General features: G+C 48.1%; 2 long non-coding RNA genes across 4 annotated transcripts; both read right to left on the bottom strand.

Moving 5' to 3' along the window:
• Window positions 1–35839: 35839 nt before the first annotated feature.
• Window positions 35840–52909, bottom strand: LOC121144361. The gene is made up of 3 exons (XR_005881714.1): window positions 52858–52909; window positions 49235–49518; window positions 35840–36086 (listed from the first exon to the last, which is right to left on the bottom strand). It is a non-coding gene; the product is annotated as an uncharacterized LOC121144361 (long non-coding RNA).
• Window positions 52910–53647: 738 nt separating this feature from the next.
• LOC121144363 lies at window positions 53648–60050 on the bottom strand. Of its 3 annotated transcripts, none has more exons than XR_005881717.1 (7): window positions 59884–60050; window positions 58785–58939; window positions 58046–58271; window positions 56253–56577; window positions 55907–56030; window positions 54783–54914; window positions 53648–53684 (listed from the first exon to the last, which is right to left on the bottom strand). It is a non-coding gene; the product is annotated as an uncharacterized LOC121144363 (long non-coding RNA). The 3 variants fall into 3 exon arrangements; XR_005881715.1 differs by having other exon boundaries at window positions 58797–58939; XR_005881716.1 differs by having other exon boundaries at window positions 56475–56577; window positions 58797–58939.
• Window positions 60051–72089: the final 12039 nt, after the last annotated feature.

The raw sequence follows: 72089 nt of genomic DNA, 5'->3' as shown, positions 1-72089 counted from the left end.
TCTCAACATTTGTTGAATCTACAAATCCTGAATGGAGGTCTCTGAAAACAATTCCTTCACCCTTGCTGGTGACAATGTGGTGTGGTGCTCTGTCTCTGTGCTTATCACTGGTAATAGTCCTACTCTGTGAATGAGAGATCCAATCATGATTTCCTCACTTTCAGCAGGGTCTAACCCCAAGTGAGCCCTGTATGCTTGGACTGTCTTCAAACCTTCCTAGCAAAGCCAGACCCATAAGATGTTTCTTCCTCCTCAGTTGCCTCTTGGACCCCTCTGGCTCCCCCTGAAGTGTGGAGTCATAACTGGCTCAACCATGAACATTTATGCTATAGTTTACTTTTAAGTTCAGTTTGTCCCAGACTCAGCCTGCTGGTTAATGTCCTTTTTAAATTTTTTTAAATTTATTTTTAAGATTTTAAATTTAAAAATTTTACTTTATATCTCACTGTCACGTGTGTCTGAGTAAGTTACAGACAGTTGTGAGCTACATGTGGGTGCTGGGAATTGAACCTATATCCTCTGGGAGTGCAATCAGTGCTCTTAACTGCTGAGCCTCCTCTCCAGCCTGGTTAACGTCCTTTTAACACCCTCTTTGGATTAACTGCCAAAGATGCTCAGGAGTCTCTTGTGTGTTTCTTACTGTTACTGGGAACCCACCAGAGAAAACTGTTTAGACACAGTTCCTGGCCAATTGAAAGTATTTATTCCAGTCAGCTGGGACTACACTCCCGTATCTGGGACCCAAGGCTTTTAAAGGCAAAAGGCACTTCCTGTTATTTTCCTCAGCAGCTGCAGAGGGAGCTTTTGCTAAAGTAAGCAGTTTAACAGAAGCTGAGATAAGCAGTTAGTGGGAGCAGGAGGTTTGCACAGCAGGTAGTTCAGCAGAAGCCAAGATAAATTAGCTTGGGGCATCTTGACTTCGGGTTCCTAGACTAGAGCTGGATAATAATTTTCTATGGGATTTTCCATCAAGGAGATCAAATGCCAGTCAAACCTAAAATTGCTTTAGCAAGAATGGGATGGAGGAACCTCTGCACTGTCTTGGCCTGTTATGTTACCCCTGCCTAGTCATGAGCTGTTTTTCTTAGTGGTCCTGGGCTCTTTTAATGGAGAATTGTGTTTAAAGCCAGACTCTGGGAAATGAAAGCACAGACCACTAGAAAGAACGTGTGCTCAGTGGGTTCAAAACTCTGGGATCTATCGACAGTGTCTCAAAAAGTCAATATCTGGGCACTAACTATCCAGAGCTAAAAATGTGTGCTCACAGTTGTGTACATGCTAATATTTGCCCCCCCCCACACTAATACTCAGATGCTCCCAATTCCTCCCGGCTCCCCAGGCTAGCACTACTTTCCTCTTTCCTAATCTGAAAGTCTCCTTCTGTCAGTGGGAAACCTGGTCTCGTTAGCATACGCACTCCTTTGACTAATCCCACCACCCCACGTGCTGCTCATCTCCTCAGCCAGGCTTCCTGCTGAGCCAATGCCTCCTCAGCTACCAAGACTCCGAAACCCTGAGCCCGAGCACAGCGTCATCTGGATGCTGTCCTCACCCTGATTTGATTTCCATGCTGCAAACATTTAAATTATGCTTTATCCTTTTGTTAAAGCCTGTGTTTATGTTTGTATATTACTTCAATTTGTTTTTAGCATTTGTGTTGGAACCCTCATTGTGGGGGCAGTCTGTAGTAACCCACGTTCAGGGTATCATCTATCATGTCCAGCCGACCTGCCCGGTCCCTTGCTGAGAGGGGGACTGAAGAAAGAAACAGGCTAGAGACAGATAGTCGGCAGGGCACCTGGTGAGTACCAGGATCAGCCCCAAGTTTATAGTTCAAAGCTCCAATCAAAAGGGGGCGGGAGGAGGCAGAAGACTTCCTTACCAAGACACAAAGAAGAAGCAAGCATAATTACCTTTTCAATACCCAAAATATCAGGTAACCACATCCCAAACCAAGTCTCCTGGTGTCAAGGTGAGACTTCTATTAGCTACACTTTAGGTCAGACGTCCTGTTGCTAAGGCAAGACACACAATAGCCACACCTTAGGCCAACCATTCTGTGGATTTAACCTTGGAGGGGCAATAATGGGCTCAAACTCCCTGATCTTAAGTCTCGATGAAACGGAGCCACTTTTACGGGCCCTGACACATTTGTATGGTACAGAATGTATACTCAGAGCCAGAGCCCAGTTTGGAGCAGAGGTGGGGAGGCCAGTAGTCTTCACAGGGTCAGGCTCCATCCCCTCTCTTGATCCTACTATACCAAGCCACAAAGCAAGATTCTGCACCCTGCTGCTTCAAAGAGAACGCCTCAGAAGTACCATGCAATTATTGGTTTTGTGAAATGAAGTTATTCCCCGAGGCCCTCAAATCCAATAAAGCTAATGGCTGATGAAGCATGAACTGGCTTAGTTCCCCCACCAACTTTAACCCAGTACCTTACAGCTGATGAAAGAGGCCTTCCAGACACAGGCACCTAACACATCGGGACCACCGATTCTCTAGAGCACACTTTGTGGTCCTACCTCTACCCTTTCTCCAGGCTGGATGCCTCCCCCCAAGATACTCAGCCCCCAGTGGCGTCCTCAGATCAAACCTTGAGTCCCTCAAGGAGGAAGAATTCCCCTCTTCCTCCCATCCTGTCCCCCGGACTGACTAGTTAGGGCAAGCCTGTTTGCCCAGCACTTTTGTTCATGCAGAAACGAAGACCCATCAATGGGAAACATCCGGTCCACAGAACAGACTCCCTGGCCTGGGTGGAGACCTAACATCCCAGTGGGGCTGGGAAAGGTGCTGTTAGTTCCTGCCTCAGGGCCAGCCTGCCTCAGCTGCAGCCATGCCATGGCCTGCCGTGGGGTGCCTTTCCACAGGAGCTACGCGACACTTACACCCCTTAACAGTGCCCATCCATCGCGTGGCTCTGTCGCCTGTTCTGCCTCTCTCATGTTCCCACTCCAAGACAGCCTTCCACTCTGCCTCCGCCAATACACCCCTTGTACCAACTCAGTTGCCCCTTTGTTCTCTTAGGGGCACACCTCGGCAGGGCCACCAAAGATACCTACTTCACCGGCTTTTATCCTTTCAAAGGGACCATCCCAAAGAAGGCGGTTTTGCCTTCAGCCATGCTACAGAGATGGTGGAGTGATCATCCCTTCAATGAGACGCCACACTCTTCCTTCCAGGGATTCCCAGACTAAGCCGAGCAGCCTGGAAGTTTGGGGGCTGCCCAATGTTCTCTTTTCTCTTTCTCTTTCTTTTGTGACGGCTAACTTTGTGCTTTAAGTTTAAATCACTGTGCTGAAGAGATCTATAAAACGCCCAGCACTTGGGAGGCAGAGGCAGGTGAATCTCTGAGTTTGAGGTCATCCTGGTCTACAGCGTGAGTTCAAGGACAGCCAGGGCTACACAGGGAAAGCCTGTCTCAGAAAAAGAAAGAAAGAAAGAAGGAAAGAAGGGAGGGAGTGGGGAGGAAAAGAAGGAAGGAAGAAAGGAAGGGAGGGAGGGAGGAAGGAAGGGAAGGAGGAAGGAAGGAAGAGGGAATCATAAAACAAAAACGCCTCTAATCTGTGAGCCCCACTTGCCCAAGGACCAGTAGCTCCCTGGAATGCTGGGGGCCGTTGTTCATGTAAGATATCAAGCCATGTATTTTCCCTTCTATAAACAAGCTTGGTTGTCCCCACTGTACAGGATGTGTTTGATCACACATAGACAGGAGGTACATCAGGATGATGCTTGCCCCTGATCAGATGAAGGAAGGAAGTACGTTGCCTTGTGGATTTTACCTCTATAAATTCCCAACTAATATAATTCTGGCCTATGCCCAGAACATGAGTCTCATGTAAGGACCTGGCTAATATCCATGATCCTGACCATCATCTAATAAAACTTTTTATTTACTGAGGTTTATTCATGGTCAGACTGTTGGATCTCTGAGTCCCATAGCATTCACGGTCCCACCAAGATCTGAGTGTTCAGCCAGAGTCACCAGGTCTTTTTTCTACCAGCCTTGGGACTTTGACGATGCCCAAGGGAGACTGGGAGCTGAGATGGAAACTGGAAAGGCCTGGTCCTGGTGGCCCTGGTGGCCCTGGTGGCCCTGGTGGCCCTGGTGGCTCTGGCAGGGTTTCAACACCTACACTTCACAACAGAGCCTTGAGACTCTGAGGGCATCAGGCAACACCGGGAGCCGAGAGACTGGAAAAGTCCAGCACTTGGGGAGCCTCTGGCAGGTCCTCAATGCCTGGACAGTGCAAAGGGGCATCAGAAAACCTCTGGAGGTGTGACTAAGGACCCTACATATCTGTGAGACTCATGGAAAAGCTGGATGCAGTATCATTAATTCCTGACTCAGAGACAACCAGGACACACACTGCTGGCCTCTCTGCTTAGGCTGAGATGGAACTCGGCCAATGGTCTGTGTCCTGTGGGTGTTGGTTTTCTTTTTTGTTGTTTTTGTCTCTGCCCCTTGTATATGTTTCTGTGTCTTTGTTAATTTTTTTCCAGTTATAGGCAGACATAGATGCTGTCTTTCATATTTAGGTGTCATCACAGAGCTACCTGCTCTCTCTCTCTCCCTCCCTCCCTCCCTCCCTCCCTCCCTCCCTCCCTCCCTCCCTCCCTCCCTCCCTCCCTCCCTCCCTCCCTCCCTCCCTCCCTCCCTCTCTCTCTCTCTCTCTCTCTCTCTCTCTCTCTCTCTCCCCTCCCTGCTCCTCCCTCTGCCACTCATTGGCCCACCCAGATTGCTTCATTCTCTGTTTGCCCTGGTCGTTGGATTCAGTTTTGTAGGCATTCGGGTGTGTTTAGGGTGCAGATACTATTAAAATATTGTTTCATGATGTGCTACTTCATTGAAAAGCTGGCTCTAGAGTTCGGTTGTGACTCTCCCTTCTCTAGACCCAAGCATGCTTATTTAAAAGCTTTCTCTCCATCCTGTGTCAGGAGATCCACATGACTGTGACAGGGAAAAGAGAACAGTGAAAATCAGAAGGAAACTGGGATGTTCCTGCCTTATTATGCAGCCAGACAATGACCTAAAAGTCTGGCAAAGGGCCTATAGAGTGTCTCTCCTCACCCAAGTTCTATTCAGGCTGACAGAGACTTAAGAATGCATGTCTAGTCTCCTTGACTTCACTACTTAGTAAAGTTTTAGTTATTCTGATAAACTGAGTCAGAAGAGAAACTGTAATACCCTGTAAAGGAGCATGTAGGTGATAGTATGCCAGGGGGATTGGGTGGACTACATAAAGTTGTTCACTCATTTTGGTTTAATAAAGAGCTGAATGGCCAATAGCTAGGCAGGATTTCCAAGGCACAGAGGATGCTGGGAAGTAGAGTTGTGAGGAGATGCCAGGGTTGCAGAGAAAGCAGCAGGGACTTTGCAAAGTAAAGGACATAAATTAAAAGATATGGGTTAATCTAAGTTATAAGAACTAGTTAGAAACAAGCCTGAGCTGTTGGCCAGGATTTCATAATAAATAAAAAGTCTCTGTGGGATTATTTGGGAGCTGGTACATGAGATAGAAAAATACACCTACACTGTATTTATGATCTAAAGTTTTATTTTATACTAAAAGAGCTTCAATTCAAAAATTATTATTTTTAAGGCTAAACCTAACACAATAAAAATGCAAATCCTAATTTTTATAAAAGCCCCTACCTTATTATAAACTGTTAAACACACAAGTTAACAATTACCTTATAAATTATCAAATTATTTAATGTTTTTTCATGCTATGTACTAATATAATTTATTATGGAAATAAGCTTTATTTAGCCTCCAGTATATTCTTTCAAGGTTAAGCCTAAAGCAAACAACTAAAAATGAGTAAAGTTTACTTAAAATCAGGTATATTTAATAGGTGGCCATCTAAACCTTTGAGAGATCAGTTGAATACTGCATTTAAAATGTCTAATAGAAAAGACTTCCTGTGATAGAAAAAAGTACCAGCTCCTAGTGGTGACCCTAAGGTCTCCAAAGAAACAGGATAAAGATGATTCCACCAGAATTGTGGTAACACTAACCATTGGGCAAAAGCTGCCCATACCTTGCCCACTGCCAGATCACTGCCAAAATTCACTGCCAAAATTGTGGACACTGTTGGGTTGACCACCCTACTTTGTCTAAATTGATAGGCCAATTTTCCCAACTTCCTCATCCATTTGAAAATCTCTCAGACCTTCTGGGCTTAGCAGGCAAAGGCCTATACTGCCCTGGGTGCAATTGAAGATATAATGCTGTCCTGTGTGATAGACGAAGACCTATGACCTCTGTCCCCTGCCCCAACAGAGCCATCAAGACCATGGGAACCTAGGGTAACCCTCCAGGTAGCTGTAAATCTTTGTCATTTTAATTGATACTCCCTGCTATGATTTATCCTTCTCAGATCTGATGGTGTTCACAGCTAACTGTAGCTTTGTCAGTTTGACAGCAGCAGGCACCCAGCTTCTTCCCCAAAGCTGCAGCTGCCTGATCAATGCATTTCCTATATGGGGATTACGCATTGCTTTTTAGAGCTATTGGGTCTCCTGATGAAAAACGCAAACTCACAGGCAGGTTTGCCTTGCTAACAGACTTTGTACTGAAAGATAAACAGGTTTCAGATGTAACTTTTTACTGTTTCTTATTGTAAAGAGTTTGCTTGGCCATGGCTGCTCTCAGTCATCAACTCCTAATGTCCCATAGTAAATGACTGGGTGAAAAGGTACCAGGATGTAAACTTAAGTAAGCTGTGGGAGGCTAAGAATATTTTAAGATACATAAATACAAGTTGTAAAGGTACAAGAAAGTGATTTAAGCTGTACAAAAAATATAAACTGTTTCAGATTTCTCTCCCCCTCTATACTATTGTACGAAGATTTCTAAAGTCCAGAGTTTTAACATTGGTCAATGGCGTTCTGATAAGCTGCTAAAGCACCGACTACTATTTTCAGTCACAAACTCAAGATCTTAAATTTTCTTTGAATACACACACACACACACACACACAAAATGTTCATGCATTTAACCCAAAGCCATAGATAGCTTTTGCTATTAATCAAAGGTGTGAGTTTACCCCAGCTGTTTTATACCTGTTAGCTGCTTTTTCTACAGTGTGGATTTCAGTACGGATTACAGTGGTAACACTAATACATCTAAAACCTTATCTTTTTGTAAGCAAAAGGATTCATGTCCAACTTGAAGCCACCTGTCCCAGGTCAGATAAACTCCAGACCAGTAAGGATATCTGGAGTATATCAGATTGTCCTGTTGTGTCAATCAACAGCCTAAGCTTCCCTGCCTGCCACCTATTCCTGACGGGGAAAACTCCAAATGGAAGATTTCCCTTTAAGTCTCTTAGCTGTAACTCCAGCCCCTTGTCTATATCTGTTCCAGCAGATTTCCACCAGGCTAACAGACCCCAACCAGAAATCAGCGGTAAACTACAAACTGCTCCAAAGGACTGTGAACCCTAGAGTTGCTGAAAGCCGATGTGGACCAGTCCAGCCAATATGATTACTCCCCGTCTCTTCACTGAGTCAGCAATGATGCTTCTCATGAATGCCCCTTGCCTGAATCCCTCCTGGCCCAACTAGCATCCCAGCCCTCCTGGGCCCTGACAACGATGTCCCTGTTTCAGCAGGAAGCACTTAGGAGAGTATGTCACCCTTATCCTAAACAAAGGCTGGAATGTTAGGTCCAAAGGAAACTCCCTGGCAAAGGTGACAAAATGGCTACCTATAGGGACTCTTGGAATGCCAGGAAAGGTGCCTGTTAAAAACAAATGACCAAGAGCTATCAACAGGTAGATTCATTAACTACAATATGATAGGGCTCTTGACCTGCTCTATGTAAAACAAGGAGGTTATTGTGTGGCTTTAAGAAAATTCTTGTTTCTATATAAACCACTAGGACCACTAGAGGTAATTTGACTGTACTTTAAAAAAAATTCAAAAAGAGGACTCGAGATGAAATAGATGGCTAGTTCCCATTGTCGTTTTGGGTTCTCCAAGGATAGTAACCTTTGGCCCTTCTGTATCTGTTAGTTACTGTTGGCCTTTGTGTTATTAATACCTTGAGTAGATACATAAATTCCCATCTGGGTGCCATTACACTGGTTGTTATTAGATTTTGTCTTAGTTAGGGTTTCTATTGCTATGACAAAACATCATGACCAAAAAGCAAGTTGAGGAGGAAAGGGTTTATCTGGTTTCCTCTTCTACATTATTGTCATCACTGAAGGAAGTGAGGACAGAACTCACACAGAGCAGATCCTGGAGGCAGGGGCTGATGCAGAGGCCATTGAAGGGTGCGGCTTACTGGCTTGCTCCCCATGGCTTGTTCAGCCTACTTTCTTATAGCACTCAAGACTACCAGCCCAGGGATGGCCCCACCAATCATGGGCTGAGCCCTCCCCCACTGATCACTATTTGAGAAAATGTCTGCAGCTGGATCTCATGGAGACATTTCCTCAACTGAGGCTCCTTCCTCTCTGATGACTCTAGCTTGTGTCAAGTTGACACAAAAAGACAGCCGGTACTGGCCCCAGAATGAATTGGTACCCACCACAGAGTCAAGGATTTCACTCAGGATGCGACTCAAGTGCGGATGTGGGGTGATGACAAATGTTATGTTTTAAGTTTGAACTGATGTGCTTCTGAAATCTATAAAACAAAAATACCTCTAACCTATAAGCCCCACTTGCCCAAGAACAAAACGCTTCCTGGAATTCTGGGGGCTGCGTTGGTATAAAGTAATGAGCCATGTGTTTTCACTTCTCTAAACAAGCATGATTGCCCTACAGGATATGTTTGATCACACAGGCCAGAAACACATCAGGGCATGTGCTTGCCACTGATTGGACGAAGGTGGGAAGTATGTAGCCTTGTGGATTTTGTCCTTTAAGCCCATGACTAATGTAACTCAGGGCCATACTCAGCGTGAGTCTCAGTATCAGTATCCATGGTCCTGACTAGTGTTTAATAAAGTCTCTTATTTATTAACATTTATTTGTGGTCAGACTGGTGAATCTCTGAAAGACCCCAGACCATAACACTTTAAGATATAACCTTAGTATGCTATTTTTAAAAAGATTTATTTTATTGTATAGACATGACTGCATTTACTGCATATATGTACACACGCCTGGTACCTGTGGAGGCCAGAAGATGGTGTCAGATCCCAGGAACTGGAGTTATGTGTTGTGATGTGGGAATCAAACCCAGATCCCCTGTTGTAGAATATTTAGATGTGTTACATTCATTTATGCTGTGGAGCATTTGTTTTCATGATACAAAGATGTGGTGAATCCTTTTATGTTGCTTTTGTTTAACTCTGTGAAGCTGTGTTACTTTGCCTGTCTAAAACACTTGATTGGTCTAATAAAGAATTGAACGGCCAATAGCAATGCAGGAGAAAGGACAGCCAGGGCTGGCAGGCAGAGAGGATAAACGGAAGGAGAAAAAGAGGGATTGGGAAGCAAGGAGTGAGAAAAGAAGGGGACAGCCACCCAGCCACCCAACCACACAGCCACCCAGCCACCCAACCACTCAGCCACCCAGCCACCCAGCCACACAGCCACACAGCCACACAGTCACCCAGCCACACGGTCACACAGCCACACAGTCACACAGTCACATAGCCACACAGCCACACAGCCACACAGCCACACAGCCACACAGCCACACAGTCACACAGCCACACAGTCACACAGTCACACAGTCACACAGACACACAGACACACAGTCACACGGTCACACAGTCAGCCACACAGCCACACAGCCACATAGTCACACAGACACACAGTCACACAGACACACAGTCACACAGTCACCCAGCCACACAGTCACACAAGCATACAGCCACACAGCCACACAGCCACACAGCCACACAGTCACACAGTCACACAGACACACAGTCACACAGACACACAGTCACACAGCAACACAGCCACACAGTCACACAGTCACACAGTCACACAGCCACACAGTCACACAGACACACAGTCACACAGACACACAGTCACACAGCAACACAGCCACACAGACACACAGTCACACAGTCACACAGACACACAGTCACACAGACACACAGTCACACAGCAACACAGCCACACAGTCACACAGTCACACAGCCACACAGTCACACAGACACACAGCCACACAGTCACACAGCCACACAGACACACAGCCACACAGTCACACAGTCACACAGTCACACAGCCACACAGCCAGCCAGGGAGTAAGAGTGAGAGGAAGATTACAGAAGTAAGGAAAGGAAAAAGACCAGAGGCAAAAGTAGATGGGATAATTTAAGAAAAGTTGGCAAGAAGCAAGTCAAGCTAAGGCTGTGCATTCATAATTAGGAATAAGCCTCTGTGTGTGTGTGTGTGTGTGTGTGTGTGTGTGTGTGTGTGTGTGTGTGTGTGTGTGTGTGTGTGTGATTTATTTGGGAGCTAGATGGTGGACCCCCCTGAAGAGCAAAGAGCCAAAAGAGTAAAAACAAACAAACAAAACCAAACAACCCCCCCCCCCAACCAGCAATGGCCCCTCTGCGAGAGCAACACGTGCTGTAACCTCTGGGAAGGATGCTTTTCTGACGCCCTGGGCTTCCTTCCTCGCCCTCCGAAGCTCTCCTCCCATCACGTGGCTGCCTGTCAGCGTGTGCCTGACCTTCACGCTGCCTGACTCAAGCATGTGCCCCTTCTCCTCTCACCCATTCTCTCCCTCTGGGCAGCTGCTGAGGTTCGCAGCATGCCTATCCTCGTTTTGTTTGTTCATTCTTGTTTTTTCAACTCTGATAAAATGCTGTTTTGTTGCTCTTGCGAAGGACTATTGTTGTTGAGTCCATTCTTCAATGGTTTATTTTTTATTCTTTGAAATTAAAATATAATTGCATCATTTTCCCTCTTCTGTTTCCTCCTTCCAACCCTTCCCATGCTCCCCTACCTCACCTTCTCAATTTTGCTTAAGACAATTTACTTTAGAATGGCGTAAGGCAAATCTTGTCTCTGTCCCTTTTTTTAATTGTTCACACACACACACACACACACACACACAATTCCTTAATATATAAAACAGCCTACTCGATCTGTGTAGCATTACTTCTATGTGTATTTCAGGGATGATCTTTTTGTATTGTAGAGCTTTTCCCCAGGGAAGATTATTCCCCCCACTCTCAGCATTCCTTATTTGCCTGCCGTTCCTTGTCTACAAGACTGTATTTTAAATTCTGTTATTAACGAGACCAAGAACCTCGAAGGGGGCCCTGATTTCCCCACTCTCCAGCTTCCTCTCACCGGCCGCCTTCTGACCCGGCCTCCTGTGTGACACTGTTCTGCCTCCATGCCCTATAGTAACGCAGTCAACAGACTCCCTCAGCTGCCTCTGCCTGTCTCTGTCACCCCGGCTTACGGAGGTGCTGCTCGCACCAGTTCCCTTGCTGCTCACACAGGCTGTAGGGGAGCCCCCTGGTGGTTAGAGACATCCATCCATTTTGCAGACCCCTTGATTTCTCTCTCGCCAAGTCTCGTAGCAACCCCACAGCCTCCGGGCATCTGGGTTCCTAGCCAGCCTTTCAGAAACAGGGATAAGCACAGTAGACACCCCTATTCCGCTGAGGGTCTTTCTCCACCCCCCCCACACACACATAGCAATACCCATTATTCTCACCACGGTATATGTGCTGCTGAAGTGAGCAGGACTCTCGCAGGCAACTCTGAAGGCTGTAAATATTGCTGGCCAATGTGTTTTTCTTCTGATCTCCTTTTGCTTCTGGGCTGTCTCAATTGTTGTAGTCTGTGGGGCTTTTCTTGGGATAAAGACACATAATCTTGGAGAGCAATTTGCCACCTTTGACCTGGATGTGCTCAGGGCTCCCTTCTTGTCCAGCTATAAAAAGAGGCGGCCGTCCACCAACTGGGTGGTCTCATTGGCTTAGCCTGGCCAGCCAGCATCCGAGTGCCCTTAGAGAGGGGTGGCCCTGCCCCAGGCCGTGAGAGGAGTCTCTGCCCTGTAAAGTCAGTCATGTTATTTGAGCACTTTGAGGGAGCCAGGCTGATAACTGGCTGCTTCATTGCCTCATGTGACCCCATAGCAACTCCAAGAAAGAAGAAAGAAGAAAGCTGTCATTGGCCAGGGTGGGAATGTGACCTTGGACTTCTAGCCCAGGCTTGGCTAGGCTCATAACCATTAGGCTGTCTCAGCTCACCGTGGGTACACCTTCCTACCTCAGCCTTATGAGATGCAGTGACAATTTTATTCTAGCACAAAGCATTAGCCCTTCAAAAGCATGTAATTTGTCTAATACAAGCATGTCATACGGCTTTAAAACACCTTTATACAACTTGAAGCTTCGGTCTAATTTCTCCCCGCTTTATCTCAGACCACAGCCAGCCCAGGTCTCCTAATGGAATGTGAGGATTCAGCGTTCTGCTATCTTCCAAGACAGCTCCAACCTCAGCACTCACCTATCATTGGGAGGCACCCCTAAGCAGACCCACAGTGTGCCCTCTCAGCTCTCCGAGTCCCAAATACTTCCTGGGATCTTGTTTTCATCTCTCCAGCTGGCCACATTCTTGCCCCTGTGTGGCGGTTGGAATGTTACTGGTCCCCATCAGCTCATAGGGAGTGGCACTGTTAGGAGGCGTGGCTTTGTTGGGGGGTGTGGCCTTATTAGAGGAAGCTTGTTACCGTGGGGGCGGGCTTTGAAGTTTCCTATGCTCAGGGTACTGTCCAGTGTCTCAGTCACCCTCTGATTGCCTGCAAGATTCAGGACTCTCAGCTGCTTCTCCACACCATGTCTGCCTGCACACTGCTATGCTCCCCGCCATGCTGATAATGGACCGAGCCCCTGAAACTAAGCTAGCCACCACAGTTAAATGTTTCCTTTATAAGAGTTGCTATGGTCTTGGTGTCTCTTCACTGGAATAGAAACCCTAACTAAGACACCTGTTTCCAGGGGCAAGAGAGCTAAGATCTGGTTTGTGGTGGACGGACCTGTGACTTCTTGGTCTTAGTCTTGGCTGGCAGTGCGTGCGTCTCCAATTTATTCCATCCCTTCTGGGGGCTCTTTTTGGCCACAGGTTCATCTCCCTGATATTTCTGGTGGGCATGGCCAATGGGAACCTGGTGGAAAACTGGAGGGAGAAAGGAAATGCCTGGCGATCCAGTCCTTCCTTCCGGCTCTGCCTTCTGAATCTCAGGAGGGCTTGTCTCTTTCACAGCTCCATCCTTCCCCTAGGGATCCAGCTGTCCCAGGCACCCGACTGTTCTTCAGTATCTGTGATTTAAATTCCTAGCTGTACCCTGCACTCCTCTTGTTTCATGGGCCCTGGCATGGTAGCTACCTGCTGCATCAAAAGTCTTTCTCCTAGAACCTTGTTTAGATCTAAACCCTGGTTAGTGCCCACCACCGGATCATCCAATCAATCCTCTGCATTAAACCCCCCCATCAAAGATTGCCTCTTACTGATTGCCTCTTAGCAAAGAAATCAGCCTGGACACAGGAGAAAGAATCCTGTCTGCTCCTCCATGACCATCTCAGAAACAAGGAACCCATGGTTCCCTTTTATTTTTTTGGTTTTTTGAGACAGGGCTTCTCTATAGGTTTTTTAGCCTTTCCTGGTACTTGCTCTGTAGACCACGTTGGCATCAAACTCACAGAGATCTACCTGCCTTTGCCTCCCAAGTGCTGGGATTAGAGGCATGCATTACCATACCCAGCCCACTGTTCCCGTCTTTAGTCTTAAATATCCCTCTGTGTTATGATTTCAGAAATCACCTGTTAGTAAGTCATTAGTAACAGTGCTGAGGACACTAATCACTTAGGTGGCAGCGACTGTCTCCTGCCCCAGATGGTGAACCCCAGCACAAGAAGGTGACAGGGACACGGTGGCTAAGGGAATCCTCACGCCCAGATGACTGCTACCATCTGCTGGGAGCCAAGCTACAAGTCCTGCCTGTGGCCAGTAGGAAAAGTTGGATTCCAGAAACACGCAGCTGCCCAAACAGTCTCGACAGTTGGGTGCTATAGAAACCGGCAAGCACTGGGATTTCTGGGGGCGCACACGGCTGTATGGGGCAGTAAGGAAAAGAACAGCCTGTGAAGATGAGGTAGACCAGCCGTGTCACCCCAAGTCCCATGTGCTCGGGACATTGAGCACATCCTGAAGCCTTCCATCTGTGGCCCTGTGCTCTACCTGCCATTGTGTGACACCACAGCTATTGTACTTTGCCAAAAAGTAATAGCGGAAATATTACACTTGAAGGAGAAAACTCAGCCAGGTTTCTGGGGATGGGGGAATGGAGAGTCACTGGCAGGAGAAAAATCTCCACATGGGAAATGGCTCGTGGAGGTGGCTGCCTCGGTGTTACCGCGGGGTGCCTTCTAAGACTCTGAAAGAGGAATTGAGATATTCCAGCTCTTTCGTTCCATTTGTCAGAGGAGTGGGAGCTAATTATAAAACACCTTCAATGTCTTTTCTGGTGAGGATGACAGCCACTGTGGTTTTTTTTCTCTCTCTCTCTGTCTCAAAATGCAGAAGCGACTGTTAGGTTTCATTACCTGGCCCCGCATTCTCACAGACTACATTCTGGATGGTTCTATTGTTTCTTATAATAACTTCCTTTTGATAAACCTTTCTCAAATAATAAATGGTGCATCCTTTTCTCTAAGACAGAGAAGTGACAAGCAGCAGGAAAAAACATCAGAGTCTGCTTCCGACTCTCCCTCTCTGAAAACAAACCCACAGGGACCTACCTTTCCTGGGGTCCTCACGGAGGAGTGGGGGAGGGTGCCGCCTTCCTAGGACTCCAGCCTGGCCCAAGGGAAATAACTCTGCCTTCAAAGTCATGGCCCAGGCAGCGCCTCTCGGCTGTTTGGTAAGGGATGTGTCTTGGGAGGATGAACAAAGGGCTCCATGCGGTGACAAGAGGGCCACACCAAGCCTTTCTCCCTTATTGCAGCAGTCTTTTCTTCCGTTACTGGGAATTGCAAAGTGTTGCAAGGACTGTCTTTGCAGAGTGTTGCAAAGACAGTCCTTGCCTGAGGTGCTCACTGGGGACTCAGGGGAAGCTCTGCAGGGGCTCTACACCGTCAAAGTGGTGCTCTAAACCCAGGGCAGTCCCAGAACCCTGAGCTGCTGTGGAGGTTTCATGAGTGCCAGGGTGCTAGGCACCAGTCATGTGACTGGAGCAAGACCTGATTGACACCAACAGTGCTTCTCCCCAGGCAGGTCTATGGCGGCAGGCACTCCACGTTCCTCCAGGGCTTCACGGATTGTTCTCTGTACACCATTGGTCATGGTCCTAGAGCAGGCATGCTCCCAATAGAAACTGGAAAGGTTGAGTATGATCCTTTCATCTCCACTTCCTGAGTGTCTATGCCCAGTTCTGGGAGGTGCCAGGGGTGGAACCCAGGGCCTCGTGCATGCAGGGTAAGCACAAGCTACACCCCCAGGCCTGTGATTGTGCGATTATGCCTGGCTACACCTTTTCCACTTGGGTTGGCTCTCTGCTGTCTTGAGAACAGAAAGGAAAGAAGGGTTCATTGAGATTCAAAAGTCTCCTGAGACTAGCAAACATAAAATATAAATTCAGCACCCTTAAAGAAAGCAAGTTCTCTTCGGTGTCAGACAGGGAAGTAGCCAGTGCTCCCACTGGGACTCACTGTCAGGGAGATAGCCAGTGCTCCCACTGGGACTCACTGTCAGGGAGATAGCCAGTGCTCCCACTGGGACTCACTGTCAGGGAGATAGCCAGTGCTCCCACTGGGACTCACTGTCAGGGAGATAGCCAGTGCTCCCACTGGGACTCACTGTCAGGGAGATAGCCAGTGCTCCCACTGGGACTCACTGTCAGGGAGATAGCCAGTGCTCCCACTGGGACTCACTGTCAGGGAGATAGCCAGTGCTCCCACTGGGACTCACTGTCAGGGAGATAGCCAGTGCTCCCACGGGGACTCACTGTCAGGGAGATAGCCGGTGTTCTCACGGGGACTCACTGTCAGGGAGATAGCCAGTGCTCCCACTGGGACTCACTGTCTCCTTGTGACGCCAGCAGGAGTGTTCTCCAGTCACCCTGCTCTTTCTGCCCCCGACATTGGCAGGTTCTGATAAAAGCTGCTGTCAGCTTCGACAGTGAAGCATTCTCGCAGCCGAGGGAGGGAAAACCTTCCAGAACTTGGTTAAGCCTGAGTCCATTTAAAACTGTCGAGAGGAAACAGCCACACAGCACTCGTGAGAGGAGACTAAGATGTTAGAGAGGACAGATGGGAAGTACTTAGAGCAGTGTCTGAAGAAACCCGGCCGTCCTCAGGAGACGGTGACCCAGGGCTGCTGGCTGACAGTGACTTAAGTTAAAAGCACCTGGTCAGAAAGCAGGGGCGTTAACTCCTGGCTTATAGGCCCTTCAAAGGGTGAAATAATAGCCGGGAGTTATTACTGTCTGCTATGACTCTTTGAAGTGGGTCAGGCCCCTTCCCACTCCCACTCCCAAATCCACAGCAATGGCGGGTGCTCCATCTACTAAGCAAATCGGCTCAATACAGCTTTGTTAGCTGAGCCTGCAGAGAGCTATGGGAATCAGATGGGCTGCTCAGACACACCGCACCATGGACCTCTCTGTGTCTGCCAAGATGCTAAGAAGAAGGTGAGTGCCCCTCGGGCCTGCCTGGGGTCCTGACACCACAGAAGCCAAAAGTGGAGCCTAGATGCAGGTGTGAGGGAGCATCTCCTCAGAGAAGCATCGAGAGAGAGCCAGACTCCAGGAAGAGGCAGCTGGACAGGCCTCCTCCTGTCTCTGTCCATCGTGGGGTTGGAGCCGTGAATACACCGGCCTGTCGTGCTGCATATGAACTGTCCCCTCACAAGCTCGCATTTTCCATGCTTAGCTCCCAGCCGTCCTTCTTTATTTATTTCAACTTTGTATTGGTTCTTTGTGGATTGCACATCCCTATCCCATTCATCTCCCTGTCTCTTTGTGTCTACCCTCTGCCCTTGCAGCCCCTCCCCGCTAATAAAATAAAATTTAAAATAGACACAAAAACAAACAGCAAAAAACAAAAACAAACAAAGCAAATCTTGGTGTGGAAGCTGTAGTGCGTCCCACGGTGAACCCTTTAGTCCACACAGCTTTACTTCTAAGTGTTGGTTGCGATGAGTCGCTGGTCTGGTTCCAGGCCTCTGGCTTCTCCTACACCATCAATACTGGTCCTCACTGGGGCTCCTCTTGGACATCCTGTTGCTGCTTTGTGCCGTGAGATGCTGCAGCTTTGGGTCTGCAGGTTCGGCTCCTTCCCGTGCTCCAACAGTCCATAGATTCCATGGATGCTGGGGTGGACCAGCTCATAGCCCTGGTTCTGGGCCTGTGTGGTGGCGGCCAGCCTACCAGCTTTCCCTCATTGCTACCAGGGTCAGCTCTCCAGCACTGCCCCAGCTAGTTCACCCAGTGCAGCAGACAGGAGTGGGGGCAGTTCTCCTGAGCTCACACGCTCGGGTCAGGCTCACCCGCTCTCCCACTAACAGGGTCAGCTCTGGAATGCTGCCCAGGCAAGGGGTAGGGCCTGTTTTCCCGCGTGCCACAGCCAGTGATGGGCATGGCCAGCTGGTCCCATTCTCACCACCTCAGGGCCAGCTCTCCCACCCACTACAGGTGTTGAGGGGCGGGGGAAGGGGAGGGTATCTCTCCATTGCCCATTGTACCATATGGCAGACGAGGGGTGGGACCGGCTCTCGCATGCATGTTTGCTAGGCCTGATCACCTGTGCCCCTGTCAGTGGGGTCAGCTCTCGTGTGCTGCCCAGGCAAGGTTCATGACCCACTCTCCTGAGTGCTGCAGCTGGTGAGGGCATGTCAGTTCTTCTACTCTTATAACCAGTGGGGTAAGCTCTACTGTAATGCCCGGGTGAGGTGCAGGGCCCACTCCCCCAAGAGCTATAGTTGGTGAGGGGCAGAGTCAGTTATCTCTAGTGCTATAGTCAGTGAGGGCCTGGGTCAACCCTGTGTAGCCCTGTCCTTACTGCCTTCGGACATCAACACAGGTTTAGGTCACAGAAGGGCCACGGGCCCGGGGCAGCAGCCTCGGCCAGGATAACAACATAGCCTTGGGTGGCAACACAGGCCACTCGCATCTGTATGGCCCTGGCAGCAACAAGGCCCCAGGTGGTAGCCCAGACCCCTGAGATCCACGTAGCCCTTGGCGGCAGCAGGGGCCATGGATACCCACACAGCAGCAAACCCCGACTGCAGACCACAGACCCAGTCACAGTCCTTGGCAGCATCCCAGGCCTGGCCACCCCGTGGCCCTGGGTGGCAGTGCATGCTACCAGGGTCTGTATAAGCCTGGCAGCGGCGTGGCCCTCAGACATCAAAACGGCCTCAGGTGGTGACCCAGATCTTGGGCATCTGTGTGGCCTTTGGTAGCAACATGCTCTATGGACGTCAACACAGACTCAGGCTACAGTTGGCCCACGAACCCAGACTGGTCTCTGGCAGTGTCCAGATGTCATCATGGCCCTCGATGACACTGCAGGTCACCCAGATGGGCGTGGCCCCAGGTGGCATCCCAGACTGGGGTCCGGGCATCTGCTTGGCCTTCAGTGGTAACAGGATCCACAGACGTGAATCAGAGCCCTGCTGCAGCAGGACCGCAGACCCAGCCATGGCCCTTGGCAACAGTCTGGCCAGCACAGATTCCGTGTAGCCCTATCCTCACCGCCTTCAGACATCAACACAGACCCAGCCTGCAGTGGGACCCCAGACCCAGCCATGGCCCTTGGCAACGCCCAGGTCACAGGTGGCAAAGGGGGGGCATCCACGACAGCCTGCTCCTCACCGTCCTCGCCTCTCCAGATCTGCCTCTCTCCCCAGCACATAACCCATTCTGCCCCTCCCTCGTTTCCTCACGCTGTCCTCACTCACTGTCTCAGTGCCAGGTGGCTGATTTCTTCCGGCCCAGGCCAAGCGGCCTGGAGCAGAGCCGCAGCTGTCTTCCTCGTGCCCACAAGTGCTGGGGAGCTTGTGGTTGATTTCTGCTGGCCCCAGCCAAGTTCTTCATTTTTACGTTTCCCATTTCTTTATCTGAGTGTGTGTGTGTGTGTGTGTGTGTGTGTGTGTGTGTGTGTGTGTGTGTGTGTAGCATGTCACATGTGTGTGGAGGTCGCAGGACAAATGGCTGGAGTTGGTCTCTCCTTTTACTATGTGGGTCCCAGGGATTGAACTCAGGTTGGCAGACCTGATGGCAAGTGTCATTACCCACTGAGCTATCTGTCCTCCTTATATGTCCTCCTTTTAGTCAGAGTAGTGAAAGAGGAATAGACACATCGCAGAAGGCATTGGAAAGTTTACTTAGCATGATAGGTATTTGTACCAGTTATCAACTGCTGAGTTAAAAACCATTCCGAGACAGTGTTGTCAACTTGACAGAACCTAGCGTTTCCTGGGAAATGGGCCTCTGGTTATGTCTGTGGGAGATTATCTTACGTTCACTGAGATGGGAAGACACACCCATTTAAGGTGACACTGGTCTCTGGTTATGTTTGTGGGAGATGGTTATCTTGTGTTCATTGAGATGGGAAGACCTGCCCACTGAAGGCAGCCCCAGCCCCTAGTTGGGAGATTCTAGACTGTTTAAGAGTAAGGAGGCCGAGTTTTAGAAGTCACTCATTCATCATTGCTCCCTGTCCCTGACTGTAGATTAATGTGATCAGCTTCCTCGAGCTCCTGTGCGGCAACATCCCTGCTACGATAGATTCCAGCCTGGAATCATGAGCTGAGTAAACCCTTTCTCTCTTGGGTCATTCTTTCCACGGTATTTTATCACAGCAACAGGAAAGAGAGCAAGACACTAGAACCCAGGGGCTTAAAGACAATCATTTTGTCTATGGTTCTGTATGAGAAGGTAAAAAAGATTCTCAAGTGTTCACAAGCATTAGGTGTCTTTGCGTCTTAGTCACTATTCTGTTGCTGTGATGCGACACCATGGCCAAGGCAACTCTTGCAAAAGAAAGCATTCAACGGGCTGACTTACAGTTCAGAGGTTTAGTGCATCATTGTCATGTAGGGAACGTGGCATTGAGCAGACAAACATGGTGCTGGAGGAGTCGCCGAGAGTTCTACAGCCTGATCCACAGGCAGAGAGAGAGAGAGAGAGAGACAGAGAGAGACAGAGAGAGAGACAGAGAGAGATAAAGACAGAGAGAGAGACAGACGGAGAGACAGAGAGAGACAGACAGAGACAGACAGAGACAGACAGAGAGAGACACAGACAGAGAGAGACAGAGAGAGAGACAGAGAGAGAGAGACAGAGACAAAGACAGAGAGAGAGACAGAGACAGAGAGACAGAGAGAGAGACAGAGAGAGAGACAGAGAGACAGAGAGAGACAGACAGACAGAGACAGAGAGACAGAGAGAGACAGAGAGACAGAGACAGAGAGAGACAGAGACAGAGAGAGATAGAGACAGAGACAGAGAGACAGAGAGAGAGACAGAGAGACAGAGAGAGAGAGAGAGAGAGAGAGGGATTGACATGGGTTTTTGAAAACTCAAAGTCCACCCCCAGTGACACACTTCTTCCAGCAAGGCCACACCTCCTAATCGTTGTAATCCTTCCAAATAGTGCCACTCTCTGGTGACTAAGTATCAAACACATGAGCCTATAGGGGCATTTCATGTTCAAATCACCACACCAAGTGTACATAAATATTTTTCACAGCATATAAGTAGTATCTAGACAAAGCCAGGGTCTCACCTTGGTGAAGTAAGATAAAGACAAAACTATTTTGTGACGGTGCCAATGTTGGTCATCCGTCCATTACTGTAAGGAAATACCTGAGGCAATTAACTTAGAAGAAGAAAGGCTTTATTTATTTTATAGTTTTTAGTGCTCAGTCCATGATCCAGTGGGACCTCCTGCTGCTGTGAGCTTGTGGTATTTGTCTCCAACATCGCACCATTGGCATCTCAGGCAGGACTGTGGCCTCCATTGTTGAACCAGGATAGTCCTGCCATGTAGAGTATTAGTTGCCTTCTGTTGCTGTGATAAAATACCCTGACATTAAAAAAAATAGTTATTTTGGCGTATGGTTCCAGAAGAACTGTGTCTGTCGTGGCAGAGAAGAGATGGCAAGGGAAGCGTGGTGACAGGAGTGGGAAGCTGGATGATCACATCTTTACCCACACACAGGAAGCAGAAGTGAGGCGAAACCGTGTGGATGATCACATCTTTACCCACACACAGGAAGCAGAATTGGGGCGAATCCGTGAACCTGCAGAATCCAGCTCAAGCATTGCCGTACTTCCTCCAGCAAGGTTTTGCATCCTAAACGTTCCTTAAGCTTCCCTACAGCACCATTAACTGGGGACCACGTCTGGGACATTTCTCATCCAAACCACCAAAGTGTTCAACAGTTATTTGATGGATGTAAAGTGACTAGGGGATGGTTCAGCTGGTAAAGCTTGAGGGCCTAGGTTCTCACAACAGGGCTGTGGTGATGGCAACGCATGTTCTTCCCTCCAGCTGCCTGCGTCCCCCGCTGTCTCTGTCCTCAAATAACACACAAGACACTATATTAATTATGAAGCTGTTGGCCATTTTCTATGGTTTCTTGATGGTTAGCTCTGACTTAATTATTAACCCATAATTACTAATATGTATTTTCATAAGGTCTTATCTTACCGAGAAGGCCAGACTTGCACCCTCTCCTCCCAGGATCCCATGGTGACTCCCCACTCTTGACTACATTTCCCAGAATCCTCTTCAACTCCTAGTCCCACCTATATTGCTTCCCTATTGGCCAACAGTGCTTTATTTATCAGCCAATAGTACAAACATATACACAGAAGGGCTTCCCCCCCATCAGGTGGTGTTCTGTTTATGATTTAAAGAATAAAGCTTGCCTGACGGTTGGAGTGCAAAGCAAGCCACATTAGTTAGCCATAGAGACTGGGCAGGTGTGGCACACACCTTTAATCCCAGGGCTCAGGAATCAGAGGTAGATGGATCTCCGTTAGTTCAAGGCTGCCCTAGGCTACACAAAATTGATCTAGTCTAAAAGAGAAACAGAGCTCATACAAAGACAATCCCACTCACTTTTAGTGACACGCCTTAAATCCTAGCACTATTGGGGGTGGAGACAGGAAGGGATATGTCTGGGCAGAGAAAGGAATATAAGGAGGGGTATAGGGGGTGGGGAGTGGGCGGGGAGAGACAGGAGCTCAGGCAGTCTGAGGCAGCAGTCTGAAGCAGTCAGTGTGGAGAGCAGTGCAGCCTGAGTGCAGTCTGAGGACAGGATCACCCCCCTTGGTCTGAGCATCGGTAGAGGTAAGAACTCTCTAGTGGCTGGCCACTTTGCTCCGGTAATCTTTCACCTTTCATCCTCTGATATCTGACTCTGAGTTTTTATTATTACTACCAATTATAATTCATACTACACAGGATAGCCACATGAAAAGCTAGGTGTGACAGTGGGGTGCTTGCCTGTAACCCTAGTGCTGGAGACGCAGAGGCAGGAGGATTCCTAGAGCTTGCTGGCCAGCTGGTCTTGCTAAATAAGTGAGCTCAAGTTCGGTGAGAGACCCTCCTCCCAAGAGAAAGGTGGAGAGTGGGAGAAGGTTGACCCCTGGTCTCGTGCACACACACATGTGCACACAGGCACACATACAGCACTCACACACAGATGGACTTGTCATGTGACCTGTGATGTGTGTGTGAGTTGACTCTCCTGTGCCAGCCACGGCTCTGGCAAACAGTCTGCAGTGCTGTGCAGGTTTGCTTGAGCATATTAATATGAAATAATAACAGAAAGGACTGACAAGCTTATGACAGTGAAAGCATTAGAACGGAATGAAAGTATGGAACAAAGTTGTAGCAAATGACTTTTTCAGAAGGGCTTGGGTTAATAAACAGTCTTTCCATAATTTTTATTCTGGAGAAATACAGCAACAACAGCTGATTTACTGCACGCTGCTTCGGACCAAATCTAGCTCAGCCTGTGATCACAAAATATAATTCAACACGAGGTAGAAAATAAGAGTTCATTTTTGTGCACCAAATGTCAGCCAGGCATTTAGAATAATGTTAAAATACTGCTCATGCATGATTTTTTTTCCTCCAGTAAATTTTAATCGCACTAAATAGGCAATAAACCAAATGCAGTTATTTCCTCTATAATTAAATTGACCAAATTCACAAGTTCACCACATTAATTAAAATAGCACTCAGCCAGTCGTAAAATTATAAATACATGCCATTCTCTTTGGCTTCAGAATGTGATTTTTAATTGTTCACATACTGAAACTTACAGAGGCCATCACTTGTCCCCAACTATTTTGGATTTGTTAATTTTGCGACAGTTCGTTTGATAGAAGAAAGTGAGAATCAGCAGTCTGACCTTTAACCTGTACGCAGTGCAGAAGCTGCCTCTCAAATGCCAGTTACATCCTTAGAAATGAAGCCACCAGCTTCAAATCAGACAGCCTTGAGCTTTCCGAGGGAAAACTGTATTTATTTGGATTCATTTCAGTCTGGTTAGAAATGATTTCAGGACATAACCCTGTCGGACCCCAGTATTCCCAAGGCCTGTTTCTGACTGAAGAGCTAACGATAACGTGTAGCCAAAGGCAGCGGAGGCCCAGCCTCTGATCTCCGTGTCTGTAGGTGGACACAGGAAATAAGCGGGGTTGCTTTTGTCTTTTTTTAATGAGATCTTTAAAACGTAAATCAGGGTTTAAATATTTTGCCTCACCAGCCCTTACCTCTGCCTCTATCAAATCCACATGGAGTCGACTTTTTCTAGACTCAGATTTGGGAGCTATTGAGTCTAATTCCCAAACTCGGGGCTGAAATTCCCTTTGTGCTGCCCAGAGCTCGGGCAGCCCCTTCCTCTGGGGGCTCTGACGCTACAGCAGGTCCTGCCTGTTGTCGGAGGTTGGGCCCTCAGCCTGCCCCTCCATCTTCAGTTCGTGTCCTGCTGTTCTCATTCCCAGAAACGACCCACAGCCTGCGGGACTGCTCATAGAATACACTTCCAAATGTTTCCACGACCTAGGTATCACGTCCTGGGCTGACTCAAACTTGTCCACACCATTGTGTAAAATGGTGAACACATACTACCTGCTAAAACTGGTGCTAAAACCAGACAGTGAAGGCTGGCAAAATGAGTCAGTGTGTAAAGAGACTAGCCACCAAGCAAGCTGGTCTGAGTGAGTCTTAGGGTCCATGTGGTGGAGGAGAGAATTGGCTACTATAGCTTGTCCTCTAGTACATCAGGGTACTCTCTCTCTCTCTCTCTCTCTCTCTCTCTCTCTCTCTCTCTCTGTTTTTCTCTCTCTGTCTCTCTGTCTCTGTCTGTCTGTCTGTCTCTCTCTCATGCACAGAATAGACACTTTATAAATGTAGAAAACCATACCCCTGTCTTCTTCCAGGAGTTTCTAAATGGGCACAGAGCATCCTATGCTCTCTCTCTGTACTTCTCTTTCTGCTTCCTAGCAGCTGGGTTCCACCTGTGGTCACAGGGCACCTGTGTGGACACACGCATCAAGATCCACGGGACCAGGCTCCATATAGGTTAAACATAGTTTTATTCGGCAGATGACCGCCGCAAGTTCCCGCTCTAAGGGTCCTCACAGGCTGCCCTCTGTGACCCGACCAGAAACAAGAAGAGAGACCACCTGTCCCGACCCCAGACCTAAACCCACTCCCCGTCATTTCCATACCAGTGACCACATCCGAACGGGTTGGTCAGCGCTACAGATGTGGGCGGGGTGGACGTCTCACTACACACCCGTGTCCCAGGATAGCACATGTACAGATGACAGCATCACCTTGCACTGCTGGAAGCTGGGCTCTGTGAATGAAGGTCAGTGTAGGAGTTAGTTGTTACTGTGGTTGTTGGGCTCTGTGAATGAAGGTCAGTGTAGGAGTTAGTTGTTACTGTGGATGTTGGGCTCTGTGAAGGTCAGTGTAGGAGTTAGTTGTTGTTACTGTGGTTGTCCCGCCTCAGCACAGCCGTCCGGCCGTGTTGTCCATCCTCATTTGTGGTGACTGCTCCTGTGTTCTGTTTGGCGCTAGACAGCCTTGACCTTCCCTCCGAGGTGCTCGTTGCTACAGCTGCTCCTTGTGTTCTTGGAGCCTTGACCCCTGAGCTTGTCACTCAGTCATCCAACTGTGTTCTGCTTTTCTCAACCCAGAACTGACTGTAATCCTGCATAATGTGGAAGCTTCTAGCAGGCCAGTTAACCATGCCTGCCTCAAATGACTACTCTGAGAGCAGACCCTCCATTTACGCCTGCTGTCTGATCTGCTCTGGAGGTGAGGACGAGAAAAACTTCTTGAGTTGTCCCAGTGAGTCAGGGCAACAGCAAACCTTATGGATCTAGAGCACTGGATTAAGTTTAATAGTAATGCTTTATCTTTGTTTTACTTCTGTTGTTTACAAACAGATGCCTCTCTGAAGCCCTAGTGAGGGGAAGGAGACGAGACGCGTGATACCGAGCATTCTTACGACAACTATGCCACATCGTTTCAGCACAGAACTCTACCTACAGGCGCTAAGACTTGCAGGTTAGACCTGGTTTAGAGCATAAGAGGCCTGGGGATACAGACCAGCGGTGGGGAAGTCTTTTGTCAATAAAGCACTGTTGAGCCAATAGGAATCTAGATAGGTGGGACTAGGAGTCCAGGAGGATTCTGGGAAGGAGAAACACAGGGGAGTCAACATGTGACGCCATGGGGTAGGAAGCCCGGAACTATTCTCCGGTAAGAGACATACTTAGATTAACAATTATGGGGTAATTACTTAAGTCAGAGCTAGTCAGTAAGAAACAAGCAAGGCCAACAGGTTCATAATTAATATAGCCTCCTGTGTGTTTATTTGGGACTGATGCGGCTTTAGAACCAAGCTGGTGGGAAGGCTTCTCTCAAGAAAAAAGATTCTCTTAACAGACCAGTGGTGGGGAGCTCGCCTGACATCCACAAACACTGGGTTCAATCCTCAGCACAAAAGCCAGCGTCCTAAGGTGACAGCAAAAGAACTGTCACCCTGGAGCTTTAGAGGTGGGACAGACAGGGTGAGGTGAAAGGTGGAGAGAGAATGAGAGCCTTGACACCACACAGCTGGAAGACCTGGGGGGCGTGGTCTCCTCCGGGGGCCGGAGGATATGGGGATATATTCAAGTCTCCAGCTTTGGTGCAGTGTTTAAGAAAGGATGGAGAGAAAGAGAAGCAGTTAATACGGGGAGTGTGCATGGACTGTGGGTTCAAGGTTGTGGCAGGATATTATTTTCAGGTGTGTGACTTTTGTTTCCGCTGCATTTGTTTAACTCTGTGGAGTTGTGTTCCTGTGCCTGTCTAAAACACCTGGTGGTCCTAATAAAGATCTGAAGAGACAAAAGCGAGGCCGGAGCAAGGACAGGCAGGACTGGCAGGCAGAGAGCACAAACAGAAGAACCATGATAGAAAGGAGAGCAAGAGAGCGAGGAGAAGAGGACACCAGGGACCACCCAGCCACCCAGCCTGCCATGGAGGAAGAAGGAAAGCAGGTATGCAGAAATAAGAGAGAGGGAGAGGGTAGATGGGATGATTTAAGATAAGAAAGCAAGCTAGAAACAAGCCAAAATAACCAAATATGACTCCGTGAATGTTTATTGGGGAGTTGGATGGTGAGCTCCTCGAAAATCCAAAAGAGTAAAAACCATTTCTTACAACACAAGGTTGTGCAGTTGATGTGGGGAGTAGTGGGCTTCACTAAGGGCTGGAGCTTAGGGATCCAAAAGCCGTCCTAGCACATAAAGTGTGGGGTCAGCTAGGAGGCAGAGAGAGGAAGGTCAAGACACGGGACACTGTGAAGCCAGCCAGCGAGATGCTGGGAAGCAGAGAGAGCATCCAGACGTGATGGTCCATGGGCGCCCGTGCAGCCCAGACTTCCTGCCTCCTGAAAGGGTTAATGCAGACCGGGGTGTTGGTATAAACACAGACTCACCTCTTTCATTGCAACTGGACGTTTCTGAGCCCCAGGAGAGCTCTAAATCTTGATTATGTTGTCTACCACTTTCTACTTTTCCCTGATTTGTTTTATTGGAAAATAGAATAGTCATTAGTTTTTGTAAAAAATGGAACAAGATCAAACACAGGGACCTGGAGCCCTAGTTGGGAGCCTCGTTAACAGTACTAAAGCCCATTAATAGCACTGACCAGCTGCTTCCTGGAGGCAAATCTCCCCATCGGTCTCATCTTAGCCTCTGTTAATGTCATCCCTTAACAACCTCATGGGAATGTCTGGCTGCCTTCTCTGGTCTCCAGGATGACGGAGAAGCTCCCACAACATCATTGTTCCGCTGCTTCTGCAAAGGGCCCTGTCTCGTGCCTTCGTTGAAAGGGCATTTTCACTTTTCTGTGCAAATAGACAGCCGCCATAGCTCTCAAGCAGGGCTAATAAGCGGCATCCATTGCAATAAACACTATTGATTCAAATGCTCTAAGACGTGTTGGTGACATCTGTTGACATGACTATTCAATATTCAACCCAACAGAATTGGACAAGGGAGGGCAGGACATTTCATCCCCTGGGAACACATTCTGTCAGTGCCTTCCCATGGGTGCATGGTGACAGAGACTAATTATCTAGCTTACAAAGCAGCCTATTTGAGATCACAGTATCCTTAGAAAATACAATCTACTAATGTCTGGCCTAAGATGTAAATGCAACAGGTGTGGTCACTGCAAGGCCTGCCTAAACCACAGAATACTTACCTCAGGATGTAATTACTTGATGTTTCAGGCATTGAAGAGGTGATTACTCGGTTCCTTGTATCACTGGAGTGGGAGTCTTTTGCCGCCTCCCACTCTTTCTATGGGGGTTTAAAATACCTTTGAACAGTAAACTTGGGCTGAGCCTGGCATTCACCAGATGCCCTCCTGACGCCACCTCTTGTCTCTTGCCTGTTTCTTTCCTCAGTCCACACTCCCTGTCTCGGGTGTGGACCCGACAGATGACGCCCGGGAACATGGCTACTGCAGTGCGGTAGCCAGCATCACGTCTGCCTGCACGCTGCCACGCTGCCCATCGTGATGATAATGGACTGCACCTCTGAAATGTCTGTGTTCTTACAGGAGTTGCCATGGCTGTGATATATCCTCACAGCAATAGACACCCAGCTAAGATACGTACTCAACCTGCTTTCTTACAGCACCCAGGGCCACTTGCCAGGGGTGGCACCACCCTCGGTGAGCTGGGGCCTCTCCCGTCAATCATCAGTCAAGAAAAACACACACAGGTTTTATAGGCCAGCCTGGTGGGGTCATTTTCTCATTTGAAGTTCCTTTTTCCGAAATACTAAGTGTGTGTCGAGTTGACAAAAACTGGCTGGGACATATATGACATAAAGTTAAAGGAGGATTGTGGGTAGGGTGGGGCTAAAGAAAGATAAGAAAGAAAACAGCAGCAGGTAACGGAGGAAAGATAATCATTTCTCTCCCTCTATAGTTTGTATAGCTATGAAAGACAAAGAGAAAGGTGCTGTGTGGAGACTGAATGGAGTTGTGGGAGGCATGTCGGGAAGGCGTTATGGTCTGAGAGTGACAGGTCATGCTTCCCTTGAGTTTAAACGCCTGGTCCCCAGGTGGTGGCGCTGTCTCGGAGGTTGTAGAACCTTGAGCAGTGGGCCTGGCTGTGGGAGGCTGGGTCTTGTTTACAGCCAGGCCCTGCTTCTTGTCCTTGCCCGTCTCTTGGTTTGCTGCAGTGCGTGACAGTTGCTGGGGCACAGTCCTGTAGCCTTGGAGCTGACAGCCATCATCTGTGTCATATTCCTTAGCCAATAAACCCTTTGTCCTTAAAAAAAATTCTTTATTTTTATTTTATGTACGTGGTTGTTTTGACTGTCCGAGCGCCGTGTGTGCACAGTACCTGTGGAAGCCAGAAGAAGGCATCAGATTCCCCTGGAACTGGAGTTCCAGATGGTTCTGAGGTGCCATATGGATGCTGGGATTTGAACCCAGGTCCTCTGGAAGGGCAGCCCGTGCTCTTAACCATGGAATTATTTCTCCAGCTCCCCCTTCTTTGAGTTGCTTCTTATCTGGTATTTGCTCACAAAACAGGACAGGCAGCTGATGTAGGAGGACAGCGGGAGAGAACGGGCATGAGCTAAGTGTAATAATATATATGTATGAAAACGTCATAATAACGGCAGCCAAAAGTCTGATACACCACCACCATGCTTGCCTGAACGTTGCTGGACAGCGGCAGACACAGGCCGCCTCCTGCATCCTGATCACACTCCTTCTGGACCAACGTGGAGCCTTCTCCTGACGTGGGAGCTCAGCACGACGGAGGGGATCGGTGGGTAAGCCGGAGCGGGCAAGGAGAGGCAGCAGCGGCAGGGAGACCAAGGAAGTCACCAGCTGGCAGATTTTGAATTTCCAGCATTTGAGTGCAGAGCCTGGGTTGTAATAACAGAATTCCTATGAGGTTCCAGCTGGCCTTACCCATCCTTTCTCGTCAGTCACAAAGGAATATTGGCTGAGACAGCCTGTCTCCCAGGGGAGTCTGACTTCCCTGAGCAAATGATTCCAGGAATAGAGACCACAGACCTGCGCACTCACAGCTACACCAGCTCCCTCACTCCCAGGCCGCTCGCCCATGGCTCTAAAAGGTCCCGACCGCTCTCTTTCCTCACCTTTCTCCCCATACCTTTCTCTCCCACCGCCGAGTACCCATCGTTCTGTTTGAAATAAACGGGCTGCTCATCCGCTGGGGTCAGACTCTGCCCGCCTTCCTCCCTCTGTCGCCTACTCTTCACCCCTGATCCTGACAGGACCCCTCGTCCTACTAACTAAACCTGAGCCAAGACAGGGATCAGCGACACAGGTCAGATGTGGAAGCCAACAGCTGGGGATATTCCCGTGTAACGGGTGGCTCTTAAATTTCAAAGTGGCTGGTTTGGGCTGGCCTTTGAGCGTCATTGAAAGCCTGAATATTCACAAGACTGTAGAAATGAATCATTATCAAAACATGCAGCATTTTAAAATGCTGGAGATTGTAGCAGGCTTTCTTAGACAGCCAGCCCCGAAATCACGCCACGGAGACCTATTATTAATCATGACTGCTCGGCCTTAACTTAGGCTTGTTTCTAACTTGGTTGCTGCTGAGCCCGTCCTCAGTCAACCTGTGTAGCCAACATGGCTCCTCATTTTTTATCCTCCTGCTGCTACCTCGTGAGTCCCGAGGTTAAAGGCATACCATAGCCAATGTAGGTGGTGCTGAGGCTCGAATTCAGGGCTCTGTGTATGCTAGGCCAGTATTCCACCAGCTGAGGCACGTCCCTAGACATCTTATTTGTTTTTAATTTAGCAAATGGTGAGTCAAGCTTGGGAGGTAACAACCAGCCTATTTCTAGCCCTGTGTTGTGTTAACCCGAGATTTCAGTGACTAGCGTGATGGGCCCAGGAAATACCTAGTGACAAAGAAAAACAACCCAAGGAACAAACTCACGTAGTAAGAAGTTTTCATGCAACTTAAAGAATGTCCGGCTTTGCAAATGCAGTGTCAGGGAACTCACGCCGTCTGCAGCATGGCAATATGCTTCTTTTTTTTATCTTTCTTTTTTTTATCATTTTTTATTTTAATTTTAAATAGCTTGTTTTACATGTCAATCCCAGTTTCCTCTCCCTCCCCTCCTCCCGCACTCCCCTTCCCCCCCACCCTCCCACCCTATTGCCAAATCCTTCCACATAGGGGATATCTAGAGTCTGTCATTTCACTCTGGGTAGGGTCCAGGCACTCCCCTAGGAGTCCAGGCTGAGAGAGTACCACCTGGAATGCCCATTCCTGATAATGAACTTGATGTCTATAACCATCCGGGAGCCTTCATCCTGTGACTGATGGAAGCAGAGGCAAACACACAATTAATCACTGAACTGAACCCAAGGAACCCAGTGACAGAGAGAGAAGAGTGATGAGCAAATTGGCAAAGAATGGGGTGGCAAAACCAGCAGAGACAGCTGATCTGAACAGGGGAGAGCTCTTGGACCCCAGACCGACAGTGGGGAGGCCAGCATGGGACTGATCTGGACCCCCCAAATGTGAGTGTCAGCGAGAAGGCCTGGGCAACCTATGGGGCCCTGGGCAGTGGATCAGTGTCTATCCCTGGAATACAAACAGTCATCGTGTGCCATATGCTTCTTAGCATTACCTCCTTTCTGCACAGCTTGCAGGGAACTATGTGAAACTGTGGAAGGCTGCATTGGTGTGGAGCATCCGTCCTGTGGAAGACAATGTGTTCTGACAACCGAGAGGCAAATGATACATGAACTCTCTTCATCAGGCACAGGGTTTATGACAAGATGTAGACCAGCGGCTCTCAAACTTCCCAACGCTTTGACCCTTCAACAAAGACCCTGGTGTTGTGGCGACCCCAACTATAAAAGCATTTCTTTGCTACTTCATAACTGTCATTTTGCTACTTCTGTGAATCATAATGTAAGTATCTGATATGCAACCCCCGAAGAGGTCGAGACCCACAGTCTGAGAACCACTGATGTGGACCGTGCCCTGGGTCCTTCTTGAGAAAGTCTTGTTGCTAAGGGAAAACCAACCACAGAAGCTAGTTGCATTCAGTGATGGATTAAGAACTTGAGAATTACATAAAGGGAAAGGCATTAAAGGGGAATATGCTCCTGTTATGTGTAATGCGGAAATGGAGCATAATAATGTCTCATCGCATGCTGAGGTCCAGCAGCTGTTGGGGAAATAACTCTGTCAGAAATAAAATGGGGGAAAAATTCATGTTTCTGTAAGATAAGAAATCAGTTTGGTTCAGTGTTTAAAGATATGAACTCAGCATCCATTCTTATAAATCCATTTGCCTGATACCTTAGAGATGTGCATGGGTGTGTGACTGTGCATGTGTTTGTGTATGGGGGTGTGTACATCTTTGAGGGGGTGTGTGCACTTACATGGGGGGCCAGAAGACAACGTCTAGACACCTTTTTTTTCTTTTGAGAAAATGTCTCTGACTGGCCTAGAGCCCAACATGTAGGCTAGAATTACTGGCAAGTCCCAGAGATTTCCTGTCTCTGCCTCCTCAGTATTGGGGCTACAAGCACATATTGTTAAGTCTGTGGGGTCTTTGTTTATTTTCTTGCTTGCTTTCTGAAACAGGGTCTCATGGTGTAGCTCTGGCTGGCCTGGAATTCACTATGGAGACTAGGCTGGCCTTGAACTCACAGAGACCCACCTGCCTCTGCCTCCACAACACTGCTAACTAAAGGCAGGAGCCACCACAGCCTGGCTTGTTTTGGTTTGTTTTGCTCTTTTCTTGTCCTGGGGAACTCAGGTCCTCATGCTTCAGAGCAAGTACAAACAGAGCTGTCACAGTTCCTCAGGGCCAGGCGTTTGTAACGATCTTAAAACTACAAAAGGAAGGAATAAAACAAAAATTAAAAGATAAACTCTGCAGATTTTTATGACACATCTCATTAACTATCAAAATGTAGGTGATGGCATCCTAAAGGTAGCACACATGAATATCTATGGGTTTTTATTTTATTTTTCTTCAAGAGGTTAATGGATCGAAAGATGACTCAGCAGGTCAAGGTACCCACAGTCAACCCTGATGCCCTGAGTTTCATGTTTGGGACCCACATGGTAGGAGAAAATTGACTCCTGAAAATTATCCTATGCCCCCCCACACACAGAGTATATGTAATTTTTTTAAGTTAAAAAGATAGCCAGGAATGGTGACACAGGTCAACCTTTAATCTCAGCATTCAGGAGGCAGAGGCAGGCAGATCTCTGTGAGTTCCAGACCAACATGGTCTACATAGCAATTCCAGGCCAGTCAAGGCTGTATAGTGAGACCCTATCTCAATAAATAAATGAAAGACAATGTATGCACAATAAATCTATGGCTATGAAATCTGTTTCCCTCATTAAAAGATACAGAAAATTTAGGTGCAGTTTGCAGGCTACATTTTTGGAAGTAGTGGTTATCAAGATGAATTTTGAAACAGAAAGTTTCATTTCATGTTGGTGCTATGACTCCGACTCTGAGGTCTCTCTTTCACGCTCCCCTCCAACACGCCCCTCTCTGTGAGGCTGGTCTCTGCCTATGAGAGGCTTGAGGCAGGAGAGTCCCGCGCAGGGCCCTTCAGCCAGCAGTGCTGTTACTCTAACTGGAATGGACAGTTTGGTAAGCAGAAGCTCATTGGTCTCTCTGGAAACCTTAACGTTGATAGGTGTGGTTTTTGTTAGACGGAGGAGAGACATTTAACATGGGACTCACAGCCTTACTCAGCCTCCCCAGGGATTGTGGGACACAGAGTAGCGGCTGAAACTATGGCTCTCACATTCACTCTGGCATCAGGGAAAATCGCCTGCTCAGAGCTTTCTTTTGCTCTTCCCTTTGGGTGTGTTTGTTCTGATTCGACTTGTTAGGCCTTGTTGGGCCTGGGGATGGAGGCTTGCAGTTCCAGCTATGGGGGTGGGGCGGGGGAGGTGGTTTGGATGGATGACAAGCTCAAGGCCTGGCTGAGTTACAGGGTAAATCCAAGGCTGCCGAGGTGACTCGGTGTGACCCTGTCTCAAAATAAAAAGTAACGAGAGACTGAGGAACAGCCTAGCAGGAGAACGCTCATTTAGCATTCATAAAGCCCTGGCTTCAGTTCCTAGCTTGTGTATAGTTTTATGTGTCATTGAATTCAGTGAGACATTTGGACTTACATCTTCCATGAGCAACTTGTTATTGGACTGGATAGTATCCACCTGACAACTGAAAGTTTAAGAAAACAAGCCTCGGGCCAGATGGACGAGATACTCCACGGTTACAAAACCACCAGAGGCCATAGCAGCTGCCGCGAACTCCACTTTTCGTGTGCGTGAGTGTGCGTGTGTGTGTGTGTGTGTGCGCGCGCGCGCGCGCGCGTGTGTGCCCACGTGTGCTTCTCTCCCCCGCGTGTATGTCCATGTTTGTATTTATGGCTGCTTGCGTGCATGCATGTGTGTGTGTGTGCATGTGTGTGTGTGCATGTGTGTGTGCCCATATTTGTGTTTGTGGCTATGTGGATGTGGGTTGGTATGCTTGTGGCTGTGGCTATCTGTGCGTGCTTGTGTGTGTGTGTGTGTGTGTGTGTGTGTGTTGTGTCCATGTGTGTGCATGTGCATGGAGGCCAGAGGACAACCTCAGGGGCTGTCCACTTTTTAATTTTTTTATTTGCAACAAGATCTCTTGCTGGCTCAGAGTGCTCCCAGGAGGCTAGTCTGACATGTCTCCAAGCCCCAGGAATCTGTCTGTCTCTGCCTCCCCAGTGTTAGATTACCAGCTTCTCCTTCTCCTTCTTCCTACTATTACTATTATTGGCATTGTTGTTGTTCATGTGGGCTCTAGGGATGGAACTCTGGCATTCATGTCTACAAAACAGCACTTTACTGTGCAAACTCTATCCTTCAACATTCTTTCCACTGCTCTCTACCTGATTTTTTTTTTTTTTGGTGAGTCTTTTAAAGCAAGTCTCAGACACCTTGTAATTTTACATTCAGAGAATCCTATGCATAACTCTAAACACAGTAACTGAAAAGCATAACTCCAATACTACCACTTTCAATGAAATAAAGGATTCTTAATAGTATCTAACACTTGGAATGTATTCATTCTTCTCTGATCATCCCAAGCATGTTTTTGCAATGATTCAAATTGACTTGTTCAAGACGGACGCAAACAGAGCCACAAGGAACAAGAAGCTGGCCTGTTTCGGATCTCCTTCAATGGAGCAGTTCCTGTGTTATTGCCTTGCTTTCTTGTTGTTATTTTGGGTTATTGGCGACAAGCTCTCATGTAGACACTGCTGCCTAGAGCTCACCACACAGTCAAGGCTGGTCTTGAACTCCTGGTCCTCCTGCTTCAGCCTCCTGAGTGCTGGGATTATGTACCACCACACCTGGCTCCCCTCTCTTCTTGTGTGTGTGTGTGGGGGGGTGCTTGTGTACATGTAGCGTATGTGCACTGTGGGTGAACAGCCTGTGTACATGCAGAGGGCAGAGGAGACACTGGGTGCCTCCTCATTCATGCTCATCCTTATTCTTTTGAGGTGAGGTCTCTCCCTGGACCTGGAGCTTGCGTGTTTTGACCAGGCTGCCAACCAGGAAGCCTCAGTGCTGAGGCTACAGACTTGTGTGGGACCACACCCTGATGAACGTAGGTGCTGGGTCCAAACTGGTCCTTCTGCCTGGCAGCAAATGCTCTTAGCCACTCAGCCATCTCTCAAGCCTCCCATCTTCTTTGGTTTTCAAAGTCGTGTAGGTAAAGAAATGGACCCACTTGTCCTGCAAAAGCATTTGCATCTCTAGATTTGGACTATGACTTCCTGGAACTAAGTTGTTGAGCTAGCCTTCGATCCCAGGTAGCTCCTACCTTCCTGGAGTTGGTGAGAGGATTTATTAGACTCAGATGTGCAGTATGTGAGCATGTGTGTGTGCACATGTATGAATGTCTGTGTTTGTCTGTCTCCACCTGTGCACATGTGTTAGAGTGTGTGTGTGCGTGTAATGTATCCAGCGCATGTGTATGTGTGCACATGTGCATATGTGTATGTGTTTATGTGTGTGTGTCCATGTGTGTATGTGTTTAAGTGTGATTGCTTTTATATATGTCCATGTGTGTTGTGTGCATGTTTGTGTTTGTGCACATGTGTATGTCTTTGTGTGTGAATGTGTGTATATGTGTGTATACTGTGTGCATACATGTGTGCACATGTATATGTGTGTACATGTGTATGTGTGTTTGTGTGTCTATGCATATTCCTAGGTGTGCATGTGTTCACATATGCAGAATTATCTCCCAGGTGGTTCTGTGTGCTCGCAAAGCATTAGCCCAAGTGCCATGACCCAGTTGCTCACTTTTATTGATACCAACGCTGTCCCACGGGAGATCCGCTCCAATGGGCCCATTATAGCGTCTTCCACTGACTTTTACATAGTGGTTGGCAACCATTAATTACTGCTGCTCGGATCTTTGTCTCAGTGGGATTTTCCAAATGGTGATTTCTTTTGTTGCTTCTTCATTTGTTAGCTTGAGTGGTTTTCTGTAGAGGAGCATTCTCTCTTGGTTGGGTATCTTGACACAGTCTATAAAGAAAAGCAGGACAAACACTTAATTCTTCCTTTCCTTTTTATCAATTTCCAGAATAATAACTTTGTGTCCTAGCGATCTCCCAAGGTGACCAATTAAATTTTGTTTTGTTTTGGATTTTTTAGACAATCAATATGAGCTCACAGATTTTAATGTATTTGATGTATTTCAAAACAGCCGTCATTATTCAGATGGTCTTATCTCTGGTGCTGGGAGCTCTTCAGGCTCGCTCCTGGGGCTTTCTTTTGTGGTGGCTGTGCTTGAGTGTGCCTTGTTTTCAGCCCGATGAGGGGTCTCGGGCTCCTCCTATGCACCTTCAACCCCAGACAGGAAACCTATAGGGTTTCTGATTCACTGGGCCACACGACTGTGTTTTCCAGGCCTGGTTTCTTTAAGCCCATTTCTCCCAGTCTGGAAGAAGTCACTGGGAACAGAATACATTGGTATTTGAGGCAACATCCTCAGCGAGTTCTTGAGAAAACCTGAATCTCTTGATTCAACATCCAGAAACATCACTTGCACCATCACTGAAGCTTTAACTGACCTCATTCATTCATTGATTCATTTCTTCCTTGGACAGGTATTTCATGAATGCCCATCACAGCTGTTGTTTAAGGCCTCACTATGGCAACAGTTCAAACAGACCTGGTCCCCGCTGCCATGGGCACGCTGCTCTAACAGGGGAAACACAACAAACAGGAACACCCAGGGGACTGAGTGCTGCTTTTCTCTACAGAGTGGCCTCTTAAGTTTTGCAGCAGAGACAGGAAGGAGGCGAGGACGGATGCTAGGCAGAAGGCTCTTGGGAAAGCCTTGGGCCACAGGGAACCACCCAGGGCTCCCATTTGGGCGTGAGTGGGTGTGAGCTGGATGTGATTCTTAACACCAGAGGGGCTGACAAATTCCTCACTCTCCAAGGTCTGAGCACTTGCTATAAATTGTGAAATGTTTTTATCACAGTGACATTTCACAGGTTTCTGGCTGGCCTTTCACTGGTGATGTCCCTGTGGTGATTTTTGTCATTGCAAGGTACTCCATCATCTCCTCTTAACGTCACAGTCCTAAAATCTACTTCTCTAATTCCAGTCATTATGGGAGACAGCAGACCTTGCAGACAATGGGGAGGGTGGGGTAGGAGTGGAGAGGGAGGGAGGGAGGGGAGGGGAGGGAGAATTAAGACAAAGCAGACTCCATCACTCACCCTCCACTCAGAATTAGCCCCTATCAATACGATACTTTGTGTCCCCATGTTCCCTTTATAACAGCGTAATCTAGCTGTGGGTTCGAGACCCTGCCTTCCCACTTTCCTGCCTTCTGTGTTGTAGAGATCCCTAGACCCACCTGTCAGTACCTGAGCTCTTGCTGTGACTTATTCCTGTTGGCCAAATCACTGCTTCCGGCCCAGAGTGCAGTCCCAGTGTGTCCTGTGTTCCCTCCCTCTCTCAAGGCAATATGTCTGTCACAAGTCCTTCTGACTGCACACAGCCAACATTCCCGCCTCCTGGCCAGATGAAGTGGCAAGAGCCTGACCCTACAACTGTCACTTCTGCTTCCTGATGAAGAGAGACCCTGTAGAGTGGGCGGGGCGGCGAGCCAAGAAGTATATCAAAGGTAACTGTAGTGATAGAATCAAATCAACTATTCTTTTCTAAAGATTTCTTTTTTGGAATATCGTTTATGTATTTTTGTGCTGAACGTTGTCTGTGCACCACGTGACTGGTGCCCACGGAGGTCAAGGGAGGGCGCTGGTCCCTGGAATTGGAGTTAAAGACTATCGTGAGCTGCCCTGTGGGTGCTGGGATCCTGCCAGAGTCCCCTGAAGGACAGCCAGTGCTCTTAGCCATCAAGGCCTCTCTCCAGTCGCTTATGATTTGTGTATGTGAACTGGCTGGGCTTGCGCATGTGAGTGTGGGTGCCCATGGAGGCCAGAGAGGGCGCTGGATCCCCTGAGGTTGGAGTTGCAGCTGGTTGTGAACCACCAGACCTGAATGCTGAACCTGGACTCAGGTCCTTTGAAAGAGCAGTGGATACTGTTAACTGCTGAGCTGTCTCTCCAGCCCCTAAACAATTCTTCTTAAATGAGAGAATCTGTTAAAGGGAGTTCAGGTGCTTTCACTTACTGGATTTTCTCGAATCCCCCAGAGGCCACTTGGTGTCACCACAGACATCTGTTTACTTGGTGAGTTTTGTTTCTACTCCTCTGAACATGTATATTTGTATATGAAATGTCCTTTGCACATTTAGACCTGTGTGGTAACCAGCAAAGTCCCCTTGGGTGTGAGAAGGCAGAGGCTATGTGCTTAGAGGTTCAGCAAGACAGTCATCCACCGCCATCGTGACCTGCTGACAGAAACCCAAGGATAGGCAGGGAAAAAACAGGCACACTTTAGAGGAAAGAGGAGGCTTCCTGTGTGCTGACTGGAAGCTGCTGGCATGACCTGGCTTTGAGTGTGTTTGAGGAATTCATCCAGAAGCTGCTTGGAGCTGAAGCTGGACAGAGATGAAGAACAAATCTTGCCCTTGTGATCTGCAAGTCCCTGAGTGGGATACAAGTGTTACAGTCAAGTTCACGGGGCAGTCAGAGGAAGCTCCTGGAGCAGGGGACCCTGTTATGTGGCAAATTCCTCTGAACATCAACATTGCATCCCGGAGAGAGGTCTGTGATGGGGTTGTCCTTCCGTGTATATGTTTCTCTTATTGGTTGATGAATAAAACACCTAAGTGGCCAGGCAGGAAGGATAGGTGGGACTACCAGAGGAGGAGAATTCTGGGAAGTGTAGGTAGAGGAGTCGCGATGTAAGTCCAGGAAGAGAGGATGCATCAGGAGTTCTCCATTAAGCCAAGACCATGTGGAAACACATAGATTAATAGTAATGGGTTAATAAGACAGAGTTAGCCAATAAGAAGCTCTAGCCACCAGTCAATAGATTTCTAATTAATATAAAAGTCACTAAGTGTTCACTTGGGGCTCAAGGGCTGCTGGATCAGCTGGGCCAGAAAACTCATGATTACAGGACTGTTTATACTGAGGACATCAACAACTTACAAGTCTCAGTGAGTTCCTGAAACTTAAAAGATTCACAAAGCCTCACAAAGCTACCTTTGAGTCATCATGCTGTTATAGGTAACCCCTCACCATTACTCCTGTAAGTAATCACAGTAAACTCATCAGCTCACCATTCTCTACTTCACTGCAGTAGTTACGCTGCTGTGGCCCTGGGGCGGATCTGTGGGTGTTTTTCAAGTTCCCTGAAGAAAAGTCACACAACAGATCCTGAGCAGTCACCACAGAGGTGACATCATTCCCTACCTTTGTGACGCATCACCAGCCTGTGAGTGTTGTGAAGCAGAGTGTGACCTATCTCTGGCATACGGGCTTGCCCTGCGAGGCCCAGAAAGTCATGTGCTATGTGATCGGTGAGTGAGCAAGAATGGTTGCTGCCCAGAGCCTCTTGCTCAGGAGTTACATTTACTTCCAAAATCAAATCCCACCTTCCTGCAAACATAGCAGCTCAAAAAGTATGAGAGTCCACACAGGAGCATGATGTCTGTCTGTCTGTATACCCTGGCCTGGCTGAGAACTTACTGTGGGAACAAGAGACCTTGGCCACAGGCCCACTTCCCCATCAGCCTGGGAGCAGGCAGCTGTAACCGAGCACAGAGAAAACATGTTTACTAAAAACAATCCAGTGCCTGTAATCACAAAGAAAAACATGTTTACCAGAGCAATAAGTTCCTGATGAGGGCTCACCCACGGGAACACCCTGACCTTTCCAATGACTAACCGCCTCTTCCTGACCCCCCACTGCCGCCTCTGGTGTCAGGGTATATAACCAGCTGGGGATAAGAATAAAGCTAAGCCTTCTTTCACCACCGACTGGTCTCTTGTCATCAATCCCGACACCCTCCGTAGATTCTCCACCTCAGGCTGTGAGCGGGCGCGGCAATTGGAGGTCCCACTGAGATTTGAACTCAGCTCACTGGATTCAGAGTCTAGAGTGATTAACTCACCAGCACAGACTGGACTCATCTTAACCATCTGCATGGCTCAGTCTTCTCCGAACTTCTGATGTTGCAGCCTTGTGCCCCTATGTCTGGCAAAATAAGACTATGTGTATGAGTGGCGTGGGGGATATATGTGATGTATGTGTGTGTGTGTGATGTGTATGTGTGGGTGGGTGTGGTGTATATGTGTGCCGTGTGTGATGTGCATGTGTAGGTGGGTGTGATGTGTATGTGTGGGTGGGTGTGGTGTATATGTGTGCCGTGTGTGATGTGCATGTGTAGGTGGGTGTGATGTGTATGTGTGATGTGTGTGTGACCTATATGTGATGTGTATGTGCCATGTGTGGTGTGTATGTGCCATGTGTGATGTGTATGTAGCATGTGTGTGATGTGTATGTGCCATGTGTGATGTGTGTGTGATGTGTGTGATGTGTATGTGCCATGTGTGATGTGTGTGTGTGATGTGTATGTGCCATGTGTAATGTGTATGTGCCATGTGTGATATGTATGTAGCATGTGTATGATGTGTATGTAGCATGTGTGTGATGTGTATGTGTGTCATGTGTGATATGTATGTGGCATGTGTGTGATGTGTATTGTGGGTGTGCCCACCAGTGAGTGCACATGTGAAGGTGTCTCTAGGCGTCTTCCTGTGTTACCCTCCATCTCATTTCTTGAGACAGCGTCTTCACTGAACTTGAAGCTTGTCATTGTCCCCTGTCCTTAGTGCTGGGTTTATAGGGTGGGAAAGCACACTCGGCTTCTCTGTGGGGTCTGAGATCCACACACAGATCCCAGGAGATCCACACACAGATCCCATGCTGGTGCAGTAACCACTCCTACCCGGGGCACCATCTCCCTAACCCCAGAGTTTTCTTTCTTTCTTTTTTAATTTTTATTTTTTATCTTTGGTTTCTCAAGACAGGGTTTCTCTGTGTAGCCCTGGCTGTCCTGGAATTCATTTTGTAGACCAGGTTTGCCTCAGACTCTCAGAGATCCATCTGCTTCTGCCTCCTGAGTGCTGGGGTTAAAGGTGTGCACCATCACTGCCTGGCCCAGACTTTTTTTTTAACAGGCGCATGATGACACTTCACTAGCAGGGAACACGTGAAGGCTTCCAAACAGAAGCATAGGTCAGCTAAGGAGTCAACCGTTAGTGGAATTTCTTTGATGATGCCCTTTGGTTCTTGGAACAAGGATTGTCTTCTATTTCCAGGGTCATAACATGAATATGAAAGGAGTCTGTGTTCTTGGAAATGCAGGGTTTGGAGTTTGCCCTGCCATTTTTTTAAATATTTTATTTATTTATTGTGTATACAGTCTTCTGCCTGCAAGCCAGCAGAGAGCACCAGATCTCATTCAAGGTGGTTATGAGCCACTATGTGGGTGCTGGGAATTGAACTCAGGACCTCTGAGAGAACAGTCAGTGCTCTTAACCGTTGAGCCATCTCTCCAGCCCCCGAGTCTGTGTTCTTACTGCACATATGTATCTCTGTGGGACACAGGACAGACTGGACCAACTCGTACATGGGACTGAAGCAAGACATGGTGAATTACTTCTCATAAGAACTCCTCCGGGCAGTGGTGGCGCACACCTTTAATCCCAGCACTCAGGAGGCAGAGGCAGGTGGATCTCTGTGAGTTCAGGGCCAGCCTGGTCTACAGAGCGAGTTCCAGGGCAGCCTCCAAAGCAACAGAGAAACCCTGTCTCGAAAAGAAGAAGGAGGAGGAGGAGAAGAAGGAGAAGGAGGAGGAGGAGGAGGAGGAGGAGGAGGAGGAGGAGGAGGAGGAGGAGGAGGAGGAGAAGAAGAAGAAGAAGAAGAAGAAGAAGAAGAAGAAGAAGAAGAAGAAGAAGAAGAAGAAGAAGAAGAAGAAGAAGAAGTGCTAAGGGTTGGGATTGTTCACCCCAATACAATGGGAAGGCTGGGGCAGGGCTCACATCAGGGCTAACACAGGAAGCAGGACAAAAGGCAAAAGCAGGACAGGATTTCTTTAAAGGCGTCATGGATGGATTTTGTGCCTCTCCAGCACCTGTCTCTGTTTCCTCCAAACTGCTCAGCCACAAACCCCATTAAATGTGAGTGCATATATGTGCATGAGTGTGCATGAATGTTTGTGTGTGTTCAAACATATGTTTGTGTGTGAACCTCTGGGTGTGTATACATGAGTGTTTGTGTGTGTGTGTGTGTGTGTGTGTGTGTGTGAGAGAGAGAGAGAGAGAGAGAGAGAGAGAGAGAAAGAGAGAGAGAGAGAGAGAGTACACCTAGTCCAGGAAGTGCTGTTTTCTTCACGTTATCAGGGATGTGGTGGGGTAGCCTGGGCTCCCCAGGCCAGTGTCCTAATGATGATTCTCTGCAGTCTTGTCATTATTGCTCCTCAGAGGACAACTGAGTGAAGCCAATTGCTGAGGCAGACAGCATAGGCTCATCACTGCATGAAGCGGATGTCTCTTCCCTGTGGCCATTAATAATGCATATGTTAAAGGAGATGGGTGACTATCCGGTGAGCTAATTAAAAAACGCCAAACCCCACAGATGAGAAGCATGGGTCTCATTCAACTGCCCATTTGCTACCTGGACAGTCTGCAGGAAGCAAATGTGTCTACTGAGCCAGACAGAAAGGGACAAAGTCTGTTAGCCACGGGAAATCTGCCTTGGAAAGCAAATGAATCCATGTGACTCCACCAGGATGCCACAGCCTCAGCAGCCTGCCTGACGATAAGGCAGAATGCCTTCAGAAAACTACAGTTCTCTTTAAATGAGGCAGCTGGGACTTTCATCATGTTGTACCAGCCTGTGGTCCACACGTTCCCTCGGTTTCATCAGGGGGCGATGTGCTGGACACGAGCTCAGGCATCCCTCCCCGAGGACAGGAGGACCTCACGGAGGGGCAATTTTCTGAGAAGTCAGCGGTGCTGAGAGCCACATCAGACTTCAGCAAAGCACGCTGTGCGCAGCCTCCCACCCTCAGGCCCTCTAAGACAAAAACTGTTAGAGGAAGGGAGGGAAAGGCGTGGAGGGATGGGGACCCCGAGAAGGTGCAACAAAGAAACCAAAGTTCACAGCTGTGCCTGTGCTTGCCACTCAAACACAGGGACCTGTTCGGTCCCCAACACCCTGGTAAAAGCCAGGGTGTGGTGTTAACCCTTGTAATCCCAGAATGGGGAGAAGACTGGAGGATTCCTGGGCTTCTCCGGTGGACACAACAGCAACTGAGGCTAACCTCTGACATTCACAAGCATTCACAACATGTGTACACACATACACTCCTCATTTGTACATCAGGGCTCTCATGAACACACACGCCCACACGCACACATGCATAAATGCGTACACATGCACACAAACGTACACGTGTGCGCACACACACGCACACAAACACACACGCGCGCACACACACATAAATGCGTACACACGCACGCACACAAACGCACACGTGTGCACACACACATAAATGCGTACACGCACACAAACGTACACGTGCGCGCGCGCGCGCACACACACACACACACACACACACACCCCTTGTCTCTAAGTGGTCCCTCACCTAACCAAGCCTTTAGCCAAGGGAGCTCTAGCTGAGGGCTGCCAAGGAAGAGAGCTGACTGGCCAGCCCTGTGAGTCCACAGCTTGCAGGGCTCCATGCCAGGCTGTGAGCTGAAGAACCAGTGCTATTAGGACCTGACAGGAAATTTTAGCCTGGAGCTAGGAGCTGGTTGGACACCCACAGTGACGCCCAGCAGTCTCCCGAGGAACAATAATTTCACAGGCTCCCCACATCAGACAAGGCCACTCAGAATCCACGGCAGATGAGGGTATAAATAGGTCCTTGGCTGAGGACTGGCACAAACAGGAACACTGTTCAAGCCTGAAGTGTAGTCTCTTGTCTGCTAATGCCCGTGGCTTGGCTCTTCATCGAGCTTCCGCCTTACCGCGTTAATCCCTGCTTCCCAGCCCTGCCAGAGAATTCCAGGGCTGCTCTCAGTCTTGTCTGACACTTGCTATGGCACTCACAAGTCCCTGCTGATGTTGGCCTCCCTCAGAGCTCCTGGTGGCCTTTAACTAATGAACGTCAACAACTTTCACAACATCACCCCCTCCCGAACACCGCCCCAGTTCAGGTGACCAGGGGCGGGAGGTACAACCATGGTTTACATAAAGTCACATGCGGGCAACAAACAAACATAACCCCGAAATTTGCATGTTGATTGCTTTTGGAGTTGGGGTTTTGGAGGAGGTAATTAGGATTTAAAAAGGTCACGAAGAGGAGTCACACAATGGGATGACTGTGTAGGAGGGAGATAAGGAGCAGCAGGATTGTTTGGTGCTGAGGACCCAGGGCAGAGGGGGTGGGAGCTAAATTAAGACGAATGATCTCACTTTCTTCCTGTGACTCCTACTTCCTCCCCAGGGTCTGTTAATCCCAAAGACTCAAGGAGAAAGACCACCCTACCGATCCAAATCATCATGGCCCAATTAATTAAAGCACGCTATTGATTAAAGCAAGCTTTTTTATTCGTGTACTTGGGCTGCTACCCGCTAAGGCAAAGTTCAAGAGGTCAGTCTTGGATGTGAGGAAGACTACGTTTTCACAGCTCAGAAGCAGGGGGGTTCCAAATGGGGGGTTTGGAGGGAAAAATAGGTGGGGTTACAGGTGCAGAATAGAAGCACAAGTCAGTCATAATGACCTCCTGAAACAGAGCATAGGCACAACAAGTGAGTCATAATGACCTCCTGAAACAGAGCACAAGCACAACAAGTGAGTCATAATGACCTCCTGAAACAGAGCATAGGCACAACAAGTGAGTCATAATGACCTCCTGAAACAGAGCATAAGCACAACAAGTGAGTCATAATGACCTCCTGAAACAGAGCACAGGCACAACAAGTCAGTCATAATGACCTCCTGAAACAGAGCACAGGCACAACAAGTCAGTCATAATGACCTCCTGAAACAGAGCATAAGCACAACAAGTCAGTCATAATGACCTCCTGAAACAGAGCACAGGCACAACAAGTCAGTTATAATGACCTCCTGAAACAGAGCACAGGCACAACAAGTCAGTCATAATGACCTCCTGAAACAGAGCACAGGCACAACAAGTCAGTCATAATGACCTCCTGAAACAGAGCACAAGCACAAGTCAGTCATAATGACCTCCTGAAACAGAGCACAAGCACAACAAGTGAGTCATAATGACCTCCTGAAACAAATACAAGCACAACAAGTCAGTCATAATGACCTCCTGAAACAGAGCACAAGCACAAGTCAGTCATAATGACCTCCTGAAACAGAGCACAAGCACAACAAGTGAGTCATAATGACCTCCTGAAACAAATACAAGCACAACAAGTCAGTCATAATGACCTCCTGAAACAGAGCACAAGCACAAGTCAGTCATAATGACCTCCTGAAACAGAGACAGACTGCAAGGTGGTCATAAGGTAGACATAACAACAGGTGGTCATAGCAACCTCTTGAAACAAAGGTAGGATTGCAAGATGGTTGTAGCAACTTTTTGAAACAAAGACGTGGTTACCATTTCCTGGAACAGGCAGTACAGAAACCATTTGTAGTTAAGGTTACAGGTGGGACACAGCCCAAACCTTGAGAAACAGATTTAAACATAACAGGAATATAGTTTGTCTTTACTATAGGATGGTTTTTAAGCCTAAAATGAAGGCAGGGTGGCTCATCAGGTCCCACTTCCTCCCCAGAGTTCCACTTCCTCTCCAGTATCCTACTTTCTCCCCCATGATCCCATTTCCTCCCTGTGAATTCCACTTCCTCCCCAGGGTCACACTTCCTCCCCAGGGTCACACTTCCTCCCCAGTGTCCTACTTTTCCCCATGGTCTCAGTCTTCCCAGGGCCCTATTTTCTCACTGCGGATTTCACATCTTCCCAGGTTCCCCCTCCAACTCCCTGCAAGGTCCCACTTCCTCACTGTGAATCTCACTTCCTCACTATGGATCTCACTTCCTCACTGTGAATCCCACTTCCTCACTGTGGATCTCACTTCCTCATTGTGAATCTCACTTCCTCACTGTGGATCCCACTTCCTCACTGTGAATCTCACTTCCTCACCGTGGATCTCACTTCCTCACCATGGATCCCACTTCCTCACTGTGGATCTCACTTCCTCACTGTGAATCTCACTTCCTCACTGTGAATCTCACTTCCTCACTGTGAATCTCACTTCCTCACTGTGGATCCCACTTCCTCACTATGGATCCCACTTCCTCACTGTGGATCCTACTTCCTCACTATGGATCCCACTTCCTCACTGTGGATCTCATTTCCTCACCATGGATCCCACTTCCTCACTGTGGATCTCACTTCCTCACTGTGGACCTCACTTCCTCACTGTGGATCTCACTTCCCCACTGTGGATCCCACTTCCTCACTGTGGATCTCACTTCCTCATTGTGAATCTCACTTCCTCACTGTGGATCCCACTTCCTCACTGTGGATCTCACTTCCTCACTGTGGATCTCACTTCCTCACTGTGGATCCCACTTCCTCACTGTGGATCTCACTTCCTCACTGTGGATCTCACTTCCTCACTGTGGATCCCACTTCCCCACTGTGGATCCCACTTCCTCACTGTGGATCCCACTTCCTCACTGTGGATCTCACTTCCTCACTGTGGATCTCACTTCCTCACTGTGGATCCCACTTCCTCACTGTGGATCTCACTGACACAGAACAGCCACTCTCCAGGTGGAGTGCTCTGGCTTCGGATGTCCCGTCTCTAGATCTGTGAGAAATAAATTCTCCTTTGCACATGACCCTGTCTCGGGAATTCTGTCAGGATAGTGGTCTCCAGACACAGGAACTGGATGTCCTGGGAAAGAATCTGGGGGGCAGAAAGCCTTTAAGGAAAAGATGTCGTCTCTAAAACAAGGAGATGAAGACATGACAGGAAGTCCCAGATGCTTGGAGAAGACGCGCGTGCGTGTGCTCGCGCGCACACACACACACACACACACACACACACAATCTGGCAGCACAAGTAGCTCCCCAGAAGGACCCTCTGACTTCACACCTTCCTCCCTACAGCACTCCGGTGCCCGCCCCCTTCCTTCTTCAATCCTCCTTCCTGCCTGACCAGCTATAGGAAAGCCCGCCAACCCCAGAGCTCACCTGAAAATGCTCGTATTAAAAATGCTTCTTCACTGTCCCTGAGACACAGCCAGGCCCCAGCTGACACTTGGGAGGACAGAGGCAAAACCACATAAAAATGGGATTTGCAGAAAAGGCAGAGTCAACGGCAAGAAACAGGAAAAGGTCTAAGTGGAACAGTGTTGTCCAGCAAGGGAAACAGGGAAGTGCTCGCATATAGGACGGAAGCAATAGTGAAGTTAGAACCTCATTTAAACAAGCCACAAGTGTGGCCAAGGGCCCCAGTCGGGGAAAGGGGGCCACTTGACCACCATAGGGAACGTCAGAACAGCTTAGAGGCACTTCACAGTTGTGTTTGCATGGAAGAGCTTCTGATGTTTCAGAAACACACAGACTGCTTATATATGAAACACCCTGAACTCCAGAATCCCCTTCACAATGGCTCCCTGCAGAGCAGCAGAGGTGAGCCGGGTTAGCACAGAGCAGTGTCAAAGCCAGGCAGGGCATCCAGAGCTCTCCCCATCCATTAGATCTTATAAAAAACATTAATCAACACATAAAGGCCTACACGGGTCCAAGCCAGACAGAGCCCCAGCACTGACAGAGGAAGTGGAAGTGAACACAAACCCCACCCCTGCCAAGAACACAAACCCTACCCCGGAGTGGAGTCTCACTGGAGATTCAAACCACACTTAAGCACAGGCCCCATGCCCGGCAGAACAGGACCAGCACAAAACAAGCTCATACGTGTTTTGGGAGATTTTTTTCTTGTTTTGTTTGGGCATTTATTTTCACATGGTTAGTCTTTGTTTTGTATATTATGTCTTCTGAGTTTGTGTTTTTATGAGGGGTGTGTGTGTGTTTGCATGTGCAGCTTCTTGTATTTTTGCTTTTCTTTATCCTAGTTTGTTTTTGTTTGCTAAAGAGAAAGAAAAGGCATGGGGTTGGGTTGATGGGGAGGTAGAAAGGACCTGAGAGGAGCTAGGGGAAGAGAAACTGTGATTGGAAGATACTGTGTAAAAAAAAAAAGTATTTTTTTACAATAAAAATTAACTAACAAAAGTATATTTTAAATGTTTGGGCTGGAGAGGTGGCTTTCCTGGAGGGCTGGGGTTCAGTTGACAGCACCACACAATAGCTCACAATCGTCTGTATCTCGAGTTCTAAGGCATCTGTCTGTCACCCTCTTCTGGCCGCCGCCATCTGACACCTCACGGTGCACGGATTTACATGCAACCCAAACACCCATACACATAAAATAAATTTAAAAAATCATACATAGAAAATAATAGGTAAATCTTAAAAAGTAGGCATGTCTGTAGTAGAAAATGAACAAAACCAAAATGGAAACATAGCTTCATTTTACTTTATTTATTAATATCACCAGTGTGTGTCTTCGGTACTGTTCTACTGCTGTGAAGACACCATGACCAAGGCAACTTGTAGAAGAAACATTTCACTGAGGGCTCGCTTACCATTTCTGAGAGTGAGTCCATGCCCACACGCGGGGAGTGTGGCGGCAGGCAGGCAGGCATGGCGCTGGGGCAGTAGCTGGGCGCTCACATCTGATTTGCAGGCAGAGAGAGACTGGGCTTGTTGTAGACGCCCTAGTGACACACCTCCTCCAACAGTTCCACTAACTGGGACCAGATACTCATATGTGAGCTATAGGGGCCATTCTTGTTCAAATTCATACTGTGCATGTGCTTATGTATGTGGCTGTGTGTGTACATGTGTGTGTGTCTGTGTGTGTGTGTAGGTCAGAGGGAAGCTTCGGAGAGTCATCAGGGTTGGGCACAAGTGCCTTTCCCTTCTGAGCTATCTCACTGGTACTTTTTAGCCCTGAGGACTGTGAAGGATAACCCACTAGGCTAGTCCAAACATAAAGCAGATGAAGGCTGATGCTCAATGCCCAAGTCTACAACAAGAAAGAGGGCCTCAGAAATCCTTTGAGATGTCACCAACCTCACCAGGATCGGAAAGCAAGAGGAAAGGGGGCACCCCCAACCGTCTCACCTGTTTTCTACAGCTTTCCTTACCACCAGCCATCCTGGACTTCCTGCCAGTGGGGCTGGACTTCCTCCGGTGGGGCTGGACTTCCTCCAGTGGGGCTGGACTTCCTCCGGTGGGGCTGGACTTCCTCCGGTGGGGCTGGACTTCCTCCCATGGGGCTGGACTTCCTCCAGTGGGGCTGGACTTCCTCCCGTGGGGCTGGACTTCCTCCGGTGGGGCTGGACTTCCTCCAGTGGGGCTGCTTTGGTGCTTAGCCAGCACTGTGCTGGGCAGCTTGGTTGGCGAACCTGAGGAACAAAATGTGGGCAGGGCCTGTGGGCTCAGCACTGATCCTTGGTAGGGAATGGAGGAGGTTCAATTTGGTCCAGAGTAGACTCCAGCCTTCCCTTCCCTCCCTCTCTCCATCCTGTATTTTGTGTTAGGGTGGACAAAAAGGGCGGGATAGACAGATGGCCCACAGAAGGAATAGCGTAAAGTAAGCCATGGAAGGGGCCTTTAAGGGCAGTAGGCTCTTGGGGTGTGTGTGTGGGGTGGGCAATGATGGCCACTTGTCTTTCTGAAAACTTACTGGGAGACACCTGGGCTAGCTGAGGGGCAGGCCAGCAAGTGCCGCTGGCCACTAGGGGGCGCAGGGTAGAGCTGGGGCTGACCTAAAGGAAGGGGTGCAGGGTTGCTGACCTGAAACAGATGTGGAGGTGGGGAGGGTTTCACTCCAAATGCAAGGGCTGGCACTCTGAGCATGTCCCCAAGGGATGCAGCTTACCTCTGTGGCTTCTGAAACTTCCTCTGCAATGGTAATTTGGGGGGCAGAAGCCCTTCATCTTTGACTGAGCTCTGAGACCCAGAGGCAGCCTGAAGCTGAGAGTTCTTTTTCTCAAACAGAAAAATTCCAAGCCCTCTCCTTGGAGCAGAACTCCAGCATTTCATGTTTTTATAAGGCTTCCTGCTTTCAACCTCTTTGAAGTACAGGGGGAAAATATTTTTCTGTCTGTGTCTTAGAAAGCTTTATAAACAAGGATTTTCACTGGGCACACGGGCCTAGCGACTCGCTTAATGATGGCTACATGGAAGCTTGTGGCTAATGAAAAGATACCTTCTAAAAATAGACAGTTATCAACATTCGGCTCACCACTTAAGGGCTCCACTGAAGCAGTACTCCAGGGGAAAAAAGAGTCACACCTCCTGATCTCTGTGAAGCCTCGACCCCTTGAGAGTCTAATGATGAGGGCAGGGAGCCGTGCTGCAGAGATGGCTCAGCAGAATGTGAACCTTGCCGGGCGGTGGCGGCACACATCTTTAATCCAGCACTCGGGAGGAAGAGGCAGGCGGATCTCTGTGAGTTTGAGGCCAGCCTGGTCTACAGAGTTCCGGGATAGCCAGGGCTGTGTAGAAACCCTGTCTGGGGTGGTGGCAGGGGGAGGGGGAAGGGGGAGAAGACTATGTACCTGAGTTCAGAGTCAAGCACCCACATGGAGCAGCTTGGGATCTGTTGCCCTCTCCTGGCTTCCTCAGGCACCTACAAATCCATGGTGCACACACACACACACACACACACACACACACACACACACAAATCCATGGTGCACACACACACACAAATCCACGGTGCACACACACACAAATCCATGGTGCACAAACACACACACACATACAAATCCATGGTGCACACACACACACACAAATCCATGGTGCACACACACACACACACAAATCCATGGTGCACACACACACACACAAATCCATGGTGCACACACACACACACAAATCCATGGTGCACACACACACACACACACACACACAAATCCATGGTGCACACACACACACACAAATCCATGATGCACACACACACACAAATCCATGGTGCACACACACACACAAATCCATGGTGCACACACACACACACACAAATCCATGGTGCACACACACACACACATACAAATCCATGGTGCACACACACACACACAAATCCATGGTGCACACACACACACACACAAATCCATGGTGCACACACACACACACACACACAAATCCATGGTGCACACACACACACAAATCCATGGTGCACACACACACACACACACAAATCCACGGTGCACACACACACACACAAATCCACGGTGCACACACACACACACACAAATCCACGGTGCACACACACACACACACAAATCCACGGTGCACACACACACACACAAATCCACGGTGCACACACACACACACACACAAATCCACGGTGCACACACACACATACAAATCCATGGTGCACACACACACACACATACAAATCCATGGTGCACACACACACACACACATACAAATCCATGGTGCACACACACACACACACACAAATCCATGGTGCACACACACACACACAAACAAATCCATGGTGCACACACACACACACACACACAAATCCATGGTGCACACACACACACACACAAATCCATGGTGCACACACACACACACACACAAATCCATGGTGCACACACACACACACACAAATCCATGGTGCACACACACACACACATACAAATCCATGGTGCACACACACACACACACATACAAATCCACGGTGCACACACACACATACAAATCCATGGTGCACACACACACACACATACAAATCCATGGTGCACACACACACACACACACAAATCCATGGTGCACACACACACACACATACAAATCCATGGTGCACACACACACACACACACACAAATCCATGGTGCACACACACACACACAAATCCATGGTGCACACACACACACACATACAAATCCATGGTGCACACACACACACAAATCCATGGTGCACACACACACAAATCCATGGTGCACACACACACACACAAATCCATGGTGCACACACACACACACAAATCCATGGTGCACACACACACACACACACACAAATCCATGGTGCACACACACACACACATACAAATCCATGGTGCACACACACACACACACATACAAATCCATGGTGCACACACACACACACACACAAATCCATGGTGCACACACACACACACATACAAATCCATGGTGCACACACACACACACACACACAAATCCATGGTGCACACACACACACACACAAATCCATGGTGCACACACACACACACACACAAATCCATGGTGCACACACACACACACACAAATCCATGGTGCACACACACACACACACATACAAATCCATGGTGCACACACACACACACACATACAAATCCACGGTGCACACACACACATACAAATCCATGGTGCACACACACACACACATACAAATCCATGGTGCACACACACACACACACACAAATCCATGGTGCACACACACACACACATACAAATCCATGGTGCACACACACACACACACACACAAATCCATGGTGCACACACACACACACACAAATCCATGGTGCACACACACACACACATACAAATCCATGGTGCACACACACACACAAATCCATGGTGCACACACACACAAATCCATGGTGCACACACACACACACAAATCCATGGTGCACACACACACACACAAATCCATGGTGCACACACACACACACAAATCCATGGTGCACTATCACGGATATTCGATGCTATAAGGAAAACAATATATTTATTTACCAGAGAGAGAGAGAGTCGCACAAACCAGGAGTTAGAAGCGTGGCTGGCTTCCAGGAGAAAAGGGAGGTTCCTTTTCCTTTCACTTCCTTTTATATCTATCTGTGTCAGTTTACATGTCCCCGCCCTCATGGGCGGATAGCTTTGTGGGGTTCACTCCTACAATTCCCCTTTTAGTCTAAATAGAAGATTTAAATTTGATACAAACTCAAACATATACAACATATATACATAGAGGGTGATAATTAAGTTATAATCTACTTATCCTAAGCTAAACATATCCTTTCCACCTAAATTCTAAACTTATCTGAAAAGGATGCCTAAGTCTGAACACCTCCTTCCAATCCCAACCCTAAAACAATTGTAAATTAACACTAACAGGTGTAAACTATTCTCTAATGTCAATAGTAGGGAGAAGGGACTTGGAATTCTCAAATTTACTTCCTGCTGAAGTGGGACGATGACAATCATGTGGACCCGTGGGAAGAAATTGTTAGAGTAACAAGAGTCTTAAGTAGGTCAGTTAGTCTCTGTTTTGCAGGAGAGGCTTGACTGAAGTTCCGGATTAGATTTTTGATTTTGATTGAAACTCTTGTCTGAAGCTCTGATCAGATTGTAGAAGATGCACTGTATCAGTTCCTTGGCCTGACGATGTGTCAGGTGATGTAGTTCCAAGCTGGTTTCAGGATGGTACCTGTCAGGTGGGGTCGATGATGTGGGGCAGTTTAGATGTATCCAGTCGAATCAGGCGGAATCGGGGAAGTGAATCCACATTCTCTTTCTGAAGCAGTTGAAGATCGTTGTCAAGAAATCCCTTTTTCTCTGGAAAACTGAAATATTAATGTTAGCACAGAAATTTTTAACTTTTATGTGTATGAATACTGGGGTTTCTTGAATACTGGGGTTTCTTTCCATCACTTCTTTGGCTCCCTCTTCATTCATTTGCTGGAGGCCCTAGAACTCTCCTGGGTGCTGGATGCACTGTGGGAGCCCCACAAGCCCCCCACCAGAATTACCTCTGCTCTATTTCTGTGAACCTTTACAGGCAGACACAGGGAAGGGGCGATAAATATTTGCTCAAATTTTTTGCTGCTTTGTGGAGATCTGTGCACAGGGAATGTATTCGAACTGATTAAAACAGTGTCTGCCTGTAAAGGTTCACAGAAATAGAATCTTGCAAATCAAATAAACAAACTAGAATCCAGCAGAAGGTGTTTTGGACCCCACAGCAAATCCTGCTTGCAGCAGAGAACCCTTTTGTAATGGAAATATCTCCCACTTCCCCCGCTTGCTGTTCTTGGGTTCACAAGCCTCGGAAAGTCTATGCAAAGTGTGTGTAAAGAGATTTTCTGTAGTTTTTAAAGCACTCATGCCATCCTTTAGACTCTCTTCTCTTAGACACTAAAGTGTATGTATGCATGCGTGCATGTATGTATGTGGGCATGTGGTTGCGTGTGTGTGTGGAGGTCAGAGGACTCGTGTCATCAGGCTTGGCAGCATGTGAAGGGTGACCCATGTCACCCTTCCCGCTGGATTCCTTATGAATTTGTTTTATTTTTATTCATGTATGCCTATGAGTGCCTGCTGTATGTGTGTGAGAGTGTGTGTGTGTGCGCGTGCGTGCGCGCGCGCGAGCGAGCGCTACACATGTATGAATGACATTTAATTTTTAAACGGACAAGAAACTGGAGGAAAAGATGGCCTTCATGGGAGTCCTAACAAAGCAGGCTTTGGAAAAGGTCAGGGTCAGAGTGTCACCACCCAGCAGTGATGAATGCGTTCTAGAGATACTATTGTGTGGTTCTGTGCCCTCCCCCCCCCCCCCCAACTCTGGCCTTCAGTCTACTGAAACAATGGACACCAAGAAACTGGAATTCCCCAGGGCCCTTGTGCTAGAAGGGAAAATTTGAGGTCTGGGCCAGCCACACCTTGTTCTAGACCACTTAGCTATGCTTGACGCTGGCCGGCTACTAAAAGTAACTTCGTGTCAGGGTCCTGGAGATGAACAAACTGGGCTGTGCTGGATAGTTTTCAGTCAACTTGACACGAGCTGGAGTCACCTGAGAGGAGGGATCCTCAGTTGAGAAATGCCTGCCAACGCTGGACGTAAGCACATCTGTAGGGCACTTCCTTAATGAGTGACTGATGGTGGAGGGCTCAGCCCCTCGTGGGTGGGCTCAGCCCTGGACCGGCAGCCCTGGGCTCTGTGAGAACAAGTCAGTGAGCAGCGCCCTCCGTGGCCTCCGCGTCAGCTCCTGCTGGCCTCCAGGTTGAGCTCCTGCCCTGATGCCCTTTGATGAGGACTGTGCCGTGAAAGCATGAGTGAAATGAACCCTTTTCTCCCCAGCTGGCTTTCGCCATGGCGTTCTGTCACAGCAACAGTAACTCTAACCAGACTGGCTCTTTGTGTCACTTCTCAATGAAGCCGCACTGAATAAGTCTCCCCCTCCCCTGCTGCTTTTCACTATATTGTGACTGTTTTAGTGGGCTTATTGAGGACAGGGGGCCCAAAGTGGCTTGTTACACACAGCCTGTGACTCGAAAGTCCAGCAACAACAGCAGGACAAGTAGGGTCCATGGGACACAAGAATGGGAAGCCACGGAGTAGAAGAGCCATGGTACTTGACATCTGGGCCATTTTGATGACAGTGTTTCAGACAGAAAGGCTGATTTACCTTTGCAGACTCAGTGTGGGCCCATACTCCTCCCTTCTTTCCTTCCTTCCTTCCTTCCTTCCTTCCTTCCTTCCTTCCTTCCTCCCTCCCTCCTTCCCTTTCTCTTTCTCTGTGTCTCTGACTCTCTCTTTTATAACTAGTTAACACAAGCAAAGATACTCTCCCTTTCTATATAGGAAGCTCCTTCCAAGAGGTAAACGTCAGGTTCAGTGATGGGGCTCTGAGAGCCAGAGGAGGAGTTGGCAATGATTGTAGCATGCTGTAGGGACACATGGAGGATTTGGAGGGATGGAGAAATGCCACAAGAGCTTTGTGAGGTGAGGACCAGCAGGGAGGGAGGGAACAGAGGCTGGAAGTCAGAGAGACTCCCTGATTACCTAGATGCAAGATAGGAACGGTGGATGTCCTCAGGGTGGGGAGCTGCTGAGCCTGAGGGGAGGCGGGAAGGGCTGAAGGAGAGCCATGCTGTCAGTCAGCTTTGGTCACTATAATGGAATCCACCTATGGAGCGGAAAGGGTTATGGGTTTGAATCCTCTAGTCCAAAATCAAGGAGACCCTCAAAGGGGGCCTCTGATGAGGGCGGCTCATCACTGTGGGAACACACCAGGCAGCAGACCATTATGTCATTGCCAGGGTGTCTCACATTCCCCTTTAAGCCACATCCCATGAGACTCCACCCTCTGGAAACCCCAACAGCACCGCCCTGGGCACTGAAACTTTACCACTCAGGTCTTCGGGAGACATTCGAGAACTCAACTATAGCAAGGTCCCATTAGCAGCGTTCTCAGAGCCAGAGAGGGGGAGACGCAAAGCGTCTTAGGGGAGTCTTCATTCATCCGCTCTTGCTTGCCTCTTAGGGTGGAGGCTGATAAAAGCATTGTGAAGTCCCCTGGGACTAGCAGCCTCCTAGAGTGTGGAGCAGTCCCCTTGGAGGAGGCGCTTACCAGATACCGTCAGAAGAGGCCGTCACTTTAGCACATTGGTTATTTTGAGGTAAATTTAAGGCTAGCCAGCGCAGCAAAAGCTCTTTATTCTCTCCTTGTCCTCCTATAGAGAAATATGAAAATCCCCTTTGGTAGAGAGAATTTCCATTAGAGAAAAAAAAATAGAATGCTACTGGAGGACAGTTTTTATAGCCTGAGAGACTGTTATCTGCATAATGAAACAATATTGGTTAGGTGGATCTTCCCATAATTCGTCTTCATTGCCCGCATGAAGCCCAGAAGCTCTGTTCTTCTCTACAGCAAAGAATGCATTATAAGCCTCACTTATCAGGTCTTTTCTGAGTTGTGCACACACACACACGAGGGAGAGAGAGAGTTTGCATTTATTTAGTGTGAAGTGTTTGTGTGTACACACACTGAAAGACCCCGAATTTATAGAAATAAAAATAAGCTTAAACAGGGAGGGCACCCCACTAGAGAACTTGGGAAGTGAACAAAGGACCCCATCCCAGGAACTGGCCAAACCACAGAATGGAATGTAAGGTTTAGCAACCTTAATTGCAGAAGGGCTATAAACCCACAAAAGGCCAAATTCTGGGCTGCTGACCACCTGTGACAACTGACCAGGGCGTCAGAGATGGGCAAACAAGATTTGTGGGAACCACCATTTACTTAGGGAGAGATGATTAGCTCATACCAAGGTTTGAGGAATTTACAACGTGTAGGTCAGGAAGACATCTACTCCCCCTGGTCAGTAGTCATGTACCCCCGGTCATAAGATAGGGACCCCTCCCAAAGGCTTGTGGTTTTTGTCTTTAAAAGCTGATTGTAACTGAACCTCGGGGCCAATCGGTCTAAAAGCTGACCGAGAGGCCCATCTGCAGATGCCTAATTAAAGCCTCTTGCGTGTTGCATCAATTGGCGTGTGGACTCCTGATTCTTGGGGTGATGAATCCAGCTTGGGGACCCCTCCTCAATTCGGGGCACCCCAACAACACAAGTCACCAAGAGAAATACCACCATGTAGAGATCTTGATGCCGTGATCTAGAACCTCAGAACTGTGAGTTGAGTAAACCCCTTTTCTTGATAAGGCATCCAGACTCAGGTATTTTGCTGTAGCAACAGAGAATGGAGCAGGCAAGGACCCTAGAGAGGCAGATGAAGCGTCTTTTGCCCCTTGTACTATCCCATGTGGAGCTGACAGACAGTCTATACATAGGACTGTTGGGGAACAGAGAAAGGGGGCTCAGAGGGCTCGAGAAGAAATGAAGAAGTGCGAGGCCTTTTTGTGAAGAAGGGCTCCATGTGCCTGTTGCTAACGGTGCCTGTGTGGTGGTAAACAGTGAGTAGCCAGCTCTTAGAATTAAGCAAGGAGGCTGCTGTCTTGTGAACCAGCTCTTAGAATTAAGCACGGAGGCTGCTGTCTTGTGAATTCTACTGCTGTGACTGAACCCAGCAGCATCAGCTCACTGAACACCATCGTATAGTCCTTACATCAGAGACACACTAGTGGGGATGACCTCACGGGTGTCCACGGTAAAATAATGACACACGGGCTTTGAAAACTCACCTCCATTTGAATGTAACTTGCTTGCCTCATTTACTCCTGAGGAGGTAGCTTGAAAATGTAACACGAAGCCCTTGAGGGGAGGCTTGAAGCAATCCCAGTGACCGCCCGGTCCAGGACGGACTCTGACCTGCTGGCAGCCTGGGCCACAGAACAATCTGGCGAGACGGAGGCCTGTTCCATGGAGAGACGCTCAGAGGTTGGACAGGAAGGACAGCAGGCAAGAGTTCTAACCAGAAAGAACAAAAGAGCTAATTTAAGCCTTGCATTTGCAAATGCCACCTGAACTAGGATGGTCAGACTAAGACAGCATGCCAGTGCCAGCCAAAGTGAGAACTGAGCAGTGCCACCCAGTTAGTCAGCACTTTGAAGGCAGCGCCATTGTGAAGTTCAGAACAAACAGACATCAAGAGGCTATTTAAATGCAAATGTGTCATGGAAGCCACTGAAAGTGATGTATCTCCAGAATGCTGCCAGCCCACCCTCCAGCAGCCTCTGCTCACAATAGTGTTGTTATTTTTTCTCTCTGCAGAGCCTGTGTTACTGGAGTGTGATTTACCTGTGTTAGGAGCAGATCTGAGGGCGGTTTCGGGCTCCTGCAGGGCAGAGCTGGCATGAGGGCCCTCTGCTTGCAATTAGCGCCCACCAGGCAGTGTTTGGGCTGAGGAACTCCCGCAGGCTCCTCTGCCTTCCTCCCGCGTGTCGCTTACTTGCTGGCCACAGTGGAGGAAGACAAACTTACCCAGACACTCACCAGCAGGAGGCTCAGGTTCCCCGACACGACTGAGTGGGCCGTCCACAGCCCCTGAGTCTGAGGTCGCAGCGTCTTCCATTCACTAAGGAATGGAAGGACTAAGCCTGCTCCTGGAGAGGATGGGAGATACCCGAGTCCATGGCCTGGATCAAGAAAGCACAAAAAGAGAAACATGGCATGTACTCTCCTATATATGGATTTTAGACATAGATCTGGGGAGTGCCAGTCTACAATCCCATGACCAGAGAGTCTGGGAAACAGAAACTTCATTTAGTGGCTGATCGAAGAAGAGGCAGACTCCCTTGGTTAAGCACTGAGCTGAACTCAAGAAAGCCAGTAACAGAGAGGGAGGACTGATGATCAAAGGGATTAAGACTGGTTTAACTCCCAGAAACAGCTGACCTGACAAGGGTTAACTCTTGAATCCCAGGCATCAGCCCGGGAATCCAGCATGGGACTGATCAAGACCCCCTGAATCTGGGTGTCAGTGAGGAGGCCTAGGGAATCTATTGAGCCTTGGGCAGCAGATCAGTACCCATCCCGAGTATACACACGGACTTTGGACTCCCACAGAAAAATGTGAGGCGCACTCTCACCCTGAACTCTTGGGGAAGGTTCTAGGCCCTGCCCTATATGAAATGACAGACTATGGAGACCCCCATGGAGGGCCTCACCCTCCCTGGGGGAATGAGGGGATAATGGGGGGGTTAGGGGGAGGGCATGGGAGGAGGGGAGGGAAAGGGAGAGGGACCTGGAACTGACTTGTGAAGCAACCTTGTTTCTTATCTAAATTTAAACTGGAAAATAAAATAAAAAAAGAAAGCACTGAGTTACAGAGTCCTGAGAACCCACAAAAAACTCAAAGAAACTCTGTGGATGAGCAAAGTCACCCAGCACAGTTCACCCACGTAGATGGAGTCATGGGCCCAGCAAGCACGATGAGTCGGGGTTTTAGAGTCTGTTCCACGAACTCTAGTTTGGGTTGAGAAATCCCCCAAAGAACTGTGTGTTAAAGCCTTGGTCCGGGCTTGGCCTTGCTGGCTGGGGATGGGGTCGTAGGACAAGAGGCTTACGGGAGATGTCAGACCTTTGGGAACATGTGTCGGTGAGGGGATGACAGAGCCGCAGTCCCATTCTCTTCCTCTTCCTTCTGCTACTGTGTGGGGCGAGCAGCTTGCTCGGTCATGTAACCCTTGTGGTGTATGCTGTTTCACCCCTGAACGGAGCACGGAGGGCCAGGGAGCATGCGCAAGCCCTCCCCCACCTCTTCTCCCTGTAAGCTACTTACCTTGGAGATTTGTTGCAGCGACAAAGACGTAACAAAACAGCTTGTGATCATGCTGCAGAGTTTCCCAAATGTTGGAAAGTTTAGTATACAATTAGCTTTGACGTGCTTCTTGAAGATGTTTATTTGTATGGGGGGGGGTGGGCACGTGGTGGCCAGACGTTGGCTCTCCCCCGTTACAGAGGATGCCCTGCCCTCTTGTCTGCTCCCTGTGGCTCTTTGTTTTTAAACCTCTGTCTGGAGTTGTTCAGAGTTAGGTGTGAAAGTTGCTGTGCTAGAGTGGATTACGCTACCCGTGGGTACCCTGCGCCCTCTTTAAAGAATTGACTTCCTAAGCCAGGCGATGGTGGTGCACGCCTTTAATTCCACCAGTTGGGAAGCAGAGGCAGGCAGATCTGTGTGAGTTCGAGGTCAGCCTGGTCTACCGAGTGAGTTCCAGGACAGCCAGGGCTACACAGAGAAACCCTGTCACGAAAAATGAAAAGAAAAAAAAAAGTACTTTCTCCATGGCTCCCTGACTTGGGAGGAAGAGACAAAGAATGGTAAAACCTTCACAGTCCGTTCATCTTCCTCTGGTTTAGGGAATGCTATGGAGCGTGGACACAGTTCAGGCCTGGAACTGCTTTCTGTCTGGAGGGAGGGCCTGGATCTCTGGTCCAGCCCTGGGCTTAGGCTGGTATTCAGGGAAGACAATGAGTGATGCCGACGAGGGCAGTTTCCACAAAGCCCATCTCTCGATGGCCCAGCTAGTAGTGATGGCAGAGGGCTGACTGATGAGGACAAGACCCTTGTGGAGGATGGGAAGAGGCAGCACTTAGCAAGGATGCCTGGAGCAAGCTGTTGCTACTGAGTTCACCGCATCAAAACACATGTACCGCCTCGTGACCATTCTTCAAACGGTCTCTGTGGGCAGTTGACATGATTAGGAATGTAGAAAATACTGATGATTCAGTGACTTCTGCCACACCACACAAGCATGAGGATCCGGATTTTGATTCCTAGCACCCACGTGGTGGGTCAAAGAAGAACGGCCCCCATAAGCTCATGTATTTGAATGCTTGGTTACTGAGGAGTTAAACTGTTTAAAAGGATTAGAAGGACTGGGGAGGTGTGGCCTTGTTGGAGGAAGTGTGTCACTGGGGGTGGACTTTGAGGTTTCAAAAACCCCATGCCAAGCCCAGACTCCGCCTCTCTGCCTGGGATCAAAGCTCTCAGCTACTGCTCCAGCACCGGCCTGCATAGCCGGGCTCCCCACCACAATAACAACGGGCTAACCCTCTGAAACTGTAAGCCAGCTCCAGTTAAGTGCTTTTGTTAATAAGAGATGCCTTGGTTATGGTGTCCCTTCACAGCAATAGAACAGAGACTAAAATGACCCACATAAAAGCCAGACACGATGGCAGTCCCCAGAGCTCACAGGCTGGCCAGCCTAGACAATTTGTGAGCTCCGGGTTTAAGACCCTGTCCCACAAAATAATAAGGTAGAGCAGAGTGAAGGAACATGCTCACCTCTGGCTTTTACATGAACACATGTGTATACATGCACACATCCACATGAATATGCCCATATGCCACACACACACATGTACACAAAAAAAATACTCAAGAACTCTGGTGATATGATCAGATTATGTTATATTTATATGTGGAAATGTCATAATGAGACACACACAATTAACCTGTGCTAACAAAAAGGAGAGCAATGAAAAATACTCGAGAATTCACTAAATAATATAAAAACTTATATATAAGTGAATGCAACAAGGTTATAATACAAGGTCAGTATGTAAAAATCAATGGTGCCCCTATACACCTGCGATCAACAATTCAAAAGTAGGAAACGGATCACACTCACAGTGTAAGAGAGAGACAGCTCTTTGGGGCTCAGCTGAAGCTGTAGTGCCAGGAACTGGGCTATTGCTGTGACAGAACTGACCATGCTGCTTATTGGAGGAATGCAGACTTTGGGTTAGGAAAGTGGCTGAATGCTGGGGGGGGGGGGGTCAGTGGGCCATCCTAGCAGGTCCATAGAAGGCAGTAACGCCAAGAGCAGAGGTTTCAGAGGGGAATAATATTAGCAACCGGCTTGCAGAACGTTCTGATGACTCTTTGGCAAAGAATGAGGCTGGTTCTTGCTTTTATTCTAGGAATCTGCTGGAGGCTATATTGAAGCGTTTTGGACTAACATCATTGGCAGAGAAGATTTCAAGAAAGCCAAGTATTGACTGTGTCTCTCAGTTATTATCACTCCTGTGCAGGTCTACAGTATAAAAAGCAGGGGAGGCAAAAAAAGAAATACAAAAAGAGCATCATGAAATTTCACGTGGGAGTGCTGCTTTGTGCTGACGGAGACAAGGGAAATGGAGTGAAGGGAGGGGTCCCCCATCCCGCTACCCCAGGGCTTGTGAAGAAAGCGGGCCTGGGGAATTATCTACCCCTAAAGAGCAGCAACAAAGGAAATCTTACACAAATGTAAGTCAAGGACTGGGCCAGTTTCCATCCCAAACAGGCAGAACTTGGCAGCTTTGTCCACGTGGCTTTGGAGTTAGAGTCCAGAAGGATGCAGGAACAAAGGGATTGTGGGATTTTCCTCTGCAGTTGAGGAAAGCCGTGTGTGGCCGGGAAGTCCCTTCATGGAGTCCTGGAGTGGCGTTGTGTGAAGCTGTGAAAGTGCAGCCTGGGTTGCCCTGATGACCTCAGGATACTGAGCTGCCAGAGCCGTGATGTCTGCCGACAAAAGCTACATAGAGGGGGAGGAGCCAGCCAGAGCCGTGGATGTCTGCCGACAAAAGCTACATAGAGGAGGAACCAACCCAAGAGAGAAAAGTGTTTACTAAGGCTGAAAGGACAGAGCTCTACAAACCCTTTGCACTTTGACATCAGACACAGAGACACTGGATTTGGAATTTGCTCTGTTAGGTATTGGCCCAGTATTTCCCCAATATGCCCCCTTCCCTCCCTTCTGGAATGATAATGTGTATTCTGTACCATTCTGTGCTGGAAGCATAGAATTTATTTATTTTTTTATGTTACAGGGGTGGCACTTAAGAGATTGCATTGAGTCTCAGAGGAGACTGTGGACTTTTACACAACGTTGAAATTGGAAGAACTATGGGGACTTTTGAAGTTGGGCTTTCTTGCTTATAATACGGCTACATGCCTACAGGGGCCAGGAATCAGAATGTGGCGGTTTGTGTGAGAACGGCCCGCAAAGGCTCATAGACTTGAACACTTGGTTAGTGGTTGATAAAACTATCTGGAAAGGATTGGGAAGCGTGGTCTTGTTGGAGGAGGCGTGGTCTTGTTGGAGGGGGTGTGGCCTTGTTGGAGGGGTGTGGTCTTGTTGGAGGAGGTGTGGCCTTGTTGGAGGGGGTGTGGTCTTGTTGGAGGAGGTGTGGTCTTGTTGGAGGAGGTGTGGTCTTGTTGGAGGGGGTGTGGCCTTGTTGGAAGGGTGTGGTCTTGTTGGAGGAGGTGTGGCCTTGTTGGAGGGGTGTGGCCTTGTTGGAGGAGGTGTGGTCTTGTTGGAGGAGGTGTGGTCTTGTTGGAGGGGGTGTGGCCTTGTTGGAGGGGGTGTGGTCTTGTTGGAGGAGGTGTGGCCTTGTTGGAGGGGTGTGGCCTTGTTGGAGGAGGTGTGGTCTTGTTGGAGGAGGTGTGGTCTTGTTGGAGGGGGTGTGGTCTTGTTGGAGGGGGTGTGGCCTTGTTGGAGGGGGTGTGGTCTTGTTGGAGGTGGTGTGGTCTTGTTGGAGGAGGTGTGGTCTTGTTGGAGGAGGTGTGGTCTTGTTGGAGGAGGTGTGTCACTGGGGTTGGCTTCAAGGTTTCAAAAGCCCATGCCAAGACCTCTCTCTCTCATTCTTCCTCCATTTGACATAGGCTGTGAGCTCTCAGCTCCTGCTCCAACACCATGCCTGCCTACTGCCATGCTCCCCACCATGTAAAACCCAACTGAGCCCCGATATGCCTGCAATAATGATAATGGACTCACCCTCTGAAACCGTAAGCAAGCCCCCAGTTAAATGCTCTTTTATAAGTTTCCTTGGTCACAGTGTCTCTTCAGAGCAATAGAAAAGGGACTAAGACAGAAGTAAATTAATAACAGCTTGAGAGGAGAGAGTGCACAGATTAATTATCTACAAGAGGAACCATGTGAGGGAAAAAACAGTTTTCCCAAAGTCCACTGAGACCAAGAAGCCTCTTTATGTGAAAGAATGAGGCAGGATACAGGCAACATGGGAGTAGCTTGTGCAGGGGAAGGCTCGTGGCTGTTGGAAGGACAGGGAGTGGTAAAGTCTGAAGATGTGGTTCAAACTACATCCACCATGCAGTTCACCGTTCCTGGGTGATGGGATTCCTAGGAGGAGGCTTATGGTCACCGTGTTCGCATTTGGAGTCTCCATCCTCAAGCATACAAGGAAATGACGGAGGAAGCGAGCTCCTCTCTGGACCTAGGGGAACTATAAGGAAGAGGCTCGGAGGTGGGGGACGTCAGGAAGTGCTTGCTTCGGGAGCACAGTACTCAAGGTGACAAAGCACCAGATGTTGGGGCACTATTTTCTTAGCTCCCCAATAGAAAGAAACAGAGATAAGTTTAACTAAAGAAATACAAGACTTAAGTACTAAAAATTACAAAACTTGCTGGAAGAAATTCAAGACCGAGAAGGTGAACACAGCCTGAGGTCATGGAGTGGAAGATCATACTTTTTCAGGGAAGGCAGAGCCACTTTAGACCCGGCTCAGCAGGGGAAGGTGGTAGTGTCCTCTCCCAGGCCGGCAGACCCACAGCAGAGTTGTCAGAAGTAGGAGCTGGGCTAACACCCTTTGGGGAGAGCTGTCCTAGTGACCTATCTCTGTTAGCCTGGCCCCAACTCCTGCCGGTTCCACAGTCTCCTAAAATCACCACCTGCTGGGGAATATGCATTGACAACATGAGCCTCTGAGTAATGTTTCAGATTCCCATGGCAGTCGCATAATGCAAAAACTACTTAGTTCAACTTCAAGATTCCAAGGACTTTCAACAAACAGTTCCAATGCTGCTCAAAATCTCCACTTTCCTCTGAGACTGAAGGCAAACTCTTAACTGTGAGCCCTTGTCAAATACTAAAGCAAGTTACACGTTTCCAGTACACAGTGACACAATAGCAAAGAAAGACATTGTTTTACAGCTCTGGAGCTGGCCTCCAGCCGTAGGGCGGCATCACGTAGGCTCCAGGGGGCTTGGTGAGGTCCCTGTGCTTGTGCTACACACAGACTCTGTCTTGGGCTGGCTCTACCCAATGCCTGCAGCTTTCCTGTCGCAGGCTTCTAATACCTGTGACATCCTGGGGTCTCCAGTGGGATGCAGGCTCCACCTGGGTTTGCAGACAGTCCACACAGCTGCACCGACTCTCAGGAGTTTGTCATGGCTCGACTCTCTCGTGCTTCTTTGCAGGCTTCCTTCTTTCTTTTTTCAAAGGTTTACTTATTTTACATGTGTGAGTGCTCTGCCTGCATGCATGTATGTACACCACGTTGATGGGGGAAGTCCTATGTATATGTCAATAAAGCACTGTTGGGCCAATAGGAATCTAGATAGGTGGGACTAGGAGTCCAGGAGGACTCTGGGAAGGAGAAACACAGAGAGTCAAGATGTAATACCATGGGGTAGGAAGCCCAGAACTATTCTCCAGTAAGAGAAATACTTAGATTAACAATTATGGGGTAATTACTTAAGTCAGAGCTAGCCAGTAAGAAACAAGCAAGGCCAACAGCTTCATAATTAATATAGCCTCCTGTGTGTTTATTTGGGACTGATGCAGCTCTAGAACCAGGCTGGCGGGAAGGCTTCTCTCAAGGAAAAAGCTTCCCTTTACATAATGGTGATCAGGAGTGGGATGATGAATTTCCACTCATGACAAAAGCTTTAAAGGAATTTTAGAAACAGAAGAACGGAGAGAAGCACAGATTTTTGGTAGCAGCATTTTTCTCAGGTGGGCTCTGTTTTGCTAGCGACAAGCAGAGACCCGCGGCTTACTCAGCATAAACAAAACAAAACAAAACCCAGCAAGGTTCTTTTAAGAGGCTTTGCTAATGATTTAAAAGTTGTACGTACAGCTGGAAGTGGCAGTGACCACATCTCCAAGCCGGCAGCTGGAGTCACGCTTACGCCCGCCATCTTGGAAAAACGGCAGTTTAAAACAGCCGCGGTTTTACAGATAAGACAGGTGGCCAGAAAAACGTAAAGATTTACAGTAAAGTCAGACTTGGATGAACAAAACCTCTAAAGGTTTACAGTGTGTTTAAAAATATACGTAAGATTGAGAGAAAAAGAAACAGCTTGGCTGTGGTGGCGCACGCCGGTAGGATTTGCTGCAGAGGCAGAGGCAGAGGCAGAGGCAGGCGGATTTCCAAAGAGAAACCCTGTCTCAGAGAAAAATAAATAAAAGTAAAAGAAATAGAGTAATAATAGATAAATAAATAAGCCACGTAAAGATGGAAAATACACAGAGAGTCTGGATACTGTACGCTATTATGTTTTCCAGTTTTTTGATTACTAAGGAAGGAACAGCTGCTAAAGTACACTTGATTATAAATGCTGCTGAATTAATCCAACTTCTATCTTTTGAAAATGCCTTGACTTCAAAATTTAAGTATAAGGATATGTTACTTGGGAAAGGAGTTTTTATGTTTCTACAGAAAATGCAAAGCTGAGGATTCCTTCCAGGCTTCTGTGGTTTGATGAACCAAGATCCCCGGAAGCAGTGGACCAGGTGTTCCAACAACTGAAACAGCTAAGATGATGGAGCTTTACAGACCACGAAAATAAGGACTTATACAGGTTTCTGAGTCTTGTCATGATCCCCATGGTATGAACAGCGCTCCCTTCCAGCATGAAGCAGTTTGGAACGAGCGACATCCTAATTCCCATCCTGTTTATAAATCTTTGCTTTCATTTAAATGGGGTTGTATATAATTGGCTAATGATCACAGCCAATCTCTTTTTAATGGTAAAAAGGGGAATTATGGTATGGGTATTGTTTTTCATTTATTGATACAAATTCAAGGTCAATTTTGTAATGTGTATATTTCTCCTCTTGATTAAGTATTGCGCTTATACTGATCTTTTAAAATGTAATGCATAATTGAATATAGACTATAGATAGTTATAATAGAATTTTGGTTAGGTAAGTTAGGTTTTCTAGATATACAGAAATATATTTGAGATAAACAGTCTTCAAACCTCTCAAAGACCTTCAGAAAATGGCATTTAAAATGGTTTAGGGTTGGGGCTGGAGAGATGGCTCAGAGGTTAAGAGCACTGTCTGCTCTTCCAGAGGTCCTGAGTTCAATTCCCAGAAACCACATGGTGGCTCACAACCATCTACAATTCAATCTGGTGCCCTCTTCTGGCATGTAGACAGAACACTGTATATGTAATAAATAAATAAATCTTTAAAAAAATGGTTTAGGGTTTTTCTTGACAATGAGAAATGTCTGCTCCTGACAGCACCAATTACATCTGAGAGGAAGATGGGCATCGAAGAAACTTGTTATGAAGTTTGCTTTCAACATGGCAAGATTAGCCATTTGGGCAAGAAACTGCTCTTGCCTGTACTGCTTGACTGTTGTTGTATAATCTGGACATGCAGGACCCACAGGAAAGTGACTGCTGAACTCAGTCTTACAGGGTTCCTGCTTCGTGGAAGATTCTACGAGACTTTCTGCAGGACAAAGAAAAATGACTGACTGACTGACTGCCAATGCAGATGGGCAGTTTGAAATTTCCTGTTTTGCTGAGAAATCGTCTGGACACATTGTGGCCTATGGGCTGAAGATGGATGCCCCGACAATACAGAGGAACTTCAGGTGACTGTCCAGGAAGTAAGATGTCTCTGTCAATCCTAGTGTTTATATATTATCCTTCTGTGGTCTTTGATGGAGTTGAAGACAGATATAATTATAGTTTTCCTGAGTTATGATAAGAGATAAACTACATATAGGACTTTGGACTCACAAGAATGAGATAGATGATATTTTCTTTAAATCTTGCTAAATGTTGATAAACAAAATATTGTAACTATGTTCTTACTTGATAACTGTTCTTTTATATATAATTTGACTATGTTAAAGTTAAGACCTTTCTTTTTGTTTAGACAGAAAAGAGGAGATGATGGGGGAAGTTCTATGTATATGTATATGGCACTGTTGGGCCAATAGGAATCTAGATAGGTGGGACTAGGAGTCCAGGAGAACTCTGGGAAGGAGAAACACAGAGAGTCAAGATGTAATACCATGGGGTAGGAAGCCCGGAACTATTCTCCGGTAAGAGACATACTTAGATTAACAATTATGGGGTAATTACTTAAGTCAGAGCTAGCCAGTAAGAAACAAGCAAGGCCAACAGCTTCATAATTAATATAGTTTCCTGAGTGTTTATTTGGGACTGATGCGGCTCTAGAACCAGGCTGGCGGGAAGGCTTCTCTCAAGGAAAAAACTTCCCTTTACACCACGTGTGTCTCTGGTGACTTCGGAGTCAGAAGAGGCCATTCTGTCTCTTGGAACTGGAGTTATAGATGGTTGTAGGCCACCATGTGGGTGCTTGGAATTGAGCTCACTGAGTTGTCTCTACAAAGCAACCCCATGTAGGCCTCTTTAATTCCCCATCCCCCAAGCTGTGTCTATTCTTGTTTTGCCTTTTCCAGGACCACAGGATAACATATGATGTAGCAATACGACAGAAAGCTGTTGACAACAGAAGGCGGCGAAGCCCATCCTGACCCACAGGACAACACAGGGAACCCTGAAAACACCATGGCTAGTGAAGAAAGGTTGCAGACTCCCACACATTGTGATTCCATTCTGTTGTGGTTGTTCGAAATGAAAGGGCTGCCAAAGGGCACTGTTAGGAAGTGTGGCTTTGCTGGAATAGGAATGGCCTTGTTGAAGGAAGTGTGTCACTGTGGAGGCAGTCTTACATATGCTCAAGATACTGCCCAGTGTCCAGACTACTCCCTGTTGCCTGCAGGATGTAGGACACTCCAGCACCATGTCTGCCTGCAGGCCACCATGCTTCTCACGATGGTGATAATGGACTACATCTCTGAAGCCAGAAGCCAGCCCCAATTAAATATCTCCTTTCATAAGAGTCGCTGTGGTCATGGTATCTCTTCACAGCAATAGAAACCCTAATCAACACATGTGAAATGCCTAAACTAATCAAGTTCATAGGTAATGAATGTTTTGGCCACGTAGCATGGAAATTTGAAGGGAAATGGAGAATGACCAATATTGGATACCAAGTTTCTTTTTGGTAATAATAAACATTCTAAAATTCACTGTAGAGATAGTTGTACAACTCTGAATATATGAAAAATTATGAAGTACGTCACTGGAGGTCTGTGAATCACATAGTGTGCAAGCTATCCCACAATAACATTGCTAGACTGAAACGTGGTGAATGTATCAGGCTTTGAGTGTTTTTTAAATGTAGTTTTAGATCACAAAATCCATAGTACTACCTGAGTGATGACTTTATTAGGTGAGCTTTGATGGTGTGTCGCTTTTGAGGATTTAGTCAAATTCATTTACAGTGGCATTTTATTACTGTCTTACCTGTCTGTGTGATCTGTTGTTGAATTCCTTTTTTTTTTTTTTTTTGGTCCCTGATTTGGCAATTTATCCCTTTAAAATATTTAGCAGTCGCCGGGTGGTGGTGGCACATGCCTTTAATCCCAGCACTAGGGAGGCAGAGGCAGGCGGATCTCTGTGAGTTCGAGGCCAGGCTGGACCGACAGCCTCCAAAACAATACAGAGAAACCCTGTCTCGTAAAACCAAAAAAAAAAAAAAAATTAGCTGTCTACCCAGAGATGCATCAATGTTATTAATCTGGGGTTTCTACTTATTTTAAGCATTTTTCTGTTTTTAATTTCATTAGAGTAACAGCTCTGCTCTTTTAAAACATTTCTACCTTTGTGTGTGCTTGCATGTGTGTGCACAATGTGCACGTGTGGACAGAGACCAGATGTTGACACCAGCTCTTCCTCAACCACGTATGTTTTGAGACAGGGTCTTCCACGGAACCTGGAAGTGCCGGGTTTGGCTGGGCTCTGAGTCTGTGGGTCTATGTGTCTCCACCTCCCCAAGTTGCCAGTTTCCACCATGACCAGCTCCTACCTGGGGGTATCGACCCCAGGTCCTCATGCTTGCCTTGCAAGCACTTCCCCCTCCAAGCCTTCCTCCCAGGGCCCCTTCTGTAATCCCTAAGGCGTATTCTGTCATGTAGCCCCTGCCTGCTTCAAACTTGTGATCCCCCAGCCTCTACCCACCAATATGCTTGTGTATATGGTATATGTGATTGTTAGCATGGGTGTGTACATGTATGCATGTGAGTGCAGGCATTTGTGCGGAGGCCAGAGGTCCATGTCAGCTGTCTTCTTCAGTCACTGCCCGTCTTTTTACCGAGACCAGGCCTCTCCTTGGACCTGAAGTTCATCAATTTGGTTAGGCTGGCCAGCTGGCCAATGAGCTGCAGGGATCTGCTCATCTCCCTGCCCCTCCCCCCAGTGCCATGGTATAGGCTCACGGTGTCATGCCTGGGCTTTTGTTTTTGTTTTCCAAGACAGGGTTTCTCTGTTAGCCCTGGCTGTCCTGGAACTCGTTCTGTAGACCAGGCTGGCCTCGAACTCACAGAGATCCACCTGTCTCTGTCTCCCGATTGCTGAGATTAAAGGCGTGCGCCACCACAGCCCATGCTTGGCTTTTGTGTGTGTGTAGGGTTGGGGATCTGAACTTGGGTCCTCATGCTCATATGGAGGGTTCTTTGCCAATGGAACCATCTCTCCAGCCCTCTTACACACCTTCTAGATGAAATCGTTTGCTTATTTTATGTATATAGGTTTTGTGTGCATGTGTGTTTTGTGCGCATGTGTGTTTTGTGTGCAGGTGTACATCTGTGTTTTGTATGCATGTGTGCATATGTGTATGTGTGTTTTTTGTGTGCATGTGTGTTGTGTGTATATGTGTGTGCATGTGTGCATGTGTGTTGTGTTGTGTATATGTGTGCATGTGTGCATGTGTTTTGTGTGTATGTGTGCATGTGTGCATGTGTGTATTTGTGCATGTGTGTTTTGTGTGCATGTGTGTTGTATGTGTGTGTATGTGTGCATTGTGTTTTGTGTGTATGTGTCTATATGTGTATTTTGTGCATGTGTTTTGTGTGTATGTGCATTGTATGGTGTGCATGTGTGTATGCGTGCATGTGTGTTGTATTGGTGCATGTGTGTTTTGTGTGTATGTGTGTATGGTGTGCATGTGTGCATGTTTATGGTGTGCATGTGTGTATGCGTGCATGTGTGTACAATAATTCTTTATTGATTCTTTGGGATTTCACATCATACATCCCCATCCCACTCAGCTCCCAGTCCCAGCACATCCTTCCCTCATCCCTGCAGCATCCCCCCAAATCAATTAAAAACAAAACACGGGCACGCACGCACACACACACACACACACACACACACACACCTCGCTCCTCCACCTTTCCAAACCCTATCATTCATCCTAGTGGCCCTGGGTGCTACGGTGTGTCACACAGTACACCCTTTTGTCCATCAGTCCCTCCCACAAATGCTCATTGCAATGAGTCATTGGTCTTGTCCAAGTCCTCGGGCACTCCATCATCGGTGTCCCCACATCAAAGCTTCTCTGGGACATCCTGCTGTTGACCCAGTATGGAGATCTGTGGCTGTCATTCCACAGTGATTGTTCTGCAGGACCAGACCCGTCATGCCATCCAGCAGGTCATAGATGGGGTAGATGGTAGAGTGGGCCAATCGGAGGCCCAGTATGTGCGTCTGGGTGGTAGCTGAGCTGCCCAGTCTGGGCCACTGGGACTGTGGAGCCAGCTCTCCTAGGCCCATGACATAGGGGTCAGCTCTTCCGTGTCCGTTGATGGGGTGAGGCTATCTCTCCTGCTGTGCTGGGGCCAGCTTTCCCACGGGTGGTGAGGCCAGCTCTCCTGCTGCAGTGGCCAAA

The sequence above is a fragment of the Mesocricetus auratus genome, unplaced genomic scaffold (genome assembly GCF_017639785.1).
Source record: "Mesocricetus auratus isolate SY011 unplaced genomic scaffold, BCM_Maur_2.0 Super-Scaffold_100015, whole genome shotgun sequence".
Taxonomy (NCBI): domain Eukaryota; kingdom Metazoa; phylum Chordata; class Mammalia; order Rodentia; family Cricetidae; genus Mesocricetus; species Mesocricetus auratus.
This window is presented reverse-complemented; position numbering and strand designations above follow the sequence as displayed.